This window comes from Sphaerodactylus townsendi, linkage group LG17 (genome assembly GCF_021028975.2).
Source record: "Sphaerodactylus townsendi isolate TG3544 linkage group LG17, MPM_Stown_v2.3, whole genome shotgun sequence".
NCBI classification, from domain to species: domain Eukaryota; kingdom Metazoa; phylum Chordata; class Lepidosauria; order Squamata; family Sphaerodactylidae; genus Sphaerodactylus; species Sphaerodactylus townsendi.
In genome coordinates, this window is record NC_059441.1 from 11023005 (window position 1) to 11093720 (window position 70716).

A 70716-nucleotide genomic window follows, 5' to 3' on the forward strand; every position below is an offset into this window, starting at 1 on the left:
AGGGCCTTGAGAGGGATTGGGAAGAGGAGAGATGCTAATGGTATTGGAAAGGGACGTCAAGGCTCAGCCAACTCATGGCGAGACTTCGAGGGGTTTTCGAGGCAAGAGACGTTCAGAGGTGGTTTGCCTACTGCTGTGGTCTTCCTTGGTGGTCTCTCATCAAAGTATGAACCAGGGCTGACCCCGTTTAGCTTCCAAAATGTGATGAAATTGGGCCAGTGGCGTAGCAATCACGGGACAGGGGGCGCCCTATCCTGGGCGCATGCCATTGGGGTCATGTGGGGGGGGCAGAAATTGCCCCTACACTCTCCCCCTTCTCCCCTCGCCCTGCCCTGCCTCACAAGCCAGGCCCCATGGTCCAGAGCAGGCTGGTTTTTTCTAAACTAAAGTAAGTGGGCGGGTTGGGGCTCCATGGGGCAGGGGGCTGTGGGGAATGGGGGCCCATGGGGGAGGCCAGACCCGGGCGCCATTTTGCCCCAGGCACCCCCCGCCCCTGTATTGGGCTAGCCTGGGCCATCCAGGAGGAAGCTTAGTATCATGCCACTGAGCCTACCTTGCAAAGCAGATGTTTTCTCCAGGGGAACTGAGCTCGGTCATCTCGGAGATCAGTTGTCATTCTGGGAACTCTTCACTTGAAAGCTGGCAGCCTTGACTACTTTCTCAAACACTCGGCGGATGCTGGGAAAGGCATCGCAGAGCGTCATGAATCTGCGGCCGCCATCTCCGTTGGTTCTCAGAAAATGCGAATAACTACAACAGGTGAGGCAGCCGGCCCCTTACCCCTCCTGGGCTGATTTGGCCACAGTAATCCATGCGGCGGTCGCCTCTGTAACTTGCTTTATGCTGGTCTACCTTTACGCTGATCGGGCAATTGAAGCTTATACAGCACGCGGCTGCTAGGCTCCTACTTGGAGCCTCCAACCGGAGACCATATGATAGCTGTCCTAAAACAGCTCCATTGGCTGCCTGTCGAGGACTGGAAAGTCTTCAAAGTTTGGGTGTTGATCTTTAAGGCCATTAGCAGTCTTGGACCTGCATATCGGTTTTTAATGGCATCTGTTGCCGGCCTCATTTTAACTCTTGTTTCGAGTTTTAATTTTTTTTTTTAAAAAAGTTTTAAAGTTGATTTTAATTTTAAACGTATTTCATTTAGTTTGAATTAGATTTGAACGGCCACAGTTGTTTCAATTGTTTTGTTCACCTGAATCTTCATGTGTCGTATTTATTGTGGCGAGCCGCTCTGAGCCCTTGCGGAGAGGGCGACGTCGAAATCGAAATAGATCGAAATAAGTCAATAGTCAGGGCATTAGTTTGGACTGGCCCCCGCACTCCGCGCTCCCGTGTTAAAAATCAGCCGCCGAAAATCCTCTCTGGGCACACCCCTGATTGTGCAGCGCCCAAGGGCTGACTGCATGTCACAAAATACAGGACAGGCCATTCGCACCAACAAACCTGTTTCCTCCTGTCACTCATGAGCTGGCCCACTGCCAGACAGCCGGTTGGCCTTGATCTGAAAGGTCCTTTTGGCTTGTCCTGGCGTTGCAACAGTTGTGGGAGGGAGGGAGGGAGGGATTCTTGGTCCCTCGCTGGTGGAACGTACTCCAATTGGCACTGGTGGGAGAAAAGTGTGACTCATCGCTATTATTAGTGTGGAACGCTTGCAGGTGCGGGAAGCAGTGCATGCTAGGACCTCCGTGTCAGGATCCAGAAATTTTAGCTGCCCTTTCTTTGGGAAGGAGAGGGACGGAGCATGAGCGAGAGTTTCCTTTATTGACGTATTGTTTGCCTCCATCCTAGTATTCCTCATTGATCTCCTGCCAGCGTGGTGTGGCGGTTAAGAGCAGGTGCCCTCTAATCTGGAGAACCGGGTTTGATTCCCCGCTGTGCCACTTGAGCTGTGGAGGTTTATCTGGGGAACCAGGTTAGCTTGTGCACTCCAACACATGCCAGCTGGGTGACCTTGGGCTAGTCACAGTCCTTTGGAGCTCTCTCAACCCCACCTACCTCACAGGGTGTTTGTTGTGAGGGGGGTGAAGGAAAGGAGATTGTAAGCCCCTTTGAGTCTCCTTACAGGAGAGAAAGGGGGATATAAATCCAAACCCCTCCTCCTCCTCCTCCTCCTCCTCCTCCTCTTCTTCTCCTCCTCCTCCTCCTCCTCCTCCTCCTTCTTCTTCATGTGTTGTTTGACTTCACTCTAGTATGCCTCATTGCTCTCCTTAGCATTTTGTGTGTTAAGGCGTCATTCCCTCCGAGCACCTGTGGGATTTTTCATCCCTAGGTATCTGCAAGATCATTGCCTTCTCACCTCGCTGCGGCAGGTTTGTAATGCAAGATGTAAAATTAGTCTGGGGCAGAATGCTCATTTGCATTACAAATGACGCCTCTCTCCCGGGCTTGCATTGTGCATTAAGGATAATGAGATTTTTGGGCATTAAATATTTGACTTGACTGAGAGAATGGCGTTTGAGCGCCATTGGTCCATTTGTGGGAGCCATACTTCTAGTGTAAACGCCTGATTATCCTTAACGCGGAGGAGAAAATGGGAGAGAGGAATTTGTAATGCAAACAAGTTTCCTGGCTATGGAAAGCTACGGGTCGTATGAAAATGCCTGACATTTCTTCCAGTTCTGGAAGGACGGGTTTAGCTTTTTAACAATGTGAACCTAGGCAGAGGTACTCCCTCCTACGTCGATTGAAGCCAATGATTTTAGAAGCGTGGAACCCCACAGAGGATTGCATTTTTAATGTATCAAAGCTGTACTCATCAGTATGTCAGAGGCATTTCAGGATTGGGTAAAATCTGAGAAGGGAAAAATACCTTGGGAAAATATCTCTGGACAAGACTGTGAAACAGGAAAATGCTTGCCAAGTTGTAAGAAAGGAAGGAATTGAGAAGCGATCTCCGCAGAAAATGGTAAACTTTCAAACTGGAAGAGCACCAAAAAGGCTTTCAACAACGATAGAAGAGGAAGAGAACAATCAAGCGAGAGGAGAACTCCGTGGCTTGCGTTCAGTAGAGATCTGTGAAAAACTGCAGTTCACATTTTCCCAGCCGTAACGTTGGCTTTTCATGGGAATTCAGATTTCATGCTGTGATCCTGGGAAATTGATGTACATGTTTATGTATTTGTGCCTTTTCTCATAGTTGCGCTGCAGCTTGGGTTTTGTAGTCTTAAGTCCACCGGAGACTGGTGGTGGCACAAAGCGCCATCCAGTCACAGCTGTGCTATGGTGGGGTTTTCAAAGCAAGAGACATTGAAGGTGGTTTGCCGTTGCTTGTCTCTGGATGGGCTGATTGAACAGTGAGTGGTCCAAGATCCCCTGGCAGGCTTCACATGGAGGAGGGGGAATTTCATCCGATCTACCGATTAGAGTCCACGCTGGCTCTCCACTACACATGCAATTACAGAAAACTACGCATGCAGTTACAGTAGCTCTCGTGTGCAATACTGCAAGAATATCCAGCACCTTGTAGATCAGGGGTGGGCAATTATTTTTTCCATGGGGCCGCATAAGAAACAGAAAATATTGTGGAGGGCCGGGGCCAAAAGGCAGGGGGGCGAGGCGCTTTTGGAAGCCCCGCAGAAGCCGGCAGCCAAGGCAACCGGCTTCTGCGGGGCTTTCAAAGGTGCCTCGCTCCCCAGCAAGGTAGGGGGGCGAGGCGCTTTTGAAAGCCCCGCAGAAGCCGGCAGCCAAGGCAACCGGCTTCTGCGGGGTTTTCAAAGGCGCCTCGCTCCCCAGCAAGGCAGGGGGGTGAGGCGCTTTTGAAAGCCCCTCAGAAGCCGGCAGCCAAGGCAACCAGCTTCTGCGGGGCTTTCAAAGACGCCTCGCTCCCCAGCAAGGCAGGGGGGCCAGTCAGGGTCATCCGGCAAGCCGGATGTGGCCCGCGGGCCGTATAATGCCCAGGTCTGTTGTAGATAAACAAGCAGCCAGTCCTATTGGATTCCACGAGTTCTGCTAAACCTACCCATATTTCCAGAGCAGTACTGTACAACAGTGGGACTGTGAGTTTGCCCCGATGAGATAGAAAGCCAAGTCCACTCCAGTACCAAGACATTGCAATAAACCTACGATCTATCTTGTGAGAGACTCGTGTTTGCATTAAACTTGGAAATAGGGCAACGGTCCAGAAACCACCCTGAAATGCTAGCAGACTGAGCAAGCAAGTAAAGGGGAAAAAAAAACACCCTAGATGAAATCTGTCACATGCAGAATACTGGAAAAGCCGTGCCAGACGAATAAAAAAAGTTTTGCGTTTATTCAGATCAGAACCGCATTTGTGAAACGTCTGACTGTATCCATTGTGGTTTCACTCTGCCCCTTCTCCGAGACATTCACCATGAGGAGCAGCAGTGGCGTAGGAGGTTAAGAGCTCGTGTATCTATTCTGGAGGAACCGGGTGTGATTCCCCGCTCTGCCGCCTGAGCTGTGGAGGCTTATCTGGGGAATTCAGATTAGCCTGTACACTCCCACACACGCCAGCTGGGTGACCTTGGGCTAGTCACAGCTTCTCGGAGCTCTCTCAGCCCCACCTACCTCACAGGGTGTTTGTTGTGAGGGGGAAAGGGCAAGGAGATTGTCAGCCCCTTTGAGTCTCCTGCAGGAGAGAAAGGGGGGATATAAATCCAAACTCTTCTTCTTCTTCTTCATGAATGATATGTTATCCCCCCCCCTCATTTTTCTCATCACCGCTTTGGTTTTATGGGACGGGTTTCCACGTTCTCGAGGGCGAGATTCATACTTTCTCTTGCCTCAGTTCTTCCTTTAAAATGTGCTTCCCGTTCCCGAACAAGACAGGAGTCGGTCTTCGAGGAGAAAACACACCCTGGGCCGACTCTTCCCCTAGTTATAATACCCCTTTATATTTAGCGAGGGTGTGGAATTGGCTGTCCGCGTTCTCTCCTAGAGAGACCCTCTATTCCCAACACCGCGGGATTTTTCCCGTCCGTCTTCACCTCTGCCAAAATCGTCTCCTGCTCGCCCACCCCCTTCTCAGTTCTCAGAGGAAGCGACCCTGGGATGCCGACGGTTGTGTGGGACAGGATATATTAAACCGGGCTGCCGCCGGGCCGGAGCCAATAGAAGTGCTCTATCGCTCGGAAAGGCAGGGAGAGAGGAGTGTGAGAGCATTCCTGCTGGGGCCCCCCAAAGGCAGAGATCCCATCTATATGCGGATTTTGCATGAAGGAGGGGTTGTCAGTGGGAAGGAATCTCAGTTAGTTTATTCAGCTTGTTGGCTGCGGGCCTCCAAACGCCTGCGAACCGGCGTATCATCTTGTTAGTGCAGCTTCTTTCCCTGTGTCTCATCAGCTTCTACATCCCATGTGGAAGAATGATGACTAAAAATTGCATTTTCCGGTTTGGGTGGATAGCCTGAAATGGTCTGGATAGGACCTGTGCAGGGGCGTACTGCCCAGGGGGACATATGGGTCAAATGTCCCTGGGCTGCGGCCATTTAGTCACGTGGGGGTGTGGGAAATTGCCCCCCACACCTCTCCTCCTTTCCCCTGACTTCAAGACCTGGTGCAAAAAAAGTTGTTTTGTAGTGGTGGGGGACGGCGGCCACGCAAATGGGAGGAGGGGCAGAAAACTCAGATTTTGCAGCAGGCTACGTTTTCCCTCTGTGTCAACATACGCTGAGGCCCAGGGTTTCCGGCAGAGCGGATTGCGGTACAGCCCCCAACCGCATGTTGCCAGGGAAGTGCCAATGGCAGCGCTTTTGTTCTCACAACAATCCCACGAGGAAGGAAGAAGAAGAAGGTTTGGATTTATATCCCCCCTTTCTCTCCTGCAGGAGACTCAAAGGGGCTGACAATCTCCGTGCCCTTCCCCCCTCACAACAAACACCCTGTGAGGTAGGTGGGGCTGAGAGAGCTCCGAGAAGCTGGGACTAGCCCAAGGTCACCCAGCTGGCATGTGTGGGAGTGTACAGGCAAATCTGAATTCCCCAGATAAGCCTCCACAGCTCAGGCGGCAGAGCGGGGAATCAAACCCGGTTCCTCCAGATTAGATACACGAGCTCTTAACCTCCTACGCCACTGCTGCTGAGAGTATGTGATTGGCCCCAAGGTCGCTCAGTGAACTTTTGTGGCACAAAAAGGGGTTGGACCACGAGTTTCCCGTATCCTAGTCCAACCGTCTAGCCGCAGCACCAGATTGGTTGTTTGCGAATTTCCAGGTGGGGCCTGGAATTCTTCCCGAATTACCACCAACCTCCAGACAACAGTAAGATCAGTTTCCCTGAAGGATAGAGCAGGTTTGGAAAGTGGCTTGTGCAGCAACACGTCTTTCTCCATCCCCAAATCTCCAGAATTTCCCAACTCAGAGCTGGCAAATCCGTCTTTCCTCTGCAAAGGGCATCAGTCACGGGAGAAGCGCGCGGCATCGAGAGAAGCCCGCTGCAACGCCCCTCTTGTTGCCAACTAGGACTTAGGGGCACCCTGCCTGCACAAACGCCCCGCCCGCTTTTTTGCGCGCGGGCAAAGCAAAGGTATAGTTTCAAAACGACGTCCAGATTGCTTGGCGGCCTTCCCTCCCGCGACGTTCCCGCCCTGCTCCGGCAGGATTTCAATTAAAAATGCATTGTTTCAAAATTGCGTCCTTGTTTTTTAATACGCAAGAAACAGATGGCAGGATCTCAGAGAGGGACTGGGTGAAGAGGAATACAGAGAATTTCGCTTCTCAAAGTCAAGTTCTGCGGCCGAACTGCTTTGACGGTTCGGGAGGTTTTTGCTAACGTTCTAGGCAAAACCCACCCTGCTTTGACTGAACCTCACCGGATCAGCTTCCTACGTGGCCCATCCTATAACTTGGTTTGCTTTTCCCCACAGAAGGGGCCCAACATTTTCTGGGCTGGAGCCGACTGTGATCGCACCGCCTCGCCATAGCACAAAGTTGCCACATGATGTTGACACATTGCGTATGATGACACATCTGGGGTTTCTCAGCACAGCTGCCAATAACCCTGGAGACTGCCAACAAACCGATACGCCAGGGGTTTGGAAAATGCTCCAGATGCTAAATGCAAGGGGTTGTCGAAGGGACAGACACACTTCTCTCAGCCCCACCGACCTCGCAAGGTGTCTGTTGTGGGGAGAGGAAGGGAAAGGAGCTTGTAAGCCACCTTAAGTCTCCTCACAGGAGAGAAAGTTGGGGTATAAATCCAAACTCTTTTTCCTCTCTGCCACGGAGCGACCTTGGACCTTCACCCATTTCCAGTCCACCCGACCTTACAGGGTTGCCGTAAGGATAAAACAGTGGAGAGGAAAATTATGTACATCAGATAGGGTCTTCTTTGGGGATACACGAAGTACATAAACAAATGTCGACAAACCAATATAGAAGAAGAAGAGTTGGATTTATATCCCCCCTTTGTCTCCTGTAAGGAGGCTCAAAGGGGCTTACAAACTCCTTTCCCTTCCTCTCCCCACAACAAACATCCTGTGAGGTAGGTGGGGCTGAGAGAGCTCCGAAGAACTGTGACTAGCCCAAGGTCACCCAGCTGGCGTGTGTGGGAGTGCACAGGCTAATCTGGATTCCCCAGATAAGCCTCCACAGCTCAAGCGGCAGAGAGGGGAATCAAACCCGGTTCCTCCAGATTAGAGTACACCTGCTCTTAACCACAATGCTACTGCTGCTCCTATAGAACAGCTTTGTGTTCTTGGCAAAAAGCAAACCTTTCCCGAATGTCTGGGAGTAGCTGCTTGCAACATGTGATCAAAATATGAGGGGGATCGGAACTGTGGTCTCCGAGGCCTGGCAATCCACTCAGGGTGTTTGTTGTGAGGGGGGAAGGGCAAGGAGATTGTAAGCCCCTTTGAGTCTCCTGCAGGAGAGAAAGGGGGGATATAAATCCAAACTCGTCCTCCTCGTCGTCGTCGTCGTCGTCTTCTTCTTCTTCTCCTTCTCCTTCTCCTTCTCCTTCTCCTTCTCCTTCTCCTTCTCCTTCTCCTTCTCCTTCTCCTTCTCCTTCTCCTTCTCCTTCTCCTTCTCCTTCTCCTTCTCCCTCTCCCTCTTCCTCTTCCTCTTCCTCTTCCTCTTCCTCTTCTCCTCCTCCTCCTCCTCCTCCTTCTTCCTCTTCCTCTTCTCCTTCTCCTTCTCCTTCTCCTTCTCCTTCTCCTTCTCCTTCTCCTTCTCCTTCTCCTTCTCCTTCTCCTTCTCCTTCTTCTTCTTCTTCTTCTTCTTCTTCTTCTTCTTCTTCTTCTTCTTCTTCTTCTTCTTCTTCTTCTTCTTCATCATCATCATACTGCACTGGCTAAATTGCAACCTTTTCAAAACAGCTGCATGATTAATTGAGGGCGTGTTTTTAATGGATGAAAGCTTCACACCATCCACACATCGTCCAATGGTCCTGCTAACGGCTCTACCCTTTGCGTGAGAGGACGTGAGGTTGCACAGTGCTAACTTTTCTTTTTTTAAAAAAAGTATTTATGTGAAAAGAAAAGACACTCTGTATTCTCCTGGAAGCACCGAGGTCGTCTGTGGCTCGGTTGACATTGTGCTGAAGGCGAATCCAGAGCTCAAAGTAAACTTAAGAGGCCCAAGAAACTCTTGTCCTAAGGTTAACCCCATTTTGGCCCCGTTTAGGGGGCTCAGTTCCGTTACATTTTTCTCACTGTTTCTAAAGATAGAAAGAGGTAAATATATTCCGGCTGCATTCCCACGATATCATGTTGATCCTAGATGATTCCCCTCTCCTCTCGCCCAATTTCTTCCTCTCCCTTTTTCCCATCAGCTGGAAGTTTTTTGGGACGCCTTAGAACTCCGGCCTGAAAACATGTGGAGGACCGAGAAGAGGGGGCGGGTGAGTCGAGGGGAGAAGAAGCACCGTAAATCACTCGAATTCTTCCAAGGAGCTGCAGGAAGGGCCTTTGGATCCCAGGAAGGGAGCTTTCAGCTTGGCGGAAGCTTTTGTGGGCCACCAGGTGCGTGAGAAGAGCTGTTTTGGCCTGCAAAGCCAATCGTTGGGTGGTGCCCCTCTGAAAGGCTACCCTGGCTTAAAATAAGGGGTTGCCAATTTCCAGGCTGGAGATCTGCTGGGGCAGCAACTGATCTTCCGGTCTCATGGAGAAAACGCCCACTTTTGGAAAGCGGTTTGTGTAGCATTTTACCCCATTGATGCATTTGCCTAATTAGTAAAACAACAGGTTCTTTCCCCTCTCGCCTGTTTATTTTAATCGTTCTTTTGTGTTTGTCGAAATTTTTTTGGGGGGTTAGCTTTTCGAGGCATCGATTAGACGAGCTATGAGAATCGTTGCGCAAAGCTTTGAAGCATCGATTGAACTTATAACCCCCCAAAAGAGGGGGGGAAACACCTAATGGCAGCCATGCATGTTTGAAAGGGGTGAGTGCGGACGAAATTGTGGTAAAGGAGCAGCAGTGGCGTAGGAGGTTAAGAGCTCGTGTATCTAATCTGGAGGAACCGGGTTTGATTCATGGACTACAGTTCATGAATCTCTGAACCAAACTCTTCTTCTTCTTCAAACACTTCTAAAGGTGGGGACTGAAAACGTTTTATAAACGTTTTACAAACGTTTTAGGTAACTTGTGCGGAAAGGCCCCTTGTCACATGTTCTGTCTTGCTGATCCTTAGATCTGGCTCCATTCCCCCAGTGCATAACCCTCGCCAATACCGTGAGTGTCAAATTCCATCTTTAGTTTGAATTTTCAGCAAGGGGCGAAAGAGCCTTTGACGTATGCGCAGCCTTGCTGAGAACGGGGAAAGAGCGTGTGCGTGTCTTCGTTTTGAACGGGAGCTCGCAAAAGCTGCACCGTTACGGGAGCAAAAGCGTCCCTCCCTGATTCTCAGTGTTGAATTCCATTTCGGAATGGGCAGTGCGCCCGGCTCCCGCACATATGATGTCGCCGCCTAATCTAAACAGGAGTCTGCCTCACTGCTTTGAATAACAGAAGCCTGTGTAAGAAGCTGGCCGTCTTCTTTTCAAGCATTCCTTCTGAGTTTTCTGCACGTTGCTGTCATCTGGTGAGACATAGAATCATAGAGTTGGAAGAGCCCCCCGAGGGCCGTCAAGTCCAACCCCCTGCCAGGATCAAAGCACTCCTGACAAATGGCCATCCAGCCTCTGTTTGAAAACCTCCAAAGAAGGAGACTCCGCCGCACCCCGAGGCAGCGTATCCCACTGTCGAACAGCGCTGACTGTCAGCAGGTTTTTCCTGATGTTTAGATGGAATCTCTTTTCCTTGCCCTTGAACCCATGACTCCTGGTCCTAGTCTCTGGAGCAGGTTCTAGTCTCTGGAGCAGAATTCCCTTCCTTGTTACTTCTCCAATGGGTGCTAAAATTGGACTAGGAAGTGTATCACAAGAGCCCCCCCCCCAAACAACAATACAGTAGGGCGAGTTGGGTAGCCAGCGCCCCTTTGGGACCAGGAATTCTCCCGGAAATGCAACCAACCTCCCAGCTGCAGAGACTGGATCCACTGGAAAAAATCTAGATCCATGTCAAATAGTACCTTATAGGCCAGTGGTAGCAAACCTATGGCACTCCAGATGTTCACTGACTACAATTCCCATCAGCCCTGTCAGCATGGCCAATTGGCCATGTTGGCAGGGGTTGATGGGAATTGTAGTCCATGAACATCTGGAGTGCCGTAGGTTCGCCACCACGGTTATAGGCTAACAAGACTTGTAGTCCATGAACTGTAGTCCATGAGCATCTGGAGTGCCATAGGTTCGCCACCACGGTTATAGACTAACAAGAGTTGTAGTCCATGAACTGTAGTCCATGAACATCTGGAGTGCCATAGGTTCGCCACCACGGTTATAGGCTAACAAGACTTGTAGTCCATGAACTGTAGCCCATGAACATCTGGAGTGCCATAGGTTCGCCACCACGGTTATAGGCTAACAAGACTTGCAGTCCATGAACATCTGGAGTGCCATAGGTTCGCCACCACGGTTATAGGCTAACAAGACTTGTAGTCCATGAACTGTAGTCCATGAACATCTGGAGTGCCATAGGTTCGCCACCACGGTTATAGGCTAACAAGACTTGTAGTCCATAAACTGTAGTCCATGAGCATCTGGAGTGCCATAGGTTCGCCACCACGGTTATAGGCTAACAAGACTTGTAGTCCATGAACTGTAGCCCATGAGCATCTGGAGTGCCATAGGTTCGCCACCACGGTTATAGACTAACAAGAGTTGTAGTCCATGAACTGTAGTCCATGAACATCTGGAGTGCCATAGGTTCGCCACCACGGTTATAGGCTAACAAGACTTGCAGTCCATGAACATCTGGAGTGCCATAGGTTCGCCACCACGGTTATAGGCTAACAAGACTTGTAGTCCATGAACTGTAGTTCATGAACATCTGGAGTGCCATAGGTTCGCCACCATGGTTATAGGCTAACAAGACTTGTAGTCCATGAACTGTAGCCCATGAACACCTGGAGTGCCACAGGTTCACCACCACGGTTATAGGCTAACAAGACTTGCAGTCCATGAACATCTGGAGTGCCATAGGTTCGCCACCACGGTTATAGGCTAACAAGACTTGTAGTCCATGAACTGTAGTCCATGAACATCTGGAGTGCCATAGGTTCGGCACCACGGTTATAGGCTAACAAGACTTGTAGTCCATGAACGGTAGTCCATGAACATCTGGAGTGCCATAGGTTCACCACCACGGTTATAGGCTAACAAGACTTGTAGTCCATGAACTGTAGTCCATGAACATCTGGAGTGCCATAGGTTCACCACCACGGTTATAGACTAACAAGACTTGTAGTCCATGAACTGTAGTCCATGAGCATCTGGAGTGCCATAGGTTCGCCACCATGGTTATAGGCTAACAAGACTTGAACTGTAGCCCATGAACATCTGGAGTGCCATAGGTTCGCCACCACGGTTATAGGCTAACAAGACTTGCAGTCCATGAACATCTGGAGTGCCATAGGTTCGCCACCACGGTTATAGGCTAACAAGACTTGTAGTCCATGAACTGTAGTCCATGAACATCTGGAGTGCCATAGGTTCGCCACCACGGTTATAGGCTAACAAGACTTGTAGTCCATAAACTGTAGTCCATGAGCATCTGGAGTGCCATAGGTTCGCCACCACGGTTATAGGCTAACAAGACTTGTAGTCCATGAACTGTAGCCCATGAGCATCTGGAGTGCCATAGGTTCGCCACCACGGTTATAGACTAACAAGACTTGTAGTCCATGAACTGTAGTCCATGAACATCTGGAGTGCCATAGGTTGCGCCACCCATTGAATCCATGAACATCTGGAGTGCCATAGGTTCACCACCACGGTTATAGGCTAACAAGACTTGCAGTCCATGAACATCTGGCGTGCCACAGGTTCGCCACCACAGTTACAGGCTACCAAGACTTGTAGTCCATGAACTGTAGTCCATGAACATCTAAGGTGCCATAGGTTCGGCACAGCGGTTATAGAGCTAACAAAGACTTGTAGTCCATGAGCGGTAGTCCGCCGAACATCTGGAGTGCCATAGGTTCACCACCACGGTTATAGGCTAACAAGACTTGTAGTCCATGAACTGTAGTCCATGAACATCTGGAGTGCCATAGGTTCACCACCACGGTTATAGACTAACAAGACTTGTAGTCCATGAACTGTAGTCCATGAGCATCTGGAGTGCCATAGGTTCGCCACCACGGTTATAGGCTAACAAGACTTAGGTATAAGTTTCAAGAGTCAAGGCAGGCAACGTGCTCAATTCCTGGCAGTTTGACGGTCCAATATTTTGTTGGTTTCCACTCTGCCATGTCAAGATTTTACCCTCAACCTCTGGGGATTTCCCCAACCCAGAACTGACAACCCTCTCTCTGGAAGCCACCTCCAAATTTCCCCAGACCACAGGAAATGTGGTCTCAGAGGTGAGTCTCTGCAAACAAAGTTAAAAGTCAGAGAAAAACAGGGGGAACAGGCAAACAGTACTGTGCGCAAGGAAGGCTATTAAGCAGTAAACGGGAATTAAAAATGTGGAAAAGCCAAGCGTTAACGTTCCGTTTCATGTTATTGCCTGCTGGCTGAGGTTTCCCCTGAATTCCTGGCTCCCGGCTTTGGGACCAGCATATCAACCCAAAGGTCTTTGTTGCTTTGGGAATAAGCTGATACAGGAATTCTCCTGTATGTATCTGAAGACACGGATCGTAGCCGGATTCACACCAGCTCTCGGTGTGTGCTGATTGGAAAGGAACTCACAGAAGAAGAAGAAGAAGAAGAAGAAGAAGAAGAAGAAGAAGAAGAAGAAGAAGAAGAAGAAGAAGAAGAAGAAGAAGAAGAAGAAGAAGAAGAAGAAGAAGAAGAAGATAGAAGAAGAAGAAGAAGAAGAAGAAGAAGAAGAAGAAGAAGAAGAAGAAGAAGAAGAAGAAGAAGAAGAAGAAGAAGAGGAGGAGGAGGAGGAGGAGGAGGAGGAGGAGGAGGCGGCGGCGGCAGCGTTTGGATTTATATTCCCCCTTTCTCTCCTGCAAGGAGACTCAAAAGGGGCTTACAATCTCCTTACCCTTCCCCCCTCACAACAAACACCCTGAGAGGTAGGTGGGGCTGAGGGAGCTCTGAAGAACTGTGACTAGCCCAAGGTCACCCAATTGGCATGTGTGGGAGTGCACAAGCTAATCTGGATTCCCCAGATAAGCCTCCACAGAGCGGAGAATCAAACCCGGTTCCTCCAGATCAGAGTGCACCTGCTCTTAACCACTACGCCACTGTTGATTAGAGTCGATCAGCCCCTCCTAGCTTGCGGGCCACGTTGCGTTTCATCTCTTGCCACCCTGCGGTTGGAGCGAAGGCCGTGTCTGAAATTTTATCTCCTCTGCCGGCAGGATATTCGGCAGCATATGGCCGGGGTGTCCCACCGGTATTCAGAGGCGTGTTGGTCCCCCTCCTCTCCCAGATCAGAGAGACACGAGAAACACTGGCTGAATTTCATCATCAGCTCAGCTAACAGCCTGATGTTGTTGCGTATTTTGGAAATGATGAGAGTGGTGCTATGAAGCATTTAAAGTCCATGCCTGGAGGAAGGCAAGCCAAAGAAATGGGCAGCGATGTGTCTGGTTTGATTTCCGCCCGACGAGATAAGGTCCCAATTAGACAGGAAGTGATAATTATACTCCTTGCCTACGCAGATATTCGTTCTATTTAGCATGCCACAATGCCTAGTGCTTTGGCGGAAGAGGCTGTGGCTCAGTGGAAGAGCCTCCGCTTTGCGTGCAACAAGTCCCCGGTTCAATGCCCGGCATTGGCAGGTCAAAAAAGGACCAGGTAGGAAGTGATGTGAAACCGTGCCTGAGACCATGGAAAGCGACTACCAGCCGGAGTAGGCAATTCTGAGAACGACAGGCAAAGGACATGACTCAGTATGGCAGCTTGACGTGCAATAGCTTGAAGAACTCAGTTGGTGGAGAAGGTCTTTGATCCTTCCAGAAGGATCAAAGGGCGTGACGAGTCCTCAGGATTGCAAGGAATGTTCAAGTATGAGCAGTTCGTGTAACATGTGGATTATGCCCTCGGAGCTTTCTACGAACCAATAAACTCATCAGATGGGAGCAGATAAGAGGGGGACTTTGATGACTATTTTTGTCTTTGTGAGAAAGGGGAAAAAAGAACCCTTTTCCCATCTATTTTCCCAGTAGCATTTATTAACTTTTTAAAATAAATGCAGTGGACAATGTTGAGTCTGGCCAGCATCAATGTCATATGACTTGTTGTTTAGAATGAGAGTTCTTTGAAAAACACTGGAAATGAAATAACCATGAGATGAATTACTACCCTGGGCAGGATCATCTGAAATATTTTTCTCCCCCCCCCTCCAATTTGTAAATCCAAACTCCTCCTCCTCTTCTTCTTCTTCTTCTTCTTCTTCTTCTTCTTCTTCTTCTTCTTCTTCTTCTTCTTCTTCTTCTTCTTCTTCTTCTTCTTCTTCTTCTTCTTCTTCTTCTTCTTCTTCTTCTTCTTCTTCTTCGCTCATAGGTGTCAAACTTGCAGCCATCCAGATGTTATGGACTACAGTTCCCATCATCCCCTGCCAGCATGATGCTGGCAGGGGATGATGGGAACTGTAGTCCATAACATTTGCAGGGCTGCAGGTCTGACACCTGTGCTTTAGCATTTTATTACGGGTAAGATGGTAGCGGCTGTGGAGGGAATCCAGCCCCAAACAAAAGAACAGACAAGGCTGCCACAAACATATCACCGAAAAACGGTGATCACCTTCACCTCCTCCTCCTCCTCCTCCTCCTCCTCCTCCTCCTCCTCCTCCTCCACCTCCACCTCCACCTCCTCCTCCTTCTCCCTTCCTTCCATCCTGAAATCTCCAGGAATTTCCCAAGCCAAATGTGGCACCCCTATCACCCTGTGCCCCTGCTAATAGCCAGTGGAGACCTGGCAACCCTAAATAAAGTTCTGTTATTGTCCCAACTTTGCATATCACGCAAGCAACACACTTTGTCCACTACGCGCACATTGATTCCTCAGCTACAACGGCTCTATCAATTAGAACATCATTTTTCAACAGAAAAATGAAATCCTCGCTAATGGGGCTCATTAAACAGACAGCAAACAAAATTATTCGACCCTACTTCATTCTTTTGAATGTCACAGCACACCAATCAAAAGAAATATTTCTATCCATTCATACAATTAGCCGATGATAAAACCCCCCCTAATTAAATTAATCCCGTTAATTCGTGTCAATCATACGCACGTGCCCAACATGATTACAATGCGGAGTTACCAGTCCCTTTATCCGCATAACTGCCTCAAAATTAGCTCATTTGCTAAAGTGTGGACGTATTTAATCACTCGGGTCAAATATTAGCTGCTAATTCAGAAGGCATTCATTCCTAATATCCAACAAATCACTTCCCCCTAGACACACAGTCCGGAAGACAATGCTCACCAAACTTGGATATCAGAGAACAGGTCACAGATAGCAATTGAATTACCAATTACCCATTTGTTAAGACAGGAATTAGCAGCCAAATCAAATTCATTATACTTCCTGCACCCTTCCTCTGTTTATCAAGCCGAGAATACCAGATTTATGGTCTCAGGCAGGGAGAAAGAAAACTCCCCTTCGGATTCGCCCAACCACTCCAGTTAAACTTTCTTCTTAGCTAGGACCACCAATCTCCAAACAGGGCCTTAGTTGCTTTAGAGTAGACTAACTCTGGTCCTCCAGAGGTTCATGAACTTCAATTCCCATCAGTCCCTCCCAACATGAGCATTGGCCATACTGGCAAGGGCTGATGGGAACTGTAGTTCAGGAACAACTGGAGGGCCCGAGTTTGACACCTGTGCAAGTTTAGAGAGTTGGCTTTATGGCAGTGGTGGAGAACCTTTGGCACCCCAGATGTTATGGACTACAACTCCCATCAGCCACTGCCAGCATGGCTGATGGGAGTTGTAGTCCATAACATCTGGAGTGCCAAAGGTTCGCCACCAGGGCTCTATGGCATCCCGTCCCTGGCAACCCCAATCCCTTCCCATTTCTCCCCGCACTGCACATCTCAAACCAACAAGCCTGGGTTTCTCAGCATCCTCACCAAACTATAATCCCCAGCTGGTTGTGGTGGGTTTTCCGGGCTGCGTGGCCATGGTCTGGTGGCTCTTGTTCCTAACGTTTTGCCTGCATTTGTGGCTGGCATCTGCAGAGGTGTATCACAGAGAGAAGTCTATCACACACTGTGTCCAGGGAGAAGGGAATGTTTTAGTGGGGTATAAATTTTTCATGAACCAATCAGTAAGTGTTTGGGTGGAACTTGTTATGCAAAGGTAAGAACATAAGAACATAAGAACAAGCCAGCTGGATCAGACCAGAGTCCATCTAGTCCATCTAGTCCATCTAGAGTCCATCTAGTGGCCCACCAGGTGCCTTTGGGAGCTCACATGCAGGATGCAAAAGCAAGGGCCTTCTGTTGCTCCCGAGCACCTGGTCTGCTAAGGCATTTGCAATCTGAGATCAAGAAGGATCAAGATTGGTAGCCACAGATCGACTTCTCCTCCATAAATCTGTCCAAGCCCCTTTTAAAGATATCCAGGTGAGTGGCCATCACCACCTCCTGTGGCAGCATATTCCAAACACCAACCACACGTTGCGTGAAGAAGTGTTTCCTTTTATTAGTCCTAATTCTTCCCCCCAGCATTTTCAATGAATGCCCCCTGGTTCTAGTATTGTGAGAAAAAGAGAAAAATTTCTCTCTGTCAACATTTTCTACCCCATGCATAATTTTATAGACTTCAATCCTATCCCCCCTCAGACGTCTCCTCTCCAAACTAAAGAGTCCCAAACGCTGCAGCCTCTCCTCATAAGGAAGGTGCTCCAGTCCAGGTGTGGTTGATAGTATAGTATTGCAGGTGGGGTTTTTCAGTCCAGGGAGTGATTCACATTTGCAATCCCTGAAGCAGCAGTATACCCCACTAAAACATTCCCTTCTCACTGGACACAGTGTGTAACAGACTTCCCTCTGGGATACACCTCTGAAGATGCCAGCCACAGATGCAGTCGAAATGTTAGGAGCAAGATCCACCAGACCACGGCCACACAGCCCAGGAAACCCATCACAACCAGTGGAATCTGGCCGTAAAAGCCTTCGACAATATAATTCCCAGGATTCCTTGGGGGGAATCCAAAACAGTTAAAAGAGTGATACAACCCAACATCTATTTGAAGTACAGATTTACACACTCAGCCTCCGCCCAGGAGTCCTTTGTACCTGGCGACACAGAGCATCCCCATAATGCATAGAAATATTGGCCACTGAATGCTGTAGAACAGTGGCGGCAAACCTATGGCACGGGTGCCAGAGGTGGCACTCAGAGCCCTCTCTGTGGGCACACGCAAACACATCTAGGCTTGGCTGGCCCACTGGGCTCGATTATTAGCATTAAACCTAAGACCTAGTTTTGGGGAAGCAGTGTAGGTAACCCTGTTAAGCGCTGATAACCCCACGAACTTTCATGCAAAGAACTAAAGCGTGATCCTTTACCTGGGAGTAAGCTCTGTTGCTGGCAATGGGGCTTGCTTCTGCATAAACCCTCCTAGGGTTGTGATCCACCTGTTCGAAGAGTTGCACGGTTGCTTCAAAGCAAAGCCACTGACTACCACCAAGCTTACTCCCGAGTAACGCATGTCTCGGAGCCAACCATTTTTTCTAAACTAAAACTTCAGTATTCAGGTTAAATTGCCTTGTTGGCACTTTGCGATAAATAAGTGGGTTTTGGGTTGCAATTGGGGCACTCGGTCTCGAAAAGGTTCGCCATCACTGCTGTAGAAGGTAGGAAGACAAAGATCCCTAGATCAGAGTGGTTGGGTCCGTACGAATTAAGGCGAGCGGAAACACTGGAACAGGTCTTCTTTCATTGTCCGGTCTATGAAGCCCCTTCCGCACATGCAGAATAACGCACTTTCAATCCACTTTCAGAATTGTTTGCAAATGGATGTTGCTATTCCGCACAGTAAAATCCGGCTGCAGAGTGCATTGGAAATGGATTGGAAGTGCATTATTCTGCCTGTGCGGAAGGGGCCTGAGATTGAACTCCAGATAAGTCAGAATCCGAACAGGTCGCAAAGCTCTTGCCTGGGTCTCTACGAAAGTTTGCAAAACTCTGCACGTGCATGTGCAAAGTTCAACTCTATGTATCTGAACAGAAATGCCAAAGAGACATATAATACTGGCTCTGATGGGTTTCCCAGGCTGTGTGGCCGTGGTCTGGTGGATCTTGTTCGTAACGTTTTGCCTGCATCTGTGGCTGGCGTCTTCAGAGGTGAGAATGTTTAAACATTCCCTTCTCACTAGACACAGTCTGTAACAGACTTCCCTCTGGGATACACCTCTGAAGATGCCAGCCACAGATGCAGGCGAAACGTTAGGAACAAGATCCACCAGACCACGGCCACACAGCCCGGAAAACCCAGCACAACCAGTTGAATCTGGCCGTGAAAGCCTTCGACAAGACATATCATATTTTATAAGTTTGACGACCTTTCTTTTAGATGTCTTCTTTTATGCCAAGCTTGTATTATGACAATCTATATACAGAACAGAGTTCTTATTTAGAGTTTCAGCTGATTTGTGGGCCGGGGGGGGATTGCTGTGGGTGGGGTGAGGAGGCGGGAGAGCCTCTGTGGCCCGTCAAGGTGCCACCACTCCAGGAAGGGGTTGGAATGTCCTCCACCAATGGGGGAGCAGGACTAACTTTGTGAATCCTGCTTCCCCATTGGTGGAGAGTTCGTCACCAGGAGCAGCAGTGGCGTAGGAGGTTAAGAGCTCGTGTATCTAATCTGGAGGAACCGGGTTTGATTCCCAGCTCTGCTGCCTGAGCTGTGGAGGCTTATCTGGGGAATTCAGATTAGCCTGTACACTCCCACACACGCCAGCTGGGTGACCTTGGGCTAGTCACAGTTCTTTGGAGCTCTCTCAGCCCCACCCACCTCACAGGGTGTTTGTTGTGAGGGGGGAAGGGCAAGGAGTTTGTTAGCCCCTTTGAGTCTCCTGCAGGAGAGAAAGGGGGGATATAAATCCAAATTCTTCTTCTTCTTCTTCTTCTTCTTCTTCTTCTTCTTCTTCTTCTTCTTCTTCTTCTTCTTCTTCTTCTTCTTCTTCTTCTTCATCTTCTTCTTCTTCTTCATCATCATCATCATCATCATCATCATCATCATCATCATCATCATCATCATCATTACGGGTAAGATGGCAGCGGCTGTGGAGGGAATCCAGCCCGAAACAAAAGAACAGATGAGGCTGCCACAAACGTATCACCGAAAAACGGCAGGTCTCCGACAAGAGCCACCCTTATAAGGGAACCCACGGCTGAGATTGTCAGAAAGCAGGCGAGGCAGTGTGGAGCTGGCCTCATGGTGTAGCTGAGATGGGTGTGGCTGCCCCGAGTCTTTGATTTAAGACTGCCCTGGCAGAGAAGGGGCCAAGCATGAAAGGGAGGCGAGCAGTGAAATCCAAGCCAAACAGGATGGCAAGACTGCGGGCGCTGAGAGCTCAGAGACGCGCCAAGTACCCGGTGGGTAAACACAGGCATCGCCCCGTGGATGTCAGTCAGCGTCTCGGGTTCTTGTTTACCTGGCAGGCTGAAGCAACCCTCTCGGAATGAACACAGCTCTATTTGGTCTGCCCAGGCGGTGCCATCCGATCTCACAGAAAGACACGTTATGGTTTTGGGCATCTCTAAGCAGGTCTGCTCCACCCTTGAACATTTTGTGCCTGAGGGGATGAGGATTGGGAGCAAAAACCCCAGTTCAACTGAGAGGAGACGTCTGAGGGGGGATATGATAGAAGTCTATAGAATTACGCATGGGGTAGAAAAGGTTGACAGAGAGAACTTTTCTCTCTCTTTCTCACAATAATAGAACCAGGGGGCCTCCATTGAAAATGCTGGTGGGAAGAATTAGGACTAATAAAAGGAAACATTTCTTCACGCGATGCGTGATTGGTGTTTGGGATATGCTGCCACAGGAGGTGGTGATGGCCACTAACTTGGATAGCTTTAAAAGGGGCTTGGACAGATTTATGGAGGAGAAATCGATTTATGGCTACCAATCTTGATCCTCCTTGATCTCAGATTGCAAAGGCCTTAGCAGACCAGGTGCTCAGGAGCAGCAGCAGCAGCAGCAGCAGAAGGCCATTGCGTTCACATCCTGCAGGTGAGCTCCCAAAGGCTCGTTCTTATGTTCTTGTGTTCTTAAACTTCCCATCAAACCAAACTTTCTATGGGTTTCACTGACTGCAAAGGTATCACTGACTGCAAAGGTATATGCAGGTATCACAGCTCTTTGCAGAGGGGGATGCTGAGCAGGGGCGTACCACCCAGGAGGACACATGGGGTCATATGTCCCTGGGCTGTGGCCATTTAGTCACATGGGTGACCTTGGGCTAGTCCCAGTTCTTCGGCGCTCTCTCAGCCCCACTCACCTCACAGGGTGTTTGTTGTGGGGGGTGGGAGGAGAGAAAGGAGTCTGTAAGCCCCTTTGAGTCTCCTTACAGGAGAGAAAGGAGGGATATAAATTCAAACTCTTCTTCTTCTTCTTCTTCTTCTTCTTCTTCTTCTTCTTCTTCTTCTTCTTCTTCTTCTTCTTCTTCTTCTTCTTCTTCTTCTTCTTCTTCTTCTACTACTTCTTCCCTTAACCTCCTTCTGCTGTCCAGCACAGCGTTGCTTCAAATCCCCCCTGTGAACAGCTTCCTTCGGATGCCCTTCCCCATCACTTCGTGCCCCTTTCCTCAAGCTCACTCTTGACTCTGCATCCTCCCTTGAAAGTACCCCTCATCCTTCCACGCTTTTACAGTCCCCCCCCCCCGCCCCTCACCAATCCTCAGCCTGCTCCACAAATCAGGTGTGACTTTTAAAATCCCGGCCAAAACGACAACTTCCCCTGTAGTTAGCGAAGCCGGACTGCAAACTGCTTTGTTCCCTCGGCAACTGAACATTCTGTGCTGCCGTGGCAGCTCACCCAAACGTGGCCAGGGGCTTCACCACTCCTCCGTGCAATAAAAATAAGAGACTTGTTGAGTTCTCCCAAAGCATTCCATCCAGTAAATAACTCCGTAGAACAACATAGGGCAGAAAGAGCAGGAAGTCTTGGCTAAGCAGGGGGCCAAAATTTTTGTTCCATCCCCAAGGAAATACCGGGCAAGTTCCTTTTAATTTCAAAGCCTCTGGCAAGGTAGTGGAAGAAGAAGAAGAAGAAGAAGAAGAAGAAGAAGAAGAAGAAGAAGAAGAAGAAGAAGAAGAAGAAGAAGAAGAGGAGGAGGAGGAGGAGGAGGAGGAGGAGAAGGAGGAGGAGGAGGAGGAGTTTGGATTTATATCCCCCCTTTCTCTCCTGCAAGGAGACTCGAAGGGGCTTACAATCTCCTTGCCCTTCCCCCCTCACAACAAACACCCTGTGAGGTGGGTGGGGCTGAGAGAGCTCCGAGAAGCTGTGACTAGCCCAAGGTCACCCAGCTGGCGTGTGTGGGAGTGCACAGGCTAATCTGAATTCCCCCGATAAGCCTCCACAGCTCAGACGGCAGAGCTGGGAATCAAACCCGATTCCTCCAGATTAGATACACGAGCTCTTAACCTCCTACGCCACTGCTGCTCTCAGGTAGTGGCAACTTCACTTTTCTCTACATAATCATTAAGGCTAGGAACCTGGGAGCCAGCGTGGTGAAGTGGTTAAGAGCAGGTGAATTCAAATGTAGAGAACCGGGTTTGATTCCCCACTCCTCCACCTGAGTGGCAGAGGCTTATCTGGTGAACTGGATTTGTTTCCGTACTCCTACATTCCTGCTGAGTGACCTTGGGCTCGTCACAGTTCTCTCTGAACTCTCTCAGCCCCACTGACCTCACAAGGGGGAGAGAAAGGGAAAGGAGCTTGTAGGCCCCTTTGCGTCTCCTTACAGGAGAGAAAGGTGGGATATAAATCCAAACTCTTCTTCTTCTACCTGACGATTTGACAGTTGGAGCTGACATTCTCAGGAGTCTGCTCTGGATCCACACTGGAAAACTACCTGGTTGTGGATCTGTGGCCAAGCGTACACCAGCCGTCCATTATGCGGAGAAAGTCCAGGGAGTACATACTTCCAGTGGTGGGATTCAAATAATTTAACCACTGGCTGTTTACAAGCATCATTTTAACCACCGGTTCTGCCGAAGTGGCGCGAACCGGCTGAATCCCACCCGTGCATACTCCCCCCCCCCCAAATATCCAGGCTTGCAAAAGCCAGAGTTGCTCAACATGCAGATGGCTTCTGTTGCCCTTTTGCTTCTCACGACAGCGTCGAGCGCTTCTGGAAGTCTCCGATGGGCCCCAGCCTGGAAAAGGGGATGCCCCTGTCCAAAAGCTGATCCAGAACGGAAGCGAGCGCTCTTCCCCTTGACTTCCTGATTGTTCTTCCAACCCATGGCTTCCTCGAACTTCCACCCCACCGTTCTCCCATCGCACTCAAGGGGCCACTACCTGCAGTTCCCAAATGCTCTCCCGCCCAGACTCCCATCCTACTAAAACCACATACCTTTCGGAACGCACCTGAGACTCAGAACAGACAGCCAAACGGACGATGCTGATTTCCACTAGTAAGGTTGCTTGCCGCAGCCCTGAGCTTCTAAACCAGGATGAGGGCATCTGATACAGGATCCAACACGCTAACCCAGGGGTCTTCAAACTATGGCCCTCCAGATGTTCATGAACTACAATTCCCATCAGCCCCTGCCAGCATGGCCAAGTGGTACGGCTCATGGGAATTGTAGTCTATGAACATCTGGAGGGCCATAGTTTGAAGACTCCTGCGCTAACCCATCAGGAATGGAACTGATGCTCTAATGCACCGGTGTCAAACTCGCGGCCCTCCAGATGTTATGGACTACAGTTCCCATCATCCCCTGCCAGCAGGCAGGGGATGATGGGAGCTGTAGTCCATAACATCTGAAGGGCCACGAGTTTGACACCTGTGCACAGTAATGCTTCAACTACCAAATTCTGTTTCATTTTTTTTTAAAAGCCATACCTTCAGACTATGCAACCTTTCTATGGCATCTCCAATCCATGCCACCATCAGTGTCTCTCAAGCACGGCTCTAGAAGGTCCGGTTCTCCACCCTGTAGCATTCCCAAAGCTTTGACCTACACCCGTCAATGTCAGGCCTTTGCATTGCTAGTACACATCTCTGAAAACCCTTTCTTCTCCTCACTCTGGACTCGGAGACCCTCTCCCCACCCTTGCCCCAATAAAGCAAAAATCCTCTACACTAACACATAGACCAAGTCTATGCTCCACGCTTTCCTTTTGCATGCTCTCTGACCACGCTTCTCCATGGCTGGCTCTCCAGATGTGCTCTTTCCCCACTCGTCCTCTGCAGCAACCGCAGGGAGAAACTCGCGAAGGCGCAAGAGAAGCGAGGAGACTCACCCCCGGATTCCGGGTTGGTGTGCGACGGCAGGACGCCCAGCAGACAAGAGAACAGTAGCCGAAGAACCGACGGTTCGGAAAGAGGTCCGGAGCCCATGATGTTGCTTAGCAGGGGCTGGAGGTCCTGACCATCCCGTGGGCGCTGAGACAGCAGCAAGCGGAGGAGGCTGGGACTATAGACAGAGGCTGTCTGTTTTCAATTGAGGGTTCGGCTACTACTATATTTAATAAACTTGCTGCCGAGGGAGGGACGGACCGAGTTTCCCCACCAGTCACGAACCAGGCTGGGTTTAAAACAAGCATCTCTCAGATTACAAGTTAGTTCCCCTTCTTAAAGGGCAAGTGTCCCCCCCCTCTCTGCCCCAACCATTTCCCCTTCTAAAATACTTCATATAGTTCGCTCTTTCTCTCTCTCTCTCCTCGCCCCCCTGTCATAACTGTTTTGGGCCCTGGCCAGAGTTCTGGCAGGGAGCTCTGCTGCATATTTATTCCAGAGGGCTGGAACATGGAGAGATTTCTGGGGAGCAGGAGAAGCTGGCCTTTGGCGTAACTTTAGGAAGTAAGCGCCTTAAAAGAGGACTCCTTGGGAGTCAGAGACCCCGCAGTCTGAGCTCTTGGTCCAGTCCAGTCCAGTCCAGTCCATAGCCTTATAAATCATAGAATCATAGAGTTAGAAGAGACCCCAAGGGCCATCAAGTCCAACCCCCTGCCATGCAGGAACACACAATCAAAGTACTCCCGGCATACGTTCATCCAGCCTCTCTTTGAAAACCTCCAAAGAAGGAGACTCCACCACTCTCCGAGGCCGTGCATTCCACTGTCGAACAGCCCTGATGGCCTTTATTGGTATCACATAAATATTAGCAACACACAGATCCCAAAACCAAAGTTACATAGTTTAAAACTGGGTTGCAAAACTCCAAATACCGTATTATTAAAAAAGAACATAAGAACTAGCATGCTGGATCAGACCTGAGTCCATCTAGTCCAGCACTCTGCTACTCACAGTGGCCCACCAGGTGCCTTTGGGAGATCACAGGCAGGAGGTGAAAGCAATGGCCTTCTGCTGCTGCTGCTCCTGAGCACCGGGTCTGCTAAGGCATTTGCAATCTGAGATCAAGGAGGATCAAGATTGGTAGCCATAGATCGACTTCTCCTCCATAAGTCTGTCCAATCCCCTTATGAGAACATAAGAAAAGGGTCTGCTGGATCAGACCAGAGTCCCTCTAGTCCAGCACTCTGCTACTCACAGTGGCCCACCAGGTGCCTTTGGGAGCTCACCAGCAGGATGTGAAAGCAATGGCCTTCTGCTGCTGCTGCTGCTGCTCCCGAGCACCTGGTCTGCTAAGGCATTTGCAACCTCAGATCGAGGAGGATCGAGATTGGTAGCCATAGATCGACTTCTCCTCCATCAATCTGTCCAAGGCCTTTTTAAAGCTATCCAGGTTAGTGGCCATTATATGTTTCTCGCGGATCACGTCATAAAAAGGACAGTAAAAGAAAACGTGAATCACAATCTCAGCATCATTCGTCCTACAGGGACATAAGGAGGAGGAGGAGGAGTTTTGGATTTATATCCCACCTTTCTCTCCTGTAAGGGGACTCAAAGGGGCTGACAATCTCCTTGCCCTTCCCCCCTCACAACAAACACCCTGTGAGGTAGGTGGGGCTGAGAGAGCTCCGAGAAGCTGTGACTAGCCCAAGGTCACCCAGCTGGAGTGTGTGGGAGTGCACAGGCTAATCTGAATTCCCCAGATCAGCCTCCACAGCTCAGGCGGCAGAGCTGGGAACCAAACCTGGTTCCTCCAGATAAGATACGCGAGCTCTTAACCTCCTACGCCACTGCTGCTCCTTCTCTTCCTGAGGAACGTTCTGAAACCTTCCGTACAGTAACGCAGAAGGCGTAACATTAAAACTAGCTGACGAAACAGCTCTGCATTGGATAGGGCTCTGCAGGTAATAAGGATAATCAGCCGCTTGGCCATATTTAATCGGAATCCCCAAACCCGAGCGCTCTTAGTCGTCCTCTCGCTCTACTTGTCACAGGATGAAACCAGGACTTTGCAGAGAGCAGCAGTGGCGTAGGAGGTTAAAAGCTTGTGTATCTAATCGGGAGGAACCGGGTTTGATTCCCAGCTCTGCCGCCTGAGCTGTGGAGGCTTATCTGGAGAATTCAGATTAGCCTGTACACTCCCACACACGCCAGCTGGGTGGCCTTGGGCTAGTCACAGCTCTTCGGAGCTCTCTCAGCCCCACCTACCTCACAGGGTGTTTGTTGTGAGGGGGGGAAGGGCAAGGAGATTGTCAGCCCCTTTGAGTCTCCTACAGGACAGAAAGGGGGGATATAAATCCAAACTCCTCCTCCTCCTCCTCCTCCTCCTCCTCCTCCTCCTCCTCCTCCTCCTCCTCCTCTTCTTCTTCTTCTTCTTCTCCTTCTTCTTCTTCTTCTTCTTCTTCTTCTTCTTCTTCTTCTTCTTCTTCTTCTTCTTCTTCTTCTTCTTCTTCTTCTTCTTCTTCTTCTTCTTCTTCTTCTTCTTCTTCTTCTTCTTCTTCTTCTTCTTCTTCTTCTTCTTCTTCTTGTGGGCTGCATGATACATGCACTGAGAGTTTGGTTATGGAAATTCCGGCATCACTCCCTGTATTGGCAGCCAGAGTCCCTGGAATTATGGCTTCAGCAACATCTGGGACAGATAGACAGGTAGAGCTCCGGTAATGCCATGGCTACAAGCCGGGAAACTTGAGAACTGCTAGGCAAAAGAAAGGGTGCCACCTTTGGTATTTGTCTTGCTGATTTTTGTCGAGCATGCTTGTGTTGACAGAACGTTTCAAACCGGTCCACAAATACAACGCATCTCTGTGGAATGTAGTTGAGGTTGAATCTTTCAGGATCTATCGATGAAGACTGTGGAGCGTGGTAATCCAGGCGAGCCAGCAAACTGTGAGCGTGCACCCACAGGGTCGAGCGTGTTTGCGTTCACGGAATGTTCCAAACTGGCCTGCAAATACTCAGTCCGCTCTCGCGCTGCAACCTGGGAACTGTAGTTTGATCCGGGAAATTCTGAGCACGGCCACGTGCAAATCCTGTGGGATGCTGTCGTCCGCACAGGCGCAAAGGCCTATTTCCGTGGTGGCGAACCTTTGGCACTCCAGATGTTATGGACTACAATTCCCATCAGCCCCTTCCAACATGGCCAATTGGCCATGCTGGAAGGGGCTGATGGGAATTGTAGTCCATAACATCTGGAGTGCCAAAGGTTCGCCACCACTGCGCTATTTGGAATGTCGTTGACCTTGAATCTTTCAGGATCGATGAAAACTGTGGGGCATGAATAATCCAAGCTAGGTGGCAACCTGTAAGCATGTACCAACAGTGATCTACCACGAAGCCACGATCTTACCCCATACAGGGTACTGAAGGAACAACAGGTACTCAGAAAGCCAGCATGGGGTAGTGCAGGGGCCTGCCGCCTGCGGCTCTCCAGATGTTCATGGACTACAAATCCCATCAGCCCCTGCCAGCATGGCCAATTGGCTATGGGAGTTGTAGTCCATGAACATCTGGAGAGCTGCAGGTTGCAGACCTCTGGTGTAGTGGTTAAGAGTAGATAGATTCTCATCTCGAGAACCGGGTTTGATTCCCCACTCTTCCACATGAACTCTTAGCAGGATTTGTTTCTTTGCTCCTCCCCATGAAGCCTGCTGGGCGACCTTGGGCCAATCCCAGTTCTCTCAGAACTCTCTCAGCCCGCCCACCTCACAAGATGTCTGTCGTGGGGAGAGGAGTACCCCGAGGCAGGCAATTTTCAAATCGGCTGTGGATGAAAAACCCAATCGTCTCTAAAAAAAATCCATCCCAGCTCTCGTTATTTGGATACAGTCGTTGACGGCTTAGGGGGGGCTCTGGCTACCTTTTGTGTACACAGTTTCAAGACATCAGACCACCTTGAAGAAAGAGGCTGTTATGCTTGCTTCGACGGCCTCCGTGCGCGCAGCACGAGGTCGTATTGTAAAATATCCGCTATTGCAGCTGAGCCTTTCCCAGAAGTCACCCAAACCGGATTCTCATTGAACCTTCTTTTCCTTTTGGCCAACCCCACCGAACTGGTGTATTCTACAGCCCCACAACTTATTTGCTCCGCTTCTTGTTTGAAAGGAATCCTTCACTCGGGGGGCAACGTTGACCCCCCTGTTTGCGGCTGGCGTTTGCAACGCCTCCTAGTTTAGCAGCCCCAGCTAATTTAATTCATGAGTCCCTTATTTTTGCTTCCAAGTCATTAACAAAGACGTGAGATAAATCTGGTGCACGCCTGGTTCTCGTAGACTTTTATGACTATGTCCCAGCAGTGCAGTAAAATTCATTACTTAATTCCATTAGGGCATCGTTTTATCCAGACTTGCTGATTGGGACGGAATCAGTTTCACAAAGTATTCTCTTCCTGGCTTTTCCGGCTTCTTATTTACAGCGTTGCCAGTGACGGTTCTGTTTTCATAGAATCATAGGCCCCTTCCGCACACGCAAAATAATCCGTTTTCAAACCACTTTCACAACTGTTTGCAAGTGGATTTTGCTATTCCGCACAGCTTCAAAGAGCACTGAAAGCCGTTTGAAAGTGCATTATTCTGCATGTGCGGAATGAGCCATAGAGTTGGAAGAGACCCCCAAGGGCCATCGAGTCCAACCCCCTGCCGTTGCCCGTGAGTTTGCTTTTCGCCTTTTGTTGTCGTGGTTCTTAATAAAGAACCGGCATCAGAATTTAACATTTGAATGATTGGAATGAGAATAGAAGGTCAATCAAAAGGACAGAGGTCAGTTAAAGCAAGAATAGTATGGTGCAAGGATCAATTTGGGCATGGACAGTCTTGTGCAACAGTTAGAGTACTGGGGTAGGAGCTGGGTGACTCAGGTTCAAATCTCCGCTGAGCCATGAAGTTCATTGGGTGACTTAGGCTAGGGTTCGCAACACTGCTTAAATAGACTCCAGTTAACACTCTAGTTCAGTGATGGCGAACCTTTTGGAGACTGAGTGCCGGGGGCGGAGTGAGGGGAAACTATATCTGGGGCATGCGTGCGGCCTGTGCCCCTGCCACGCCCCCACCCTGCCCTGGAATGCCCACGGAATGTCCTAAAACACCCCCGTCCCCGGAATATCCTCACCACACCCCTGTAGGGGCGCGTGCCCGGTGCGTTGCGCACCCCTAGCCCCCTTGGCGTTATGCCACTGCCGAGTGGCCAACTTGGGCGACAGCTCACATGCCCACAAAGAGGGCTCTGAGTGCCACCTCTGGCACCCGTGCCATAGGTTCGCCACCACTGCTCTAGTTGGCTCGTCTCTTTACCATAGAGACTCAAGGAAACTCCTAGAGTGCTAGTGTGTGGAAGCCATTTTTTCCTTCGACCCCTCAATCCCTCGTGGGCCTGGAGACAAGTAATTCTCTGACCGAGTGGATAAGTGGGAATCTGGTTGCTCAGCCTAACCTATTTAGAGGTTAGTCGTGCTAGTCTGCAGTAGAAGACCTAGTTTTGAGTGCCGCAGCATCTAGGAGACCAATAAGATTTTCAAGGTAGGCGCTTTCCAGACTCAAAGCTTCCTTCGCCGGATACTTGACAAGCTTGTTGTGAGTACAAAAAGTGCAGAAGGTCTAAGCTGCCCAAAGGAAGGGTGGGATAAATTATAAGGGAGAGTCGGATGTAATCACAGTTCTCTCAGAACGCTTTCAGCCCCACCTACCTTACCAGGTGTCTGTTGCGGGGAGAGGAATGGAAGAAGTTTTGTAAGCTGCCTTGAGACGGGGTATAAAGGCGGGGTATAAATTCAAACTCCTCCTCCTCTTCCGCCTCCTCCTCCTCCTCCTCCTCCTCCTCCTCCTCCTCCTTCTTCTTCTTCTTCTTCTTCTTCTTCTTCTTCTTCTTCTTCTTCTTCTTCTTCTTCTTCTTCTTCTTCTTCTTCTTCTTCTTCTTCTTCTTCTTCTTCTTCTTCTTCTTCTCCTCCTCCTCCTCCTCCTCCTCCTCCTCCTCCTCCTCCTCCTCCTCCTCCTCCTCCTCCTCCTCCTCCTCCTCCTCCTTCTTCGTTGTCATCGTCGTCGCTGTCTTTGGCTGCGTTTGGACATATTTCAGATTTGAGGGATTCCTTGGCAAGGTGACTAGCAGGAAGAGAGATCAAGGCCTGCAGGGTGTGTGTGTGAATAAGCCTTATCCTTTTGGGCAAAGGGTGGTACCATGCCACCGGTGCTACCACCCAGAGAGAAAGCAGACCTCAGATTTGGCTCCTTGGTAGCTACCCCTACAGTCGGACCTCTACCATCCTGCCTCAGTCTATCTCATCTCTCTTTCTTGAATACCTCTGTCATTCCAACCATTGAAATAGCTTTGGGAGGGACAAAGGCTTAAATAGCTCCAAATAACATGTGATGCCGCGCTAGCTGCAGCTCTTTGCCGGAGGGTAGCGGTTAAAAATAAAAACCTAGCCGTGGAAACTTCTGCTGTAAGCAGAAGAGATTCTGAAACCTTTTTTCCTCTGGGGTTTCCTCCCCCCTGCCCACACCTCCAAAGGGACTCCATCTCTCTCCAGTCTGGAGAAATGTATGAATTCCGGCGAATTGGTGTGAATAGTCTGGAGGTGTTTTTCAGCCGAACGGTCGGCCTCTGAAGGGCTCCTTCCCTGCGGGCCTTCCATTTTAGCCCGCAGCCTCGATGACTGTGTTTTGGGTTTTAAAAAATGGCAATGTAGAACAACAAGACAACATTACGCACGGCGTGTGCTGCCCAGCCCTAAATCTGTTGAGAACTGATCGCCTGAAAACAACTCTTGGCCTGGCAGGTGGTTTCTCCTCCTGCCTTGGATCTGAACACATGACTCTGTGTTGCTGGGCAAGCTGAGCACGGCTTCATCTTCCAGAAGGAAAGGTGCAAGTGAATGTGCCGGGGTTGGAGAAACCGCAATGCACCCCCACGTGACCCCCTTCTGAACAGGGAGCCAGAGCAGGTCTGTTCAGGGCTTTCCGCACTGACAGAGTTGTACTGGTTTCTATCTAGGTTCACCTCAGTGTATCTGCACTGCAACTGAGCTCAGCATTGTTTTGTCTCAGTTCCCCCCCTCAGAACTGCGACATCCCTGTCACAGTTATGAACTGCACCTTTCTGCTGGAACAAGGTCGATACCGCTTCGAAGCTTCGAAGTGCGGATGCATCGAAACGACACCTCATCCGTTCAACCAATCAGGAGCCGCTTTTGTGGCATGCGCAGAACGGGAGAGTCGTGGCGGGCATGTAACTGTAAACTGTAAAAACTGTAAAAAAAAAACCCAAACGCTCCTGTTTCCCATGGTAACACAAGCTCCAATCATGCTCGAGGAGCGAAACAGGCACCAAGATGATCCCGCCCACTTAGCTCGGTTCCAGGGGGCCAAATAAGTTGCTGTGCGGACAGCTTGGAATCGCCCCCCACTGAAAGGAACTGAGTCGACCTTAGCTCCCTTCTGTAGTGCAGAAAGCCCCTTCATCTTGTCCCCTCCTTCAAGCCCTTTTGACACCTGGGGCGTGCCCATTTGCCTTCCTCTACCCTGCAGCCTTTTGGGGCTGAGTCCCAGCTGATGAGGGACCAGTAGTGTGCCTCCCGAGTGATTTCTGCCTTATTACTCTCCTTCCCTAGCTCAGTATGGAGCTTCCTCAGAGCTGATTGACAGATAACCGGCTGTCCAAGAGCCAACTGTCATTACGTGCCTGACTGTTGAGCCAGGGTGCCAACTTTGGGTTAGGAAATTCCTTGAGATTTTAGGGGTGGAGGATTTGAGGAGGTTCCTCCTCAAACAGGCAGGATTTCAGGAGGTTCCTCAGCGGGGCATAATACCACAGAGTCCGTCGTCCAGAGCAGCCATTTTCTCCAGGGGGACAGATCTCCGGAGATCAGCTGTGACACGAAGCCCCAACTGGAAATGAGCGGCGCTGATCCCTTTTGATTGCCTGACTCTGGCAAACATCCGTCCTTGATCTGCCCATCAAAGCCACGGAATCTGATTAGTGCCGAAAGGATTTGGGTCCTTTCAAAAAGGCCCGAAGGATTCGATTCGCACCTGACCGTACGAAGGGCCAAAATGCCGGAACTGCAAGGACAGAGAAAAGTCAGCTAGTGGGTTTGACGGGCGTGGAGGTAGTTAAAAATACATCTTCATTAGCCAGGGGCAGCTGCTGCTCTTGAGAGGGCTGGAAACAGTTGTTAGTCGGACGCTGCTAACGAAACGGACAACGGCACGGAGGAATAGCAGTATGAATCCCTTCTGTAATTAACTTCCCTTATCGAGCCTCTTTGTTATTTGAATTCATCGAGTCCCCAGTGTAAACTCATAGAAGGCCAGAATTAGTTGTTACATCAGACAGAGGGCTACCTTGAAAACAACATTCTGGAGTTTCTTCCGTCTCCCCCTTCTTCTTGTAAGAACATAAGAACATAAGAACTAGCCCGCTGGATCAGACCAGAGTCCATCTAGTCCAGCTCTCTGCTACTCGCAGTGGCCCACCAGGTGCCTTTGGGAGCTCACCTGCAGGAGGTGAAAGCAATGGCCTTCTCCTGCTGCTGCTGCTCCCGAGCACCTGGTCTGCTAAGGCCTTTGCAATCTGAGATCAAGGAGGATCAAGATTGGGAGCCATAGATCGACTTCTCCTCCATAAATCTGTCCAAGCCCCTTTTAAAGCTATCCAGGTGAGTGGCCATCACCCCCTCCTGTGGCAGCATCTTCCAAACACCAATCACACGTTGTGTGAAGAAGTGTTTCCTTTTATTAGTCCTAATTCTTCCCCCCAGCATTTTCAATGAATGCCCCCCTGATTCTAGTATTGTGAGAAAGAGAGAAAAAGTTCTCTCTGTCAACATTTTCTACCCCATGCATAATTTTATAGACTTCAATCATATCCCCCCTCAGACGTCTCCTCTCCAAACTAAAGAGTCCCAAACGCTGCAGCCTCTCCTCATAAGGAAGGTGCTCCAATAATGTAATGCCCAGTGATACAGAACTGCTCAAGCAAGAGCCCACAAACACTATATGGCTAGAAGCCTCTGGGGGCCAGTAGCAATTTGAGTCGAGTCAATCTGCCCCAGATGCGTACCAAGGGGGGAAAGCGCCCGGTGTACTGGTACGTCCTCCGCCCCCCCGCCCCAGAACACCCCTGTGAAGCCCCAGGAAGCCCCTGCCACGCCCCTGGAACGCCCTCCCCACACAGGGGCACGCGCCCGGTGCATTGTGCCCCCCGCGGTCCCCTTGGAGCTACACCTCTGATCTGCCCCTTGGCTTGCAGGCTCACTGTCTGATAGCACTTGGCTGCTTACAGCATCTGGAAGGGACAAGAAAACAACAGCCAAAGAGAAGCTACTGGGTAGCTGTAGCAGCTACTGGGTCTGACAGCTGCTACGGTCACCTCGAGGCTTCTGATCTTCTGAAAGATAGCTCTGTATGATCTGGTTACAGGGTACGTGTCCTATTTGTTCTTAGGGTGCCCAGATGCCACAGAAGAAAGAGAACGAACCCTTTACAGATTGCAGAAGAGGGGATTTCTACAGATTTTCTTACCCTTTATGTAACACAATCCTGACTGCGACTCCATTTCCCACGCAGCGCTGTCCAGTGTCTGGGAACCGTCTTCCTTCTGAAATGTGTTTAACACGCAGCCTACAGGTCTAAACCTGCATCCCCCGTGGCCACGATGCCTGCCCGTTCTGAGCCTCGTTTATCACAATCGAAAGCCAATGGCTACCACGTTATTCTTGAAAAGATTGAAAAAGTGCAGAGAAGGGCAACGAGGATGATTGAGGGACTGGAGCACCTTCCTTATGAGGAGAGGCTGCAGCGTTTGGGACTCTTTAGTTTGGAGAGGAGACGTCTGAGCAGGGATAGGACTGAAGTCTATAAAATTATGCACAGGGTAGAAAATGTTGACTGAGAGAAATTTTTCTCTCTTTCTCACAATACTAGAACCAGGGGGCATCCATTGGAAATGCTGGGGGGAAGAATTAGGACTAATAAAAGGAAACACTTCTTCATGCAACGTGTGATTGGTGTTTGAAGTATGCTGCCACAGGAGGTGGTGATGGCCACTAACCAGGATAGCTTTAAAAGGGGCTTGGACAGATTTATGGAGGAGAAGTCGATCTATGGCTCCCAATCTTGATCCTCTTTGATCTGAGATTGCAAATGCCTTAACAGTCCAGGTGCTCGGGAGCAACAGCCGCAGAAGGCCATTGCTTTCACCTCCTGCAGGTGAGCTCCCAAAGGCACCTGGTGGGCCACTGCGAGTAGCAGAGAGCTGGACTAGATGGACTCCGGTCTGATCCAGCTGGCTTGTTCTTATGTTCTTATGTTCTTAAATCAGCTCCTGACTCACGCTGTTTTTCGTGCCCCCTTTGCTTAGTACAGGGAACGGTGGTGAACAGAACAGCCGCGAGGTCTGCTAAAAATGCCCGAGGTGGTCAAACAGGCCTCCAAGAATCTTATTGTTAAATTCCGCATGACACCATCGGGGGGGGGGGGGGGGAAACGGTTGGCATTTGCTGAATGTTGACAACCGCCAACCTGTTCCAGCGTTCTGGGCAGAGACAAATTGCAGCTCCCGCTCACAGTGGCGAACTACACCCGGCTGACGGTGCTGAGTCACTGCTTAGTCACGCTTTGCGAGTTCCCTCTGCCTTTCCTTTTATGAGAAAAGCAGCCAGACCTGCCTCCGGGGAGTTGACCAAGCCAGGCTCGATCCAGCGGTTGGGAGGTGCCCTGTATCTTTGTGGTCGTCAGTTTTCCGAGGCACGTTGTGCGTCTCCGTGCAGCTGGATGCTTGCGCGGGCAAAGTGCGGAGAAGGGTTGCCGCGGGCACGAGGGCGAAGGCGCCTGCATCACGGTAGCTGTCCAACTGGGGAAGAGATCCTTGGGAGCAGCAGGGGCGTAGGAGGTTAAGAGCTCATGTATCTAATCTGGAGGAACCGGGTTTGGTTCCCAGCTCTGCCGCCTGAGCTGTGGAGGCTTATCTGGGGAATTCGGATTAGCCTGCACACTCCCACACATGCCAGCTGGGTGACCTTGGGCTAGTCACAGCTTCTTGGAGCTCTCTCAGCCCCACCTACCTCACAGGGTGTTTGTTGTGAGGGGGGAAGGGCAAGGAGATTGTAAGCCCCTTTGAGTCTCCTGCAGGAGGGAAAGGGGGGATATAAATCCAAACTCCTCCTCCTCCTCCTCCTCCTCCTCCTCTTCCTCTTCCTCTTCCTCTTCCTCTTCCTCTTCCTCTTCCTCTTCCTCTTCTTCTTCTTCTTCTTCTTCTTCTTCTTCTTCTTCTTCTTCTTCTTCTCTTGACGTGGTTGGAATGCACCTGTCAGGGTAGAACCACGAGCTGTGGCATCCGCCCACTAGCCTCCGAGACACCCCATTTGCTCTGTTGTGATCTAGCCCAAGGTCACCCAGCAGGAACGTCGGAGTGCGGAAACACATCTGGTTCACCAGATAGGCCTCTGCCACTCAGGTGGAGGAGTGGGGGATCAAACCCGGTTCTCCAGATTAGAATCCACCTGCTCTTAACCACTACACCACGCTGGCTCTCACACAACACACGGCATGTGGAATGCAGCCAGAAAGACCGACAAGCGGGCACACGGCTACAGCCTATAAAAGGTAAGTTGGGACGACATGTGAAAAACACGCGTGTAGAAAGACCAAGACCACAGCAGACATCTGCAGAGTCCAACAGATGTGCACATTACTTGGGTGTGTGCGCTATTATGGAAATGCATGCTCTCAAAGATTAAGCCCGGATCAGCTGGATTCCCCCCCACCCCCCCGGCTTGCTTTCTTCCGTTCTGGCAGCTGAGCCAGGCTTCGCAATTCTGGTCAGGCCAATAGCATTCAGGAGAGAGCCTGCCACCCGATGAATTGGGGTTTTTTTTGCAAAGGATAGAACAAAGTATGGACAGGGTGCCCCCCTCCTCTTGACCAAGCCACCCTTTTGGGGCCTTGGCCTGCTGGGAGACGCTCCGGAGAAGCCATTCCTGGCAGATTTGTTTGCCTTGCGAAACTGCGGGTTTGTTTTTCTTTCCAGCTCAAACATCTGGACCGATGTGGGGGAAGAGTAAACCACGGCAGACCGACGCGGCTGAGGAGCTTTTCTTCTTTCAATGGAAGCTATTCATTTGAGGCCTTCCAATGGGACCCGCCCTTCAGAGGAACTTTGGTGGTCAGACCTGCAACCGAGCGGCCCGATCCTGCCGGCTGGGGTGATTTGCTTCCCTCGTCCTTTTCAGGGCTCAGAGATTCACAGACTTTCTCAGTCGTACAAACCCGTTTCTAAATACAGGAGAGGTTGGGAATGCTAGAAACAGTGAGGGTTGTTGCGGGTTTTTCATGGCTGTGTGGCCGTGGTCTGGTAGTTCTGGCTCCTAATGTTTCACCCGCATCTATGGCTGGCATCTTCAGGGCATTTATTGTTGTATGTGTATTCCTACACCATGTCCACGTAAGTTAAAGAGACACACTTTGTTTGAATGTGAAATTGGCTGTAAACGGGGGACTGATTTATGTATTATTTGCACTGCATAAAGGATGAACGCTTTTCATATATTTTGACAAAAGCAAATAATTGGGGGGAATTTTCATGCACATATGAAAAATAACAAGTCTGAATGTATCTCTTACACTACGCAATATTTTATTATCGTGATTCTATTTAGCGTAGCCTGGTTGCAAAGGTGGCATTTGATATTAGATCTTCAGAGGTGCGTCATGGTAAGATGCGCCAGGCATCTTCCCCGTGAAGTACCTATGAAGATGCCAGCCGTAGAGGCAGGCAAAACGTCAGGAGTGAAAAGTACCAGATCACGGCCATGCAGTCTGGAAAACCCACAACAGCCAGGTGATTCTGGTCAAGAAGAAGAAGAAGAAGAAGAGGAAGAAGAAGAAGAAGAAGAAGAAGAAGAAGAAGAAGAAGAAGAAGAAGAAGAAGAAGAAGAAGAAGAAGAAGAAGAAGAAGAAGAAGAAGAAGAAGCACCTTTCTTATGAGGAGCACCTTCCTTATGAGGAGAGGCTGCAGCATTTGGGACTCTTTAGTTTGGAGAGGAGACGTCTGAGGGGGGGATAGGATTGAAGTCTATAAAATTATGCATGGGGTAGAAAATGTCGACAGAGAGAATTTTTTCTCTCTTTCTCACAATACTAGAACCAGGGGGCATTCATTGAAAATGCTGGGGGGGGGAAGAATTAGGACTAATAAAAGGAAACACTTCTTCACGCAACGTGTGACTGGTGTTTGGAATATGCTGCCACAGGAGGGGGTGATGGCCACTAACCTGGATAGCTTTAAAAGGGGCTTGGACAGATTTATGGAGGAGAAGTCGATTTATGGCTACCAATCTTGATCCTCTTTGATCTGAGATTGCAAATGCCTTAACAGACCAGGTGATCGGGAGCAGCAGCCGCAGAAGGCCATTGGTTTCACATCCTGCATGTGAGCTCCCGAATGCACCTGGTGGGCCACTGCGAGTAGCAGAGAGCTGGACTAGATGGACTCTGGTCTGATCCAGCTGGCTTGTTCTTATGTTCCTATGTTCTTAAGAAGAAGAAGAGGAGGAGGAGGAGGAGTTTGGATTTATACCCCACGTTTCTCTCCTGTAAGGAGACTCAAGATGGCCCACAAGCTCCTTTCCCCTTCCTCTCCCCACAACAGACCACAGAGGTTTCATCTCTACTTCCACCTATCTGGCTCCCATCTCTGCCTGGAGGCAGAGTGTGGGGTGTTATAAAGTAAAGTTTCCCCTTCAGCCTCTTTTGTGGGGTAGTTTGCCATTGCTTTCCCCGGCTATTATTTACCCCCTAGCTATGAGCTAGGTACTCATTTACCGACCAAGGAATGCACTGATGGCTGAATTGACCCTGAGCCAGCCACCAGGGTATCTGACCCACAGGGGGCTCAAACTCCTGACCGTGTGAGCGGCAGTGCAAGCACTTAACCACTCCGCCACGCGGCTCCTAGGGGTGTTACATAGGTGCTCAATAGCTTAGGAACTTCTACAGCATATCAATTCCAGCCAGCCGGCCCTCCGCAGCAGCCCGCCCATCGGCCACACACACGTGCGCACACACACAGAGACCATTCATTAGAGCCACAACCATGGCAATCTGGAAATAAACACTGTTTCCTCCCAACCAACTTCTCCGTCACCTCGGCAACCTCGGAGCCAAGCGGAACACGAGAAGAGAAGACATTCCAAAAAAAGAAGGAGAAAAGGAAAGCAGCTCAGAGATCGTTTTTGAGGAGGGCCTGGGAGGCCGGTTTGAAATTTGCACCCGCTGCTTTGGCCGAGCAGAAAAGAAGCGGCGCAGGCGACTGACTCGAGTGAGCCCCGTTTGAACGGACGCCGGTGAAAGGGAGCTGCTGCCATGTATAGGGCTATAGACGTGGCCTGGGGTTACGACTGATCTCCTGGAGAAAGGGGTGGACTCCAGTTTTGTGGGGTGGACTCCACGGCGTTATAACGCACTGGGACCCCTCCCCTCCCCAAGCCCCAAGAGTGGCGTAGGAGGTTAAGAGCTCGTGTATCTAATCTGGAGGAACCAGGTTTGATTCCCCGCTCTGCCGCCTGAGCTGTGGAGGCTTATCTGGGGAATTCAGATTAGCCTGTGCACTCCCACACACGCCAGCTGGGTGACCTTGGGCTAGTCACGGCTTCTCGGAGCTCTCTCAGCCCCACCCACCTCACAGGGTGTTTGTTGTGAGGGGGGAAGGGCAAGGAGATTGTCAGCCCCTTTGAGTCTCCTACAGGAGAGAAAGGGGGGATATAAATCCAAACTCCTCCTCCTCCTCCTCCTCCTCCTCCTCCTCCTCCTCTTCTTCTTCTTCTTCTTCTTCTTCTTCTTCTTCTTCTTCTTCTTCTTCTTCTTCTTCTTCTTCTTCTTCTTCTTCTTCTTCTTCTTCTTCTTCTTCTTCTTCTCCTCCTCCTCTTAGGTAGGGGTGATATGGGAAGAGGCGGTCTCATAGATAGGGGCGATATGGGGAGAGGCGGTCTCATAAGTAGGGGTGATATGGGGAGAGGCGGTCTCATAGGTAGGGGCGATATGGGGAGAGGCGGTCTCATAGGTAGGGGCGATATGGGGAGAGGCGGTCTCATAGGTAGGGGCGATATGGGGAGAGGCGGTCTCATAGGTAGGGGCGATATGGGGAGAGGCGGTCTCTTGGTAAGGGGTGATATGGGGAGAGGCGGAAGAAGAAGAAGAAGAAGAAGAAGAAGAAGAAGAAGAAGAAGAAGAAGAAGAAGAAGAAGAAGAAGAAGAAGAAGAAGAAGAAGAAGAAGAAGAAGAAGAAGAAGAAGAAGAAGAGGAGGAGGAGGAGGAGGAGGAGGAGGAGTAGGAGTTTGGATTTATGTCCCACCTTTCTCTCCTGTAAGGAGGCTCAAGGTGGCTTACCAGCTCCTTTCCCTTCCTCTCCCCACAACAGACACCTTGTGTGGTAGGTGGGGCTGAGAGAGCTCTAAAGAACTGTGACTAGCCCAAGGTCACCCAGCAGGAATGCAGGCATGCAGAAACACATCTGGTTCACCAGATAAGCCTCTGGCACTCAGGTGGAGGAGTGGGGACTCAAACCCGGTTCTCCAGATTAGAGGTCCCTCCCCTCCCTACCCCCCACTTTCCCAGGCTCTATCCTCAAATCCCCAGATCCTTTTGGATCAGGCCCTGACAGAATCTCTGGGGCTTGAAGCTGCCCCACTTCTGGCCATGCTGATACCAGACCTGGTGATGGAACCCAAAGGGCAGCAGATCCTGGCTCAGGCTCCTGCGTCAAGCTTCGGTCTTACACATGTTCCTTCTGGGTGACTTTGGGCTAGTCACATTTCTTTGGAGCTCTCTCAGCCCCATCTACCTCACAAGGCTGTTGGGGAGAGGAAGGGGAAAAGAGTTTGTAAGCTGTCTTGAGTCTTCTTAAAGGAAGAAGAAGAAGAAGAGTTTGGATTTATATCCCCCCTTTCTTTCCTTGTAGGAGACTCAAAGGGGCTGACAATCTCCTTGCCCTTCCCCCCTCACAACAAACACCCTGTGAGGTAGGTGGGGCTGAGAGAGCTCCGAGAAGCTGTGACTAGCCCAAGGTCACCCAGCTGGCATGTGTGGGAGTGCACAGGCTAATCTGAATCCCCCAGATAAGCCTCCACAGCTCAGGCGGCAGAGCTGGGAATCAAACCCGGTTCCTCCAGATTAGATACACGAGCTCTTAACCTCCTACGCCACTGCTGCTCCTTAAACATGTTTCCACTTCTGCTCCTTAAACATGTTTCCAACTGATATCTTCCCAGGGTTTCCAGTGGCGCCGTTCTGCTGCGACCCCCCCGATGCCAACGGCCAAGCGGAAAGGCCACAAGAAAGTGGGCTACGGCTCCTCCCTTCCAAGGCTTCCAAGCACAGCGCCGGCAGGCCACAGAGGGTACGCCTCGATCAGTGCTAAATTCAAAGGTGAGTGCTGCATCTGGGGAGACGGGTGGAAGGACCCCAAGAATAGGTGCGTGCGAATTTCCGATTCGGGTATATTGGACCTGAAAAATTTGGCATTCCCGAATATTCCTGAATTCCCACATCAATACGTGGGGAGGGGAGGGTTGGGGGGGGGGGACACACGAATATATTTGGTTCTATTATAACCTATAAGGAATCTTTCCTGTGATATGGGCAATTTTGCTGTAAGTGGGAGCAGCAGTGGCGTAGTGGTTAAGAGCAGGTGAACTCTGATCTGGAGGAACCAGGTTTGATTCCCCGCTCTGCCGCCTGAGCTGTGGAGGCTCATCTGGGGAATTCAGATTAGCCTGTACACTCCCACACACGCCAGCTGGGTATCCTTGGGCTAGTCACAGTTCTTTGGAGCTCTTCAGCCCCACCCACCTCACAGGGTGTTTGTTGTGAGGGGGGAAGGGCAAGGAGATTGTGAGTCCCTTTGAGTCTCCTGCAGGAGAGAAAGGGGGGATATAAATCCAACTCTTCTTCTCCTCCTCCTCCGTCTTCTAAATGTTCAAAATAATTTCTCTAATATCTGCCATTCTGGTTTCATTTCAGGCCCAGGGCCCGGGAAATACAGCCGGCAGCCTTGCACTGGCATTAAGAACCATGACTTCACGAAGTTTGCCGAGCCGGCCTTCTCGATGCGAGTCAAATCCTCGGAAAGAAGTAAGAGGGAGCAGAGAGAATGGGTCGTGTTGCCATTCCTGGGTTGGGGAGGGGGGAGGAGACTTGTGGGTTCTTGGCCTTGACAATGGCCAGTCCCACTAGTTTTTTAGCAGCAAAATAAAACAGGAACCCAGCGGCATCTTGAAGGCCAACACCAAATATTGCAGTGTAAGGCAATGTAATAGACGGAAGGCAATGCAATAGAGTAAGGCAATGCAACGGTGTAAGGCAATGCAATAGACAGAAGCAGCATCAAGTGTCCACAGGACGGGTTTGGCTTAAAAAAAATAGCAAATAAAATTAAATTGTGTTGATGGTGAGAAGGGGTGGATGATGGTCTGTGTGGATCTTTGCCCTCACGGAATGAGTAGAATCTACCGCTTTGCCATGGAGAGAAACACATCTTATTGTGATATACCTCTGAAAGTGCCAGCCATAGATGCGGGCAAAACGCTAAGGACAAAAACTCCCAGATCTTAGCCACACAGACCGGAAAACCCACAAGAGCCAGTGCAATGAAAGGGACCTCAGATCCTCGCAAGTAAGGTGAGTGTTCCCCAGACGCTGACGTGTATAACCAAAACCAATGCCAATCCTGTTGCCAACGAAGAAGTCTGCGACCTTGGAATGCACGGCGTGGCATAGCTTCTTTGAAAGATACACTTGTTTGAAAGACAGGCTCCTCTGAAGGATACCCTGCCGTCTACATTCCACTTGGGGCGTGACCAGAAAAGCACAGAAAATATCCTTTGAAGCCTTCCGGGCTTCATTCGAGGGTCCAGAATCAGAAGAAGAACATCAGATTATGGGTGAACGGGTGCCGGGCGGATTCGAAGAGGTGTCCATCTGAGATCTTTAGAAGGCCCATCACGTGCCTTATCAACCTCGGCATCTTAAGCCACTCAAACATTTTGGCGATACACCAACGCAGGATGCAGATAGACGTTATCGTCAGCTGCGCGACGGCTGGAAGCAACTATAGCAGTGGTGGCGAACCTATGGCACGGGTGCTAGAGGTGGCACTCAGAGCCTTCTCCGTGGGCACGCGCAAACAGAGTCGCCCACCCCCCACACATCTAGGCTGGCCTGGGCCGCTGGGCTCAATTATTAGCATTAAACCAAAGATCTAGTTTTGAGGAAGCAGTGTAGGTAACCCTGTTAAGCGCTGTTAAACCCCACCGATTTTCATGCGAAGAACTAAAGCGCGATCCTTTACCTGGGAGTAAGCTCAGTTGCTGGCAATGGGGCTTGCTTCTGAGTCAACCCTCCTAGGGTCGTGATTCACCCATTGGAAGGGTTGCACAGTTGCTTCAAAGCAAAGCCACCAACTACCACCAAGCTTACTCCCAAGTAACGCACGCTTCGGAGCCAACCGTTTTTTTCTAAACTAAAACCTCAGTATTCAGGTTAAATTGCCGCGTTGGCGCTTTGTGATAAATGTGGGTTTTGGGTTGCAATTTGGGCACTCGGTCTCGAAAAGGTTCGCCATCACTGAACTATAGTAACTTCCATTGTTACGATTTGAGAGGGCAGCTATGTCCGCCTGCAATAGGTCTCGATCTTTTGGATTTCATTCTTCCTGTCACCATGATGACCAGCACCAGAAGTTGGGAGCTGGAGTCCCGTAAGAACATAAGAACATAAGAACAAGCCAGCTGGATCAGACCAGAGTCCATCTAGTCCAGCTCTCTGCTACTCGCAGTGGCCCACCAGGTGCCTTTGGGAGCTCACCTGCAGGAGGTGAAAGCAATGGCCTTCTGCGGCTGTTGCTCCCGAGCACCTGGACTGTTAAGGCATTTGCAATCTCAGATCAAAGAGGATCAAGATTGGGAGCCATCAATCGACTTCTCCTCCATCAATCTGTCCAAGCCCCTTTTAAAGCTATCCAGGTGAGTGGCCATCACCACCTCCTGTGGCAGCATATTCCAAACACCAATCACACGTTGCGTGAAGAAGTGTTTTCTTTGATTAGTCCTAATTCTTCCCCCCAGCATTTTCAATGGATGCCCCCTGGTTCTAGTATTGTGAGAAAGAGATTCTGTCGACATTTTCTACCCCATGCATAATTTTATAGACTTCAATCCTATCCCCCCTCAGCCGTCTCCTCTCCAAACTAAAGAGTCCCAAACGCTGCAGCCTCTCCTCATAAGGAAGGTGCTCCAGTCCCTCAATCATCCTCGTTGCCCTTCTCTGCACTTTTTCTATCTCTTCGTCCCCCGGGATCATTTCAATATTCAGCAGGACGCCCCCCCCCCCCCAGCAACGGAACTCTCTGCAACACATTTTGTTCCTTCTGTGACGGTCAGCTGCCCTTCAAATGATAACTTGGCCTCGACTTCCTGTGACTCAGACTTTTTTCCTTTCCAGTAAAAGCTTCCTGAACGTCAGGTTCCAGGCAGCTATGGGAGATAACCCCTTATCTGTACCTTTCTCCAGCTTATCGCCAGAACGTTTCAAATCACATTTTTTAATTTCAAGATGCTAAATTCAAGAAGGAATGAGATGCGTCTTCAAAACCACTAGATCTCGGCAATGGCCCCCATAAGTACTCAAACAAACAAAGAACCTTTATTGGCATAACAACATTATATACGCAGATCCGCTTAACCAAGTAGAGGGAAGCTAAAATAAATGTACAGGTAGAGAGGCTGATGTTCAGGATTTGCTCCTAAAGCGCTGTTTTATATACAAATCCAAAAATCTGGTGACTGCGCCGTTTGCATCACTACTGGGGCTGTCCAACAGAAAGGTAATCTTTTGCAAGTCAGATGCATGCTCTTTTTTGAGTAGCAGGGGTGACAAGTATTTGACTCTGGGTACTGCATAAAGTGGACAATAAAGTAAAATGTGGTCTATAGAGTCAACACAATTCCCATTGCATATGCATAGCCTTTGGTGGCAAGGGGTTTTAGTGAATCTCCGTGTTGATACGGCTGGTGGAAGGGCATTGCAACGGGCCAACATCATTGCTCTATGGAACCTGGGCACGGTTATCTGGTGCAGGTATTGAGCCCCCTTATTACCAATGTAGGTGATACCTAGAGCTAAAGGAGAACAAGTCCTGGAAGCCTTTTCCAGTAGGATCTGATGTTCCTGGTCAAACAGCCTTCTCTTCAGAACCCCATAAGTACTCGCTGAGTCTTCATCCAGTGTATTTCTTCCTTCTCGATTATGGGCTGCTTCGCAAAAATGCAGATGGCCTGAAATTCTTGATGTGCCTCTCCCATGCTTTGCCGTGAAGAATGTGCCATATCTTTGGGAGAGGTTAACAGTCGTTTCCGCATGGCAAAATTATACCACCGTTTTTTAAAACCTGGGTTTATTTTGTCCTGGGGTGTCCGTTTGCATGGCTGCACATTTTTTGGAAGGAATCTAGTGAAGACTGGAAGGAAATACTCCAGCGTGTTTCACACCAGCCTGGGTCTTCTGTATTTACTTTGGAAGCATCTCTGACCATGCCCGGTGTCCCGCGTTCTGATTGGCGGTTGTTTTTGAGTGGCAGCTTGAACGAACGTCAGGCGGGGAGATCAGACGGCTGGGCAGGAAAAATAAACCAGTCCTGCTTCCAATTGGTGGGGACAGGTGCCGTGGGCAGATGCCATTGGGGTCACGCCCCCATACTCCTCCTCCTCCCCCCTTGCCCTGCCCCACCAGATCCCGCTGCTGGCTAAGATAAATGGGGCACCGGGAAGTGCGGGGGGCAGAGTGGGGGGCCCATGGGGGGCTCAGAAAACTCAGAGTCTGCCACAGGCTCAATTTTTTCTTGCTACCCCCCTGCCTTACAGGCTGTTCTCAATGATCATAAGGCAATGATTAAGGAAGACAATTGTTATAAGTATGGCAAAGAACATGAAAGCTGTACCACAGCTCAAGCGGGTGCTTCTTCTTTTTCTTACAAGTGATCGCTATCAAGGAAAGTCCCGGTCCCTGTTACTATGTGGACCCCAGCATTTCGCACGTGGGATTATGGAGGCCTGTCTCATACCGCATGGTCAAAGCAGCCAAGAGCAAAAGTAAGTATGAAGCAGAGTGAACTGAGGTCATCTACACTGGGTTGGGTACATTGGTTTAGATCAGTGTTTCCCATTCTTCTCGATGTTGCGGTACCCTTGAAAGGTCTACCTCTCAGAAGGCTGGAAAGGGTCCAGGTCTACCACTTGGGAGGCTGGAGGGGGTCCAGGTCTACCCCTCAGGAGTTCGAAAGGGGTCCAGGTCTACTGCTTAGAAGGATGGAAGGGGTCCAGGTCTACCACTTGGGACAGGCCAGAAGGGGTCCAGGCCTACCGCTCACAAGGTCAGAAAGGTGTCCAGGTCTACCAATTGGAAGACCAGAGGGGGGGTTTTTTCCAGGTCTACTGTGGCAGACCAGAAGGGGGGGCGGGTCTACTGCTTGGCAGGCCAGAAAGAGGGACCAGGTCTACCGCTTGGAAGGCCGGAAGGGGGGGTCCAGGTCTACCGCTTGTCGGCTCAGAAGGTGTCCAGGTCGACCACTCGGAAGTTCAGAAAAGGGTCCCGGTCTACCACTTGGGGGGGGAAGGAGAAAGGGGTCTAGGTCTACCACTTGGGAGCCCAGAAGGGGCTCAGTTGGTGTCCAGAAGGGGCTCAGAAGGTGTCCAGGTCTACCACTCGGAAGTTCAGAAAAGGGTCCAGGTCTACCACTTGGGGGGGGGAAGGAGAAAGGGGTCTAGGTCTACCACTTGGGAGCCCAGAAGGTCCACCTCTTGGAATGCCAGAAGGGGTCCTGGCCTACTGCTTGGGAGGGGCTGGTAGCATTGTCGCGGTGCCCCTGGGACGTGCTCATGGCACCCCTGAGTACTGCGGAACCCCGGTTGGGAACCGCTAGTTTAGAGCGAAGGACGGGATCACAGCTGAAAAATGGGTGGTCTTTCAGTTTTGGAAGGACTGTGGCTCGGTGACAGAGGGTCTGACTGGCATGCAGAAGGTGCTGGGTTAGATTCCTGGTTCAGGGCCTGGTCAGCATACACTCAGGTGGGCCCAGAGTTTCTGCTGAGGCCCAGGGCTGCCAGCACTCACTTCATTGCTAATACTGTACCCAGATGCACACATTTGTTAGAGCTGGTTGTCTACTACGTGAGACAGGATGAAGATAGGCATTCCAGTGGGACTTGTCTTATATCCTGAAGGTGGTTTTGTGCATCCATTCATGCCACTGCGTTCTACTGATTACCTCCAACGCCCACTGGATTCCCCCCAGGGCAGGCTGGCTATTTCTTAAACCATTTCTCACCTCCAGACCGAAAAGCAAGCGTGAGGGAGCATCAAGGCAGCATGGTGTAGTGGTTAAGAGCAGGTGGGTTCTAATCTGGAGAACCGGGTTTGATTCCCCACTCCTCCACCTGAGTGGCAGAGGCTTATCGGGTGAACCAGATGTGTTTCCGCACTCCAACACAGCTGAGTGATCTTGGGTTAGTCTCAGTTCTTTGGAACTCTCTCAGCCCCACCTACCTCACAAGATTGTTGTGCGGAGAGGAAGGGAAAAGGAGCTTGTAGGCCACCTTGAGTCTCCTTACAGAAGAAGCTCTTCTTAATAGCAGCTGGACAGATCTTCAAATCAAGCCGGGTGGTTTAGCTGAGTTCAGATGGAAGGCAAAGATGCGGCGGGAGCCGACTCCTGTTTTGCCAATCAATCTGGAGTGTCTCGGTTCCGTGAAGCTAAGGGACCCTAAGCTGTTGACAGTGTGACTGCCTGAATGAACAGGCAGTAAAGCCACTGAAATAACACGAGGGAAACAAGTGGGTTTTGCAGCTTTAAAGCCATAATCTAGTAAGTGCCTCAGAGGCGAGCGACGGAATTAATGCTAAGAGGCGATGAATTACCAGTTAAGATCTCATCGAGGAGTTTAATGGCAGTCGCGCTAACTGAACGGGAGAGGCATTCTGTCGAAAAAGGCGGCTAGGTTCGGAAATCAAGAGGACGGATGTCACTGCGAATTAGAACGGGAGGGCTTCCATCTCACGGCAAGGACACGGAGCTTGCCTCTACGGCGAGTCCCACTGTTCCGATTTTTGGGACCCTCCCCGGGAGGAAGCGCAGCATGCGATTTTCTCGTCGCGTTGCTGAGCGCATCATTCCTGCTATCGAATCTCTACATCATTACATATGCGCTTTCATAATAATCCACCTACAGGCAGATAATTTCAGAAGGCAGCCAGGTTGCCCCCCAGTAGAATAGCTCAGTTCGAGTCCAGTAGCATCTTAGAGGTCGGCGGTATTTTCAGGGTGTGAGCTTTTGAGGTTCGAGGCTCCCTTGGACAGGTACAAAGAGAGCTTTGACTTGCGAAAGCGCAAACCCCGAAAATCCTGTTGGTCTCTAGTGGTTTTCCCGCACATGTTATTTCTATGTCTGCAATTCACCTTTTTTCCCACTTTCTGCATATGTTTTGCTCCCTCTAGTGGCCGCTTCGATCTTCCTAGCTGTTTTTTCCCCAGTTATTTTTTTACACAAGCAGTTTAAAAACCCAGAAAAACAGCTAGGAAAGATGAAGTGAAGTGAGCATTAGAGCAGTGGTTCTCAACCTGGGGGTCGGGACCCCTCTGGGGGTCGAACGACTCTTTCACAGGGGTCGCCTAAGACTCTCTGCATCAGTGTTCTCCATCTGTAAAATGGATAAGTGTTAGGGCTGGGGGTTACCACAACATGAGGAACTGTATTAGGAAGGTTGAGAACCACTGCATTAGAGGGAACAAAACACCTACAGAAACCCCCCCCCCTTACAGTATGGGCACACAACTGATAAAATAACACAAATAACACAACTGAGAAAAGAACACATAAGCATTTTATTGTCATTGTGCACGCACAACGAAATTTACAGCAGCATTCCTCGATGCACACAATTTCAGACTCATACCCCACCCTCACTTTCCCCTTCCTCCACCCATCCCGACACAGCCCCAAACACATCAACACGAAGCCGCGGAGTTCAGCATCGCCACAGCTCTAGAGTAGAAGCTGTCTCTAAGCCTCTTGGTCCTAGTTTTGATAGACCTGTGTCGTCTGCCGGATGGTCACAGCTCAAAAAGAGAGTGTGCCGGATGAGACGGGTCCCTCAGAATATTTTGGGCTTTCTTTAGGCTTCGGGAATTATAGAGTTCTTCCAAGGAGGGGAGAGGGCAGCCGATAATCCTCTGTGCAGTAGCGATCACCCTTTGGAGCGCCTTCCTATCTGCCACTGTGCAACTGGAGAACCATACACAGAGGCAGTAAGGTGAAGACACTCTCTATAGCGCAGCGGCAAAAGCACATGCAGACAAACCCCACAGTGCTACTGGACTTGAATCTAGCTATTCACTTCTAATGTTTCCCTGGTTCACACTGGGACATCCCAGATATGGATTATTATGAGAGAGTGAAGTATCCAGTGATCCATGGACCCAACACAGCTCATTGGCCTTGCGTTTCTCAGCAAATCCTGTTGGGGACCAGTAGCAAAGAGGGAGGCTGTGGCTCAGTAGCAGAGCATCTGTTTTGCACAAGGAAAGTCCTAGCTTCAATTCCCAGCATCCCCAGCGAAAACATTTTTTTTGAGAAAGGTGTTTGAAAAGACCTGGAATTGACCCCGTGTCAGTCAATTGACCTTGTGCCAGGCCACTCACCTGGATAGCTTTAAAAAGGCCTTGGACAGATTGATGGAGGAGAAGTCGATCTATGGCTACCAATCTCGATCCTCCTCGATCTGAGGTTGCAAATGCCTTAGCAGACCAGGTGCTCGGGAGCAGCAGCAGCAGCAGCAGAAGGCCCTTGCTTTCACCTCCTGCCTGTGAGCTCCCAAAGGCACCTGGTGGGCCACTGCGAGTAGCAGAGTGCTGGACTAGATGGACTCTGGTCTGATCCAGCAGACTCTTTTCTTATGTTCTTATAAGGGGCTTGGACAGACTTATGGAGGAGAAGTCGATCTCTGGCTACCAATCTCGATCCTCCTCGATCTGAGATTGCAAATGCCTTAGCAGACCAGGTGCTCGGGAGCAGCAGCAGCAGCAGAAGGCCCTTGCTTTCACCTCCTGCCTGTGAGCTCCCAAAGGCACCTGGTGGGCCACTGCGAGTAGCAGAGTGCTGGACTAGATGGACTCTGGTCTGATCCAGCAGACTCTTTTCTTATGTTCTTATAAGGGGCTTGGACAGACTTATGGAGGAGAAGTCGATCTCTGGCTACCAATCTCGATCCTCCTCGATCTGAGATTGCAAATGCCTTAGCAGACCAGGTGCTCGGGAGCAGCAGCAGCAGAAGGCCCTTGCTTTCACCTCCTGCCTGTGAGCTCCCAAAGGCACCTGGTGGGCCACTGCGAGTAGCAGAGTGCTGGACTAGATGGACTCTGGTCTGATCCAGCAGACTCTTTTCTTATGTTCTTATAAGGGCCATCGACAGATTTATAGAGGAGCAGTCAATCTCTGGCTACCAATCTCGATCCTCCTCGATCTGAGATTGCAAATGCCTTAGCAGACCAGGTGCTCGGGAGCAGCAGCAGCAGAAGGCCCTTGCTTTCACATCCTGCCTGTGAGCTCCCAAAGGCACCTGGTGGGCCACTGCGAGTAGCAGAGTGCTGGACTAGATGGACTCTGGTCTGATCCAGCAGACTCTTTTCTTATGTTCTTATAAGGGGCTTGGACAGACTTATGGAGGAGAAGTCGATCTCTGGCTACCAATCTCGATCCTCCTCGATCTGAGATTGCAAATGCCTTAGCAGACCAGGTGCTCGGGAGCAGCAGCAGCAGAAGGCCATTGCTTTCACCTCCTGCCTGTGAGCTCCCAAAGGCACCTGGTGGGCCACTGCGAGTAGCAGAGTGCTGGACTAGATGGACTCTGGTCTGATCCAGCAGACTCTTTTCTTATGTTCTTATAAGGGGCTTGGACAGACTTATGGAGGAGAAGTTGATCTCTGGCTACCAATCTCGATCCTCCTCGATCTGAGATTGCAAATGCCTTAGCAGACCAGGTGCTTGGGAGCAGCAGCAGCAGAAGGCCATTGCTTTCACATCCTGCCTGTCAGCTCCCAAAGGCACCTGGTGGGCCACTGTGAGTAGCAGAGAGCTGGACTAGATGGACTCTGGTCTGATCCAGCCGACCAGGTGCTCAGGAGCAGCAGTGGCGTAGGAGGTTAAGAGCTCGTGTTTCTAATCTGGAGGAACCGGGTTTGATTCCCAGCTCTGCCGCCTGAGCTGTGGAGGCTTATCTGGGGAATTCAGATTAGCCTGTGTACTCCCACACACGCCAGCTGGGTGACCTTGGGCTAGTCACAGCTTCTCGGAGCTCTCTCAGCCCCACCTACCTCACAGGGTGTTTGTTGTGAGGGGGGGAAGGGCAAGGAGCTTGTAAGCCCCTTTGAGTCTCCTGCAGGAGAGAAAGGGGGGATATAAATCCAAACTCTTCTTCTTCTTCTTTCTTGTGTTCTTAACACCAGTTGAACCAACAGCCTGACATATATAAAGCAGATTTAGATGTCCCTAGAGATGGGCAGTGGTCAGGACAGGATGCCTCTAGGAGACCGAAGCTTCTAATGGCCTGTAATCCCCCATTTCTACCCCGTTATTCATATATGTGGAGCATTATCTCCACAGGACCACTTCGGGTTAAGACAGCAGTGCCAAGACAAAGGATAAAACCACCGCGGTCCTAAGACAAATGAGGTCTCTGCACAACTGTTGTCTAACCACACAACCCCAAGCATATTACACGGTTTGACCTAATATGAGGAACGGTACCCTCAGCTGCTGATATATATTGCAAAAGCTATCCTTTTCTCTGAGCTGCTTTTGTTCGCTCTGACCCAGGGAGGAAAAGCCGGCGGCATTGTTAGGAAAGCTAAACTGCTCTGTAGAGGAAGCGTGGCTTCACGGGGCGGGGGGGGGGAGGGGGGGAAAGGGGTAATGAGGCACAAAGACCTCGCCCTTCAGGGAACAGTCCACGGAGCGGGAACGGTTCTGCAGAAGGGGAGGGAGGCAGAGAAACAACCCCACACATTCGAAACGGGCTTTCTGTAGGAAAAGCGGCGGAGCAAGCCTCCAGAATCGGGGCCTACGCAGAACGGTGACTTCCTGCAAGGAAGGAAAAGTAGGGTGCCGTGTGGTTTCCGGGCTGTATGGCCGTGTTCTAGCAGCATTCCCTCCTGACGTTTCGCCTGCATCTGTGGCTGGCGTCTTCAGAGGACCCTCTGAAGATGCCAGCCACAGATGCAGGCGAAACGTCAGGAGAGGATGCTGCTAGAACGCGGCCATACAGCCCGCAAACTACACAGCACCCCAGTGATTCCGGCCGTGAAAGCCTTCGACAATACATTGAAGAAAAGGTAATCTCTGTCTGCTTCGGTGTTGCAGGTGCGACAGTGACCCCTGCTCCTAACGAGTATTGCGTGGAGAAAATTCACCCTCCGGACGAGCCAAACGCACCGGCGTACACCATCGGTTTCCGCACGCGCTACTGGGAGAACAGCCCGTATCCTGCCCCTAACAGATACAGCCTCCCGGGGACACTGGGCCCCCAGTTACCTGTCAAAGAGTCTGCCCCCTGTCCTTCTATGGCTCCCAGTGCTTCTATGTGGGGCTATGCTACCGACTGGGCGAAAGGGCCCAGCCCAGCGGCTCACACCTTACCCCATCCAGATTTTTACCTGCACTGCCAGCCAGCCTACAGCCTGTCCCAACGGCTCGAGGCATCCAGGAAGGAGTACACGCCAGGGCCCCCGGACTACAACGCCGAGCGGGTCACCGTACACAAGCCCAGGGCTCCGTGCTTCTACTTTGGGATCCGCCACTCCGAGTACTCCCACGGCACCCCTCCCGTCTGCCTAATCCAGGACTGAGTCAACCTGCTAACCACGCACAGAGATCTTGGACGGAAGGGGTCAGCCGCTCGGAAGAGAAAAGTGTCCTCTTAGATAGGGTCTGCTCTCTGTCGTCAGAGACGAGTCAACCGATCTTTGCTCCAAACAGACCTCCTGTTTGGCCTGTTTGTGGCTCGGCCAGGGCGTGGCTTCGCGCTCGTTCCTGCGCCAAGTCACGGTTCTTCTCCGCTCTTCTGATGCACCCTTCCGACATGAAGAGATCAAATGGTTATTTTGACATCTTGCGTTGGGAACAGCTTCCCGAGTCGCGAGAAGCTCGACACGTCCCTCGTTGGGACTGTACGTCACCCTGCGGAATTAAACGATAGCACCCGAATGTTTTGACAAAGATATTGCAGTGGCTCCTGTTTCTTGCTTCTCCCCTGTGGGTTGGCGGTAGAGCGTTTGCTTGAACTGAATTGTTGGAAAGGCTGTCACTTAGAGGAAAAAGAATAGGATTTAGTGGCTAAGAGCAGGTGCACTCTGATCTGGAGGAACCGGGTTTGATTCCCAGCTCTGCCGCTTGAGTTGTGGAGGCTTATCTGGGGAATTCAGATTAGCCTGTACATTCCCACACATGCCAGCTGGGTGACCTTGGGCTAGTCACAGCTTTTCGGAGCTCTCTCAGCCCCACCCACCTCACAGGGTGTTTGTTGTGAGAGGGGAAGGGCAAGGAGATTGTAAGCCCCTTTGAGTCTCCTACAAGGAAAGAAAGGGGGGATATAAATCCAAACTCTTCTTCTTCCTTTAAGATGACTCAAGACAGCTTACAAACTCTTTCCCCCTTCCTCTCCCCAACAGACCCCTTGTGAGGTAGACGGGGCTGAGAGAGCTCCGAAGAACTGTGACTAGCCCAAGGTCACCCAGAAGGAACATGTGTGGAGGAGGACAAATCTGGAGGACACAAAGCTGTTTCTGATGGAAATGAAGGATAGGATTTGCCATAATGGGTTTAAATTATGGGCAGAAAGGTACTGGCTGGAAACCAGGATTTGTTCTTTTAACAGTAAGAGTAGTTCAGTAGTAGAATTGGCTGCTTAGGGAGGTGGTCAGTTCCCGCCCACTGGCAGTCTTCAAACAGTGGTTGGACAAACCCTGGTCAGTGCTGCTTTGGGCTGATTTCGCATGGCTCAGGAGTTTGGACGGGACTGACTCCAGCGTGGTGTAGTGGTTAAGAGCAGGTGGATCCTAATCTGGAGAACTGGGTTTGATTCCCTGCTCCTCAACCTGAGTGGTGGAGGCTTATCTGGTGAACTAGATGTGTTTCTGCACTCCTACACTCCTGAAGGGTGACCTTAGACCAGTCACAGTTCTCTCATAACTCCCTCAGCCCCACCTGCCTCACAAGGTGTCTTTTGTGGGGAGAGGAAGGGAAAGAAGCTTATAAGCCACTTTGAGTCGCCTTACAGGAGAGAAAGGTGGGGTATAAATCCAAACTCCTCCTCTTCCTCCTCTTCTTCCTCCTCCTCCTCCTCCTCCTCCTCTTCTTCTCCTTCTCCTTCTTCTTCTTCTTCTTCTTCTTCTTCTTCTTCTTCTTCTTCTTCTTCTTCTTCTTCTTCTTCTTCTTCTTCTTCTTCTTCTTCTTCTTCTTCTTCTTCTTCTTCTTCTTCTTCTTCTTCCTCTTCCTCTTCCTCTTCCTCTTCCTCTTCCTCTTCTCCTTCTCCCTCCTCTTCCTCTTCCTCTTCCTCTTCCTCCTCCTCCTCCTCCTCCTCCTCTTCCTCCTCCTCTTCCTCTTCTTCCTCTTCTTCCTCCCCCTCCCCCTCCCCCTTCCTCCTCCTCCTCCTCCTCCTCCTCCTCCTCCTCCTCCTCCTCCTCCTCCTCCTCCTCCTTCTTCTTCCACCCTCCACCCTGGCTGCCCAGCTGTTCCACAGAGACACTCTTGGTGACTCTCAAGCTACAGATTACAAACAAACCCTTCACTTTTAAAGCAATGCTTGTCTCTGGCCCACGTCTACCCCTCAAGCAGGGCAGCCGGGTGGAGGAGAGAAAATGAGAGGCAGTCAGACCCAGGCACAGAGTTGCTGCTCTCCAGCGTGTGGCAGCATTGCACTGCGTTTCCCCCAGATCTTCCCGCAACGGCTGTCTCCAGCGCGTCATACTCCTCGTGGCCTTCAGGTGGCAGCAATTCGGCACAGAAAGAAAATGGGGAAAGGCATCCAAACCTGTGGGAACTGGATGCATTTCGAGGCACAGCCAAGCAAGCAAGAGACCTATGTGTCTTATGCAACACAATTGTCTTCTATGAGCATGCACGGTCAACGCATAATTTCCTGGGGCTTGCACGAATTCACAACGCGCACCCTGTTCCATGCTGCACCCTGTTCCATGCCACACAGTAGAGGCATCTTTCCCCTGCTTGGGTCTTGTGTGCATGAATACTCCCATCTCCTTATGTGCTGAAATTCCCACACACCTGGCACCAATGCTCCATACAGCAACGTGATTCATAACCTGGCAGTGACATTCCCTTCAACACCAGGTTGGCGCCGCCCAACGCCGATCATGAGCAAGTTTGCCCCAGTCCGAATTGGTCTCAGGAGGTTGCATACACCTTCTTTGGCCGTTTCCGCATGGCACATTTACACTGGGTTACAACCGGTATCTTACAAACTGGGCCTGTTTTATCCTGGTTTCTCTCTCTGCACGGCTGCCTTGTTTCTTTCCAGAAGCCGAGTTCGGACCGGTCCAGTTTGTCCCGCACAATTTATGCTCCCACAAAAATGCAGCACCTCTCAACCCAAAGTGGCAAGGTGGGGAAAATAAACTGGTTCTGCTCCCGCAGTGTTTGCATGGCAGCGGGGCCTCCGCCGGGATGTTTGAAAAGAATTGCCAATTTGGCAATTTTTGAAAATCCCAGGCTAAGGGAAATATTGCGGGGCAACACCGGGGCAGGCCCACTTTAGCACCGGGAACCGTGCGGAAAACTAGCACAAACCGGGATACTTCACTTGCCTATCTCGGGATATTTGGACTGTGCGAAAACGGCCTTCTTCTACCAGACCACAACCCCAAAGCCCAGAAAACCCACAACACCCCAGTTGATCCTGGTGGTGAAGTCCTGTATCAATAACGACTCTCCTCCCTACTGTGACGTGGGGAGGAATGGAAAGAAAGACCCTCCGAGACACACCGTTTGTTCTGCTGTGATCTCGACTACCCGACAGGGCAGGGAAAGCAGGCGAGAGGAGACGTATGTCAGTGCATGGATTGGCCCTGTCCTCTTGCTAAAGAGAAAGCACTGAACGGTGGAAGCCGCAAACAGCTTCATATTCTCATGCTCACCTCTGCGGAAACTGTCGATAAAATGCCACAGAGAGTTAAGGCACACGCCGCTATGATATCAATGCAGTCGTATGGATATTCCTTACAGTCGGCCGCCTGAGATCGATCATGCCCAGTCGTGGAGCTCCGCGGCAGAAGTAAGGAGCTGGCTGACAACACGACTCAAAAACAGACGCATCCAGAAGGGAACCAGGAACTGGCAAAATGAGGCTCCCTCCCACCACTCAGCCTCTGAGAAAGGCCTGGTTGGAAAACCGTCGAGGGCCCAGGGGTTCAAGACACTCAACAGCCAGTCATTTGAAACCAGTGACCACCAGTGCGGTAAAATGCTTGGTTTGAGTTCAGTAGTGCATTAGAGACCCACAAGATCTCCAGGGTATGGAAATCTCTCTTTGTAAAAGACCATTGATAGATCTCTATGGTGCCTCTTTCCTTCTTCTCCACCCTTGCTCCCTGCCCCAGTCTTTCTGGAGCAGCAGTGGTGCAGTGGTTAAGACAGTGATGGTGAACCTATGGCACGGGTGCCAGAGGTGGCACTCAGAGCCCTCTCTGTGGGCACGCACAAACAGAGTTCATCATGTGGTGGTGGTGGGGACATCTAGGCTGGCCTGGGCCGCTGGACTCAATTATTAGCATTAAACCTAAGACCTAGTTTTGGGGAAGCAGTGTAGGTAACCCTGTTAAGCGCTGTTAAACCCCACTGATTTTCATGCAAAAAACAAAAGCACGATCCTTTACCTGGGAGTAAGCTCGGTTGCTGGCAATGTGGCTTGCTTCTGAGTAAACCCTCCCAGGGTTGTGATTTACCCGTCCAAAGAGTTGCATGGTTGCTTCAAAGCAAAGCCACCTTCTACCACCAAGCTTACTCCCGAGTAACGCACGCCTCAAAGCCAACCACTTTTTCTAAACTAAAACCTCAGTATTCAGGTTAAATAGCCGTGTTGGCACTTGGCGATAAATAAGTGGGTTTTGGGTTGCAGTTTGGGCGCTCGGTCTCAAAAAGGTTCACCATCACTGGGTTAAGAGCAGGTGCGCTCTAATCTGGAGGAACCGGGTTTGATTCCCCGCTCTGCCGCTTGAGCTGTGGAGGGTTATCTGGGGAATTCAGATTAGCTTGTGCACTCCCACACACGCCAGCTGGGTGACCTTGGGTGAGTCAAAGCTCTTCGGAGCTCTCTCAGCCCCACCTACCTCATAGGGTGGTTGTTGTGGGGGGGGGGGAGGGAAAGGAGTTTGTAAGCCCCTTTGAGTCTACTATAGGAGAGAAAGGTGGGATGTAAATCCAACTCTTCTTTTGTCTTTTGCCCTGGCTTGGGTGGCCCAGGTTGGCCTGATTTCACCCGACCTGGGAAGCTAAGCAGGGTCAGTCCTGGTTATTACTTAGATGAGAGGCCCCTAAGGAAGTCTGGGGTTGCTATGCAGAGGCCACCAAGGAAGTCTGGGGTTGCTATGCAGAGGCCACTAAGGAAGTCTGGGGTTGCTATGCAGAGGCCACCAAGGAAGTCTGGGGTTGCTATGCAGAGGTCACCAAGGAAGTCTGGGGTTGCTATGCAGAGGCCACCAAGGAAGTCTGGGGTTGCTACGCAGAGGCAGGCAATGGCAAACCACTTCTGAACGTCTCTTGCCTTGAAAGCTCCATGAGAGGCCACCATCAATCATCTGCGATTTGACGGGCACTTGACTCACACAATTGTACAGGGCCCCATTATGTAGGTTGTTTGATCCCCACCCCGGAGCTGGGTTTAGAATTAGATCTCTAGACCCACAGATGCGATCACACTGGTTGTGGCAATCATCTTCCAGCGATATTTGATGTCCGCTCTGCCCACCAGTCCGAGCTTGTTGGGAAAGCAGCAAACAGAAGCGGGACCCTCAAGTCTATAATAAAGCGCAGGCTGCGTAGGCTACGAATTAAACTGTTGATGGCGATTGACTGCATGGAGCAGATGTTGCCTGATAAGTGACCTTGCCCTTTAAAACTCTCTGGCCTTGATCCGCACTCGTTGGTTACGGCTGCACCTTGCCGCTTGGCAAAGGGCCCTGCCTGCCATGTTTAAATGCCACAAGCCATTACCAGGGCGGTCATTTTTTAGATTGGCAGCAGATGGGGGTGTAATGGCGGCAATCCATCAACAGTGGGGGGAAAGGAAAAGTGAGAGGGAGGGAGAGAGAGAGAGAGAGAGGGAAAAGGGATGCAGATGAAAGCTGGTGATTGCTGGGGGGGGGGGGATTGAAACGCACCCCTCCTCTAACTAGGATTGTATGAATGCAACATTTGCGGGGTCAGGTCCGCCTGCACCCTACGTTGCATGCCTTTGGTTTGCTCAGATTCATTGCTGGCACGCGTTCTGCACCATTTTGATGCCACATACATGTGGCTTCAGTCTGGCAGGAGAAATCCAGGTGGAAGGAAACAGAAAATGGGCCGGAAGTGGACTCGGGATTCACTGTGCACAGCAAAGACTGAAACGGGAATCCCTGAGTTTGAGAAAGTTACAATCTTCACTGGCTCCTTGCCTAGTTGACCTTCTCTGTTCTCCTCTGTCTACCCCCATGTGTATAGTAGGGGTAAGAACATAAGAACACAAGAACATAAGAACAAGCCAGCTGGATCAGACCAGAGTCCATCTAGTCCAGCTCTCTGCTACTCGCAGTGGCCCACCAGGTGCCTTTGGGAGCTCACGTGCAGGATGTGAGAGCAATGGCCTTCTGCGGCTTTTGCTCCCGAGCACCTGGTAACTTTGTTGGGGTCCATTTCTTCTTCTCTGTGCACTTGGAGAAAAAATAGATGCTTTGGACAGTGGACTCAACAGCATTATACCCCACTGAGGTACCTCCCCTCCCCAAATCATACTCTCTCCAGACACCACTCCTAAAACTGCCACGAACTTCCCAATCTGGAATCAGCAACGAAGAACACAAGCATCCCCCAAATCCAAACTGTGGCTTCCGCTGCCCAGCTCCCATAATGCCCGGCGAGGAAAATAGACCCACTGAGTCAAGACTACAAAACCCAGGATGCAGCGTGACAGCCAGGGGAAAAGGCACGCACGATCCCATCTACGATCGGTACGTAACGAAACAAAAGGAGGAAAAAAACGCATCTGATAGGAGCATGTACCCAATGAGAACTCTGCTAACAGATGCTCCGCAGAAAGCCGTCGCTCGGAATCGTGGCGCAGTGGCTAAGAGCAGGTGCACTCTGATCCGGAGGAACCGGGTTTGATTCCCAGCTCTGCCGCCTGAGCTGTGGAGGCTTATCTGCGGAATTCAGATTAGCCTGTACACTCCCACACACGCCAGCTGGGTGACCTTGGGCTAGTCACAGCTTCTCGGAGCTCTCTCAGCCCCACCTACCGCACAGGGTGTTTGTTGTGAGGGGGGAAGGGCAAGGAGATTGTCAGCCCCTTTGAGTCTCCTTACAGGAGAGAAAGGGGGGATATAAATCCAAACTCTTCTTCTTCTTCCTCTTGGTTTGCAGACCTCTCCTTTGGATCCGACCCCATTTCCCCTTGCGCCGGCCATCGCTCATTCGGAAAGAAACCTTTCGCAAAACTCTTGACAGGGTGAATGGAATCCTTATCGCCAACCTTGTTCTCAAATGGGTTTCTCTTGTCGGTCCAAAGCCACGAATGCAAAATAAATTGCCTTTTGCCCTCTCAGTCCTTTCAACGGCTAAATGGGGGACAGGTGAAGAGCGGGGTTGCGGGCTCGTCTCAGGAGTGGTCCTCCTAAGCCCCCTGGGACAAGGCCCAGATTCTCCAGCCGAAACTTGCTTTCCTGGACTTCTGCTAATTTCTCCAGCTGCCCATGATAAATGATTCTGTCAACACAGTGACACGCTCTAATCTGCCAGAAGACAGATGGGATTGTTGCAGGAGACCAGAATCCACCAGTGAAGGCTGGGCAGGAAGAAAACAATGACAGGGAGAATTACCTGGCAGAAAGAGAGAGAGAGAGAGAGCGAGAGCGAGAGAGAGAGAGAGAGAGAGAGAGAGAGACGGAGGCAGAAGGTGGAGATTGACTTTGAAATCTTGTCCATTTCTTTTTTCCCCTCTTCCAATTAAAACTCAGGTGTCATTCTAAGATGCACACGAGGGGAGGGGGCCGTCTGATCGCCCCCCCCTCTGGTTCTTGGCATCAGACATTCCATCTGCCTCGAGCTCTGTGCCCCCCCCCCCCCCGCCTATCGGAAACCCTCCGGATAATTGAATAGGCCTCCGTGCTGAAACACGAGGGCAGGTTGTCACCGCATTGCAGATGATAAATTTTAGATGGGAACGTTAGCCGCTCTTCTGACTAGGCCGGGCCTAAAATAGTGAAATGCATCGGAGAAATTATAACTGCACTCTGCGCTTTTTGCAGGATCTCAGCCTCCAGCTAGGGCTCGACGTTCTTCCAGAACTACAACTGATCGGAGGTAGGAAATGGCAGCTTTGGGCTCTGTGGTATCACATTCCACTAAATTCCCTCCCTCCTGGGGGCGAACCGCCCAGGGGGACATAGGGGGTCAAACGTCCCCCGGCTGTGGCCACTTAGTCACGTGGGGGGCAGAAAATCACCTGCACACCGCTCCTCCTCCCCCCCGGGTCCATACACTGACTTCGAGACCTGGTGCAAAAAAACATTGTTTGGTCGTGGTGGGGGAGGGCGGCCGCCCATGGGGGGGGGGGGGGCAGAAAACTCAGATTTTGCACCAGGCTGCATTTTCCCTACATAAGCTACATAAGCAGCAGTGGCGTAGGAGGTTAAGAGCAGGTGCGTTCTAATCTGGAGGAACCGGGTTTGATTCCCCGCTCTGCCGCTGGAGCTGTGGAGGCTGATCTGGGGAATTCAGATTAGCCTGTACACTCCCACACATACCAGCTGGGTGACCTTGGGCTAGTCACAGTTTTTCGGAGCTCTCTCAGCCCCACCTACCTCACAAGGTGTTTGTTGTGAGGGGGGAAGGGCAAGGAGATTGTAAGCCCCTTTGAGTCTCCTACAGGAGAGAAAGGGGGATATAAATCCAAACTCCTCCTCCTCCTCCTCCTACTCCTCTTCCTCCTCCTCCTCTTCTTCTTCTTCTTCTTCTTCTTCTTCTTCTTCTTCTTCTTCTTCTTCTTCTTCTTCTTCTTCTTCTTCTTCTTCTTCTTCTTCTTCTTCTTCTTCTTCTTCTTCTTCTTCCTCCTCCTCCCAAAACTCTACTGCCAATTGCCAGGAATTTGCCAATTCCTAGGTGCAACTCTATCCCAGAACTATGTGCAAAAAAATTTTCTTTTTTAAAAAAAATATGTCTTTTTTTTTAAAAAAAAAGACATGAACTTTATTAAATGCTGGAATGTAAAATTATAATTGAAAAACGCGACCAAGAAAAACACCATAAATGAAAATTAAAATTGCACCTCTCTGGCTATATTTTTTTTATTCTTGCCCTTCGATCCAAAGAGGCCCAGATGGTGCCGGTGGTTCTCCACCGCTGCCAGCCCTGTTGGGTTTGAAAGGCATTGTTTCCAATCCAGAAGAGCTTTTCTTATGCACGTTGTGAATACCTAGGGCATTTGCGTGAGTGAAAGAAAGAGAACGCACACACGTCGGAACACCCAGCAACTTGGTTCCCTGTCAAAGAGAAGTAAATTGTGCCGCTCAGAGCCTTGGCGAAATGGCCTTTTAAAACTGCTCAGGTATAAAGAATTCGCAGAAGGCTACACAGTAAAATAAAATCGGGAGCGACGTCGTAAATCAGGGGATATATATATATTTATTTCTGCATGTTAAAAGTAGCCACCCTCTAAGGGACAATCAGAAAAATAAGTACAAGCTGGAACATTTTGAGAGCAGAGATGTCTCTGAAGAACTGGGGGGAGGGGCGCTGTACAAACAAAAAACCCCAGCCCCCAGCTCTGCTGATAGTGGTGCCTAGTGGGTTGGGATAGCAATGATTTAGCAGAAAGACTTTCTCTGGGACAAGGTGACTTCTGAATCTAAAAAAATCAGACTGAAAGGTTTCCCATGATAGAAGGAGAAGGAGAAGAAGGAGGAGGAGAAGAAGAGTTGGATTTATATCCTCCTTTTCTTTCCTGTAGGAGACTCAAAGGGGCTAACAATCTCCTTGCCCTTCCTCTCCCCACAACAGATACCTTGCAGTAGTGGCGTAGGAGGTTAAGAGCTCGTGTATCTAATCTGGAGGAACCGGGTTTGATTCCCCGCTCTGCCACCTGAGCTGTGGAGGCTTCTCTGGGGAATTCAGATTAGCCTGTGCACTCCCACACACGCCAACTGGGTGACCTTGGGCTAGTCACAGCTTCTCGGAGCTCTCTCAGCCCCACCCACCTCACAGGGTGTTTGTTGTGAGGGGGGAAGGGCAAGGAGATGGTAAGCCCCTTTGAGTCTCCTGTAGGAGAGAAAGGGGGGATATAAATCCAAACTCCTCCTCCTCCTCCTCCTCCTCCTCCTCCTCCTCCTCCTCCTCCTCTTCTTCTTCTTCTTCTTCTTCTTCTCTTCTTCTTCTTCTTCTTCTTTCTCTTTTCTTCTTCTTCTTCTTCTTCTTCTTCTTCTTCTTCTTCTTCTTCTTCTTCTTCTTCTTCTTCTTCTTCTTCTTCTTCTTCTTCTTCTTCTTCTTCTTTTCGTGAGGGAGGTGGGGCTGAGAGAGTTCTGAGAGAACGGTGACCAGCCCAAGGTCACCCAGCTGGCCTGTGTTGGAGTGCACAAGCTAACCTGGTTCTCCAGATAAGCCTCCGCAGCTCAAGCGGCAAAGTGAGGAATCAAACCCAATTCTCCAGATTAGAGCGCACCTGCTCTTAGCCAATACGTCACGCTGGCTCTGACAACACGAACCTGCCTTCTGAATCAGACCTTTGGTCCACCCAGGTCAGTCCTCAGACAGGCAGAGGCTCTCTGGAGTCACAGGCAGGGGCCTTTCCCACCACGTGCTTCCTGACCCTTTTAATTGGAGACGCCGGGCCTCCCCTGGGCCCTGGGCCTCCTGCATGCAAAATGGAGGCTCTACCACTGTGCGAATTCCAGGGCACAGAGAGCAACGACACAGCTTGGAGATGCTGCCAATCCCGACGCGAGAACAGAATCCTAATAAGCCCCAAACCTGCCCCCCCCCCAAGATCTGTAACATACTGTGTTGGAACCAGTCCGGTAAGTGGCCTGCCAGAGATCCCATTACAGCCGTGCCAATGAACAGAATGACGTTAAACGTGTCACTTGGAGTGGCAGCTCCCCGGCTCCGGAGGGACGCCGGGGTCACGCTTGTTCCCCCGTCCCTGTTTCCTCGCCGAGGCGGGTTTTTGCTGCTTCAGCTCCGACAGCAGCAAGCCGTCAGGGAGGTCTGTCAGATGGTGACGGGGCACAAATAGAGCCATTTTCCCAGAGACGGGTGCGAAATTTCCTCCTCCTCCTCCTCTGCTGTGTATTTTGTCTCAGCTTGTCACTGTCATAAAGAAAGACGTGGATCCTGGCTGTGCAAAAGAGGGAAAGCAGAGGTGGGAGGGGGTGGCGAGAGAAGTGAGCATGCCTCTGGAAACAAGGTAGAAGAGGAAGGGTCCTGGGAGAGAGAGATGGGAGAAGAAGAAGAGGAGGAGCAGTTTGGATTTATATCCCCCTTTCTCTCTTGTAAAGATACTCAAAGTGGCTTACAAGCTCCTTTCCCACCACCCACAACAGACACCCTGTGAGGTATGCAGGGCTGAGAGAGCTCCGAAAAACTGTGGCTAGCTCAAGGTCACCCAGCTGGCATGTGTTGGAGCGCACAAACTCATCTGGTTCCCCAGACAAGCCTCCACAGCTCAAGTGGCAGAGCGGGGAATCAAACATGGCTCTCCAGATTAGAGTGCACCTGCTTTTAACCACTGCGCCGCGCTGGCTCGATAAGAAATTCCTAATCAAGAGACTTGCATGCAAAAGCAAAATGCCCCAAAAATCAAACAGAAAGAGTGAAGCATGCTGGGAGTAGCTACAGATTGATGCATTTGGAGCTCAATGAGAAAAGGTCCGTGTGCCAGTCAATCACCCCCATTACTCTGCATGTCAATCAGCATATTGGAGGGAGCATTAAGCTGGAGTCAGAAGATGCTGGACACCTGTAAATAATTATGGGGAGGGGTCAAACCTATTGGGAATCCTAGTCCCAGGTAACCACTTGGGAATCCCAGTTCTAGATAACCAATTGGGAATCTCAGTCCCAGACAACCAACTGGGAATCACAGTCCTAGATTACCAGTTAGGATTCTCAATCCCAGGAAACAACTTGGGAATCCCACTCCTAGATTACCCATTAGGAATCTCAGTCCCAGACAACCAATTGGGAATCGCAGTCCTCAATAACCAATTAGGAATCTCAGTCCCAGACAACCAATTGGGAATCACAGTCCTAGATTACCAATTAGGATTCTCAATCCCAGGAAACGACTTGGGAATCCCACTCCTAGATTACCAATTAGGAATCTCAGTCCTAGATAACGAATGAGGAATCTCAGTCCCTGGTAACCACTTGAAAATCCCTGTCCTACACAACCAATTAGGAATCTCAGTACCAGATACCCAACTGGGAATCCTAGCCTCAGATAATCACTTCAGAATCTCAGTCACTCTAAAGTACTACAAACCCTCCTGACCTTTTGATCTCGGGAGCAGCAGTGGCATAGGAAGTTAAGAGCTCGTGTATCTAATCTGGAGGAACCGGGTTTGATTCCCAGCTCTGCCGCCTGAGCTGTGGAGGCTGATCTGGGGAATTCAGATTAGCCTGTGCACTCCCACACACGCCAGCTGGGTGACCTTGGGCTAGTCATAGCTTCTTGGAGCTCTCTCAGCCCCACCCACCTCAAGGGGTGTTTGTTGTGAGGGGGGAAGGGCAAGGAGATTGTAAGCCCCTTTGAGTCTCCTGCAGGAGAGAAAGGGGGGATATAAATCCAAACTCTTCTTCTTTTAGAATGAGGTACCTACCAATGAAAAACCTGTCTGCCTGTCCTAACCTGGATGGCCCAGGCTAGTTTGCTCTTGTCAGACCTTGTAAGCGAACCGGGGTTGCTGTGGCTAGTACTTGGACGGGAGGCAACCAAGGAAGTCCTGGTTCACTATGAAGAGACAGGCCATGACAAACTACCTCTTTTTGTCTCCCCTGATCTAATTGGCCCAGGCCCGCCTGATCTCATCAGATTTTGGAAACTAAGCAGGGGCGGTCCCATTCAGTACTTGGGCGGGAGACCAGAGTTGCTACAGAGAGGTGGGCAAATAACTTCTGGGCATCGCATGCCTTGGAAACCCATAACTTGACTGTAATCTGGCAGAATCCAGAAGAAGAAGAAGAAGAAGAAGAAGAAGAAGAAGAAGAAGAAGAAGAAGAAGAAGAAGAAGAAGAAGAAGAAGAAGAAGAAGAAGAAGAAGAAGAAGAAGAAGAACAACAACAACAACAACAACAACAACAACAACAACAACAACAAGAACAAGAACAACAACAACAAGAGTTTGGATTTATATCTTCCCTTTCTCTCCTGCAGGAGACTCAAAGGGGCTTACAATCTCCTTGCCCTTCCCCCCTCACAACAAACACCCTGTGAGGTGAGTGGGGCTGAGAGAGCTCAGAAGAACTGTGACTAGCCCAAGGTCACCCAGCTGGCGTGTGTGGGAGTGCACAGGCTAATCTGAATCCCCCAGATAAGCCTCCACAGCTCAGGCAGCAGAGCTGGGAATCAAACCTGGTTCCTCCAGATTAGATACACGAACTCTTAACCTCCTATGCCACTGCTGCTCCAGGATGATAAATAAACAAGTTATAATGGAAAGAAAAGTTGAAATAGGCAGTAGACCTTTTTTTTAAAAAAAAAACCCCACACAAACATCTAAAGTATCTGGGGATGTTTAGTCTGGAGAAGCGTAGGTTAAGAGGTGACATGATAGCCATGTTTAAATATTTGAAGGGATGCCATCTCGAAGAGGGAGCAAGCTTGTTTTCTGCTGCCTCAGACCAGGATACAGAGTCATGGGTTCAAGGTGCAGGAAAAGAGATTCCACCTAAACGTTAAGAAGAACTTCCTGACCGTCAGGGCTGTTTGACAGTGGAATGCACTCCCTCGGAGAGTGGTGGAGTCTCCTTCTTTGGAGGTTTTTAAACAAAGGCCGGATTAGCATATGTCGGGAGTGCTTTGATTGTGTGTTCCTGCATGGCAGGGGGTTGGACTTGATGGCCCTTGGGGGTCTCTTCCAACTCTACGATTCTATGATTCATCGGGGAACCTGGTTAATAGATCCGTGGGGAAAAAAAAGACTTTTAAAAGATGCCTCAAAGAAACCTGGCTTCTAAATGAATGAGGCCGATTAAATGCTAAAAACAAAACCAGAGAGCCCGCCGTCAGATCCACTTTTACTTCTGGGAAGTTCGTGACTTCAGTCGTCCTTTTAGGCCCGCTTTGAATGCAGGCGGGGGTTGCGGCTCAGCGATAAGAGTATTTGTTTTGTATGCGGAAGGTGCCAGGTTTAATCCCCAGTGTCTCCAATTAAAAGGACCGGGCGGGCGATGATTTAAAAGATGTAGGAGGTTAAGAGCTCGTGTATCTAATCTGGAGGAACCGGGTTTGATTCCCAGCTCTGCCGCCTGAGCTGTGGAGGCTTATCTGGGGAATTCAGATTAGCCTGTGCACTTCTGACACGCCAGCTGCGTGACTTTGGGCTAGTCACAGCGGCTCGGAGCTCTCTCAGCCCTGCCTCCCCCACAGGGTGTTTGTTGTGAGGGGGGAAGGGCAAGGAGATTGTAAGCCCCTTTGAGTCTCCTGCAGGAGAGAAAGGGGGGGATATGAATCCAAACTCTTCTTCTTCTTCTTCTTCTCTGCCTGAGACCGGGGATAGCAGCTGCCAGCCTCAGCAGACATAAGAACATAAGAACATAAGAACAAGCCAGCTGGATCAGACCAGAGTCCATCTAGTCCAGCTCTCTGCTACTCGCAGTGGCCCACCAGGTGCCTTTGGGAGCTCACATGCAGGATGTGAATGCAATGGCTTGGTAGCCATAAATCGACTTCTCCTCCATAAATCTGTCCAAGCCCCTTTTAAAGCTATCCAGGTTAGTGGCCATCACCACCTACCACAATAGACAATAGACAATACTGGCCGAGAATCTGGGCCGAGAATCTGATTCGGTAGAACGCAGCTTCGTGCGTTCATGCATGCGTCTGATAAAACCAAGGGCATTGCAAACCTGCTCAAAAATAATAATTAGTAATTAGTCGACGTGTGCACATAGAGGGATCACTTCCGATAAATTTGGTCCCAACAAGCCACCCTTCAGGTGTGATGCCGTTTCCCGAGGAACTGAATTACCTATCGCAACTGCTGAAGTCGGTAACACTATCACGATGTGAAAAGGAAATGTTGTGCGATAAATTAAAACGTTTAAAACGCAGACGCCAAGGTGAGAGAAAGAGAGGGAGAGAGAAATTACCTGCAACCGACAAGAATGGATGCAAATAAACGCACGTGTCTCTCCCTCCAGGATTCTATAACGTGGGTCCGTTCCACATGTGCAGAATAATGCACTTTCGATCCTCTTTCACAATTGTTTGCAAGTGGATTTTGCTACTCCGCACAGTAAAATCCAGCTGCAAAGTACATCAAAAGTGGATTGAAAGTGTGTTAATCTGAATGTGTGGAAGGGGTCGTGTTTGGGCTCATGCAGGGACCTTCTGAAAACAAGTGAAGGAGGAATAGATAGATGGAACCTACCTCGCAAGATTGTTGGGAGTGTAAAATAGTTGGTCGGAGAATGATGTTTGCTTCTGAGAGGAAGGTCAGGATATCCGCATGGTAGATGGGTGCGCCTAAAACTCGTGCCCGGTCAAGACACCAAGACATGGGCGAGACTTATTCGAAGCCCCCAAAGAACACTGGGCCAAAATTGCTGGATTCGCTCAAAGAGACATCGTCAATAACGGCTGAGCAAACGTTTCCAAGACACTCACAAGGAAGGCATCTCAATTATGCTGTAACCCACCCAGAGCCCTTCGAGGATAGGGTGGGATATATTTATTTGTTTGTTTGTTTGTTTGTTTCTTCAACTTTTATACCGCCCCATCCCCGAGGGGCTCTGGCCGGTGTACAACACAAAGAATAACAATGTAAAATAACGAAAACATTTAAAAGCAGCGATAAAAACATGAAAAACTATTTCTAATAAGTATGCAATAAATCTCAATAAAATAAATGGCATTCAGCAGTCTATTTATAAAATTCCCTCTCCTCCCCAAAAAGGGAGGATGTGGCGTCCAACATTCGGATTGTAAAGTTCCCTCCCCCCCAAAAGGGAGGAATGGCGAGTCTCTAGATAATAGTTGGCCCAGATGTCAGAGGCCAGAGAATGGGGGGGGGCACCATCAGCGGCCAGTTCCTCCAAAGGCCCGGCGGAACAGCTCAGTCTTGCAGGCCCTGCGGAACTCACCAAGGTCCCGTAGGGCCCGGACAGTTGGAGGTAGAGAGTTCCACCAGGCTGGGGCCAGAGCCGTAACGGCCCTGGCCCGTGTGGAGGCCAGCCGCATCGCTGAGGGGCCAGGGACCACTAGTAAGTTGGCCTCAACTGATCGAAGAGGCCGTACAGGGACGTATGGGGTGATGCAGTCTCGAAGATCTTGATGGTCCCAGGCCGCGTAAGGCCTTAAAGGTCAACACCAGCACCTTGAAGATGATCTGGAACTCTACAGCAATCCAAATAAATAAATGATCACAGGTGTACTGCCTACGCACATGGAAGTTCCACGGTTTGTAGAGGCAGCTAATAGCTTCCCCCAAAGTTGCGGAATGTCATTTTTCACACGCAATGAGATGCTTTTAAAAAGTTGGTTAACCCTTTCGCAAGAGAAAGAGATTTCTGTTAGTGGTGATGCAGAAGGGGGGTGGGCGGGCTCGAACCCTGTAAACAATGTGTATTTCTTTTCCTTACTCTGCATTATTCTGCATGTGCGGAAGGGGCCCGTGTTATAGAATCCCAGAGGGGGATACGCGTGAGTTTATTCGCACCCGTCCTTGTCGGTTGCAGGTAACGGTGCCTTCCAAACCGTTTCGGGCAAAAGGAGTCAACACGCAGGATGAACAAACCTGATGCTAAAGGAATCGTTTGAAATTTCCCAGAAAACCTTCTGAGGATTTTCACGACATCCGTAAGAACGTAAACAGCGGGACTCCTGCCCCCTAGTGGCTGATTTCCCCCCCATCAAACAGGAATCCATCAGCCTTAATGGCAATGCTAATCCCCCATCATTATACAAATGCATCACGTTTAATTACCGCACAGATAAAACTAATTTTCTGTTGCATGCGGACGACTGCTTGTCACACTAACACCTCCAAATCCATATTACTGCCGCCCCCACCGCCCCCGCCTTCTCAACTGGCAGCCTGCACAATAAACACGTTTGAATTTCTCAAGACAGGGCATGACTTGTGGTCATAAGTGTCATTTTAGCAAGCAGGCAAAGGAACCCCCTGCAAGCGACGAGAATTTCCTACAGCGCCTGGAAAATCACCGCAAACAAACACCTGGATACGGAAACTCCAAGTATTTTCGACCTTGTGTCCGTCTGCTGCAGTTACATTCTGTGTTTGAGCTCATTTCTTAAATTAAATATAGTATATTATTTGCAGTAGGTCTTGCTTCGTGCTTTTGCAGAGAGCAACAGTGTGCTTCAAAAAGGATATTGAAGAGATAGAAAAAGGGCAGAGAAGGGCAACGAGGATGATTGAAGGACTGGAGCACCTTCCTTATGAGGAGAGGCTGCAGCGTTTGGGACTCTTTGGAGAGGAGACGTCTGAGGGGGGATATGATTGAAGTCTATAAAATTATGCATGGGGTACAAAATGTTGACAGAGAGAAATTTCTCTCTCTTTCTCACCATACTAGAACCAGGGGGCATTCATTGGAAATGCTGGGGGGAAGAATTAGGACTAATAAAAGGAAACACTTCTTCACACAACGTGTGATTGGTGTTTGGAATGTGCTGCCACAGGAGGTGGTGATGGCCACTAACCTGGATAGCTTTAAAAAGGGCTTGGATAGATTGATGGAGGAGAAGTCGATCTATGGCTACCAATCTTGATCCTCCTTGATCTCAGATTGCAAATGCCCGGAGCAGACCAGGTGCTCGGGAGCAGCAGCAGCAGAAGGCCCTTGCTTTCACGTCCTGCATGTGGGCTCCCAAAGGCACCTGGTGGGCCACTGCGAGTAGCAGAGAGCTGGACTAGATGGACTCTGGTCTGATCCAGCAGGCTCTTTCTTATGTTCTTATGTTCTTAAGGCCATTGCTTTCACCTCCTGCATGTGAGCTCCCAAAGGCACCTGGTGGGCCATTGAGAGGAGCAGAATGCTGGACTAGATGGACTCTGTTCTAGTGTGGTATCCTAGCACCAAAGAGGCCAGAGGTCAAATCAGCGGTGGGATTCAGCCGGTTCGCACCGCTTCGACAGAACCGGTTGTTAAAATGGTGCTTGTAAACAACCAGTTGTTAAATTATTTGAATCCCACCACTGGGTCAAATCCTAGTTTTGGAGCGGCTCACCTCTGTACAGTCACTCCCCATCGGGTTAGATTCAAGTCCCGCAGCTCCTTGGAGGCCACAACATTCTCAGGATACGAGCTTCGGAGACTCAAAGCTCTCTTTGTCAGGCGCGAGCGAGCTCTGTGGGACGAACTTTTCGGTTTTGCCCGCTGCCGCTCTTAATGTAGCCCAATGGCCAATTTCGCAAACTGCTCTTTCGCGCCCATCTGGGTGAACTGTGGAAGATGAATGAGGCATCGGACGCTGTCAGCAATCTGTTTTACGTCTTAGGGCGTGATTTACGGAGGGGAGGCATGATTTAATCCACCTCTGATTATATAATAGCTTTGATGGAGCGGTCCGCCGGCTGTTTCGTACGGCTCTCCCCTCCGCCGGGAATTAATGTGGATGACAAATTTGCCAAATAATTGGCTTGGAACGCTCAAACGAGACGCGTTCCATCTGAGCGATGGGCGTGTGCCGGTTGAGGCGGCATCTTTTGGAGATGTTTATCTTTCATTTGGAGTCTAGCGCAAAAAAACATAGAAAGAGCCCGGATAAATCAGACCAAAGGTCCATCTAAGCCAGCCTCCTGTCCCCCAAAGTGGCTAACCAAAGAACGGACACAACAGTCCTGTCTTGCCAGGAGCCTCCAGAAATTGGTGTTTAAGGTCTCTCGAGAGGTTCACCTCTAAGGGTCGGCAACTTGTGGAGGGAAGATTGGAGACCTCCCAGAATTCCCAATGATCTCCAACCAACAGAGATCAGTTCTCCTGGGTAAAATGGATGCTTTGGAGGGTGGAAGAAGAAGTAGTAGTAGTAGTAGTAGAAGAAGAAGAAGAAGAAGAAGAAGAAGAAGAAGAAGAAGAAGAAGAAGAAGAAGAAGAAGAAGAAGAAGAAGAAGAAGAAGAAGACTCAAAGGGACTCACAAACTCCTTTCCTTTCCTCACGCCCCCCACAACAAACACCCTGTGAGGTAGGTGGGGCTAAGAGAGCTCCGAAGAACTGTGACTAGCCCAAGGTCACCCAGCTGGCATG

At 50.3% G+C, this 70716-nt stretch overlaps 1 protein-coding gene across 1 annotated transcript; it reads left to right on the plus strand.

Moving 5' to 3' along the window:
- Positions 1–38062: 38062 nt before the first annotated feature.
- On the plus strand, positions 38063–52241 carry ODF3L1 (outer dense fiber of sperm tails 3 like 1). Its single transcript, XM_048482118.1, has 5 exons — positions 38063–38242; positions 40191–40347; positions 40942–41052; positions 44952–45065; positions 51387–52241. Exons 2-5 carry the CDS (start codon positions 40227–40229, stop codon positions 51869–51871), a joined length of 831 nt encoding a protein of 276 aa, XP_048338075.1. The 5' UTR covers positions 38063–38242; positions 40191–40226; the 3' UTR covers positions 51872–52241.
- The last annotated feature ends 18475 nt before the right edge of the window (positions 52242–70716 follow it).

Excerpts from the sequence above, each read along its gene's own strand:
- ODF3L1 (XM_048482118.1), top strand. The coding sequence starts at position 40,227 with ATGCCAACGGCCAAGCGGAAAGGCCACAAGAAAGTGGGCTACGGCTCC. Across the intron at positions 40,348-40,941 it reads GATCAGTGCTAAATTCAAAG|GCCCAGGGCCCGGGAAATAC; the intron begins GTGAGTGCTGCA and ends GTTTCATTTCAG. Across the intron at positions 41,053-44,951 it reads AGTCAAATCCTCGGAAAGAA|TGATCGCTATCAAGGAAAGT; the intron begins GTAAGAGGGAGC and ends TTTTCTTACAAG.